This window comes from Stomoxys calcitrans, chromosome 4, assembly GCF_963082655.1.
Source record: "Stomoxys calcitrans chromosome 4, idStoCalc2.1, whole genome shotgun sequence".
In the NCBI taxonomy this organism is placed as follows: Eukaryota; Metazoa; Arthropoda; class Insecta; order Diptera; family Muscidae; genus Stomoxys; species Stomoxys calcitrans.
The window spans coordinates 43,807,022-43,879,110 of record NC_081555.1 but is presented as its reverse complement, the minus strand read 5'-3'; the positions used below and the strand labels follow the sequence as shown (position 1 = coordinate 43,879,110).

Genomic DNA, 72,089 nt, shown 5'->3' with positions numbered 1-72,089 from the left:
GACCAATCACGACAATATTGGACTCAAATGAAAGGTATTTTGGATAAGAAAACGTATCTGATATCCAATTGTCGGACCAAATGTTAGGGGGACCACCCCAACCTCCAAAACACCCCTAAATCGGACATATTTTCCGACCATGGCAATATGGGACCCATATGAAAGGTATTTGCGAGTAGAATACGAATCTGATATACAAATGTGGGACCACGTTTCCGGGGGTCCACCCCTTACCCAAAACACCTCCCAAACAGGACTTATTTACTGACCGTGGGAATATGGGGCTTAAATAAAAGGTATTTAAGTGTATTTTAAGAATGTAATACACCTTACACCTTACATGGGATTCAGATTAAGGCACTTATATTATTAAACTGTTAGTCAAGCGACATACTATTTTCGTAGCATGGTATTTCACTGATAGCTCCTTAATTGTCGAAAATAAATATTCCAAGGAAAATTTTGTTCCATATAAAGTAAAAGAAGGCGCGGCGGAGCGGGCCTGGGTCAGCTAGTCACTAATAAATATGAATCCAAATGTTGTAGGGTGTCCAAAGGACTATAGACTTTACATGCTTGTTTTATTTATGAGGTGTGAGTGTCTGTTCTGCCCCAAGCAATGTCATGCTTCATTTTTTGCCATCATCACATGGATTTGTGGTCTGATGCGTGCATGCACGATTGTCGCTGCTGGTATGCGACAGGATTTTTATGTAAATTACTGGGTGCATGTGAGCTTTGTCAGCTAGTCAGTTGCCTCCAAAGTTTGGGCTTTGTCTTCGAAAACACTCACACACACACACACACAGAGCGAAACAAGCGAACAGTTTGCAATTTTCATTTCGCATGTTAACTCTCATATACATTTGAATGAGTACAAATAGCACTACGATTTGTCTGCAGGCTCCACGATTCAACGATGTGTTGGTGTGTACCCAATCGTTTGGTGTTTATGTGTGTGTGTGCGTGTGTGTGTGTTTGGGTAAGTGCGCATCCCATATCTAATTTTTATCAGTTATTGTTTTCGTTTACATTCACTTTTGTTCCCATTTGGTATGCCTGTATCTGTGTGTGGGTGAGTTTAAAGGGCACTCCCTATGCTTGCCAACAACGACACCATCAAGGGGAGAGAATTGAGAGCCATGTGCACAAAAAAAAACCATAGATTTATGATGTCATTAATTTTAATTTCATCGTTTGTATGTGAAATGTGAACCCCACCAAATCGTTGTTTTCCGATTCCCTGTGCATGCAAAACTTTTGTAAATAAAATGGAATGCCAGACCGGGTACTGTCATGAAGGAATTGTCTTCTGACGCATTGCCAGGGAGCACATTCTAAAATGGGAACATCGCTGCAGGACAATACTTGCATAAACTTGCATACTATAAGAAAAATTTAATTTTAATACTTTTTTCTCATGAAAGTTTGCAAAATGTTGGTAAATGCCGAATTAGGTATTCAATCTAGACAAAACAACAACGGCGCATGGGTTAGCATGAACTTTTCAGCGCCTAAACGCCTGAGCTCAATTTCGAAATAAAATTTCAATATTTGTTTACATACATAAAATATCAAAGGTTACTGGTAAAATAACCAAAGTTGAACCACTGTCAAGAGTTTAGGTCTGCTGCCAGATTTAGAGGCCAACAAAGCGCAGGGATTAGCATGTCCACCAAAGACGCTAAACGCCTGGCAAGAACATCAGAAAAAATTTTCAGCGGTGGTTTTCCCCTCCTAATGCTGGCGACATTTGTATGGTACTATGGATTCGGCTATAAAACGGAGGCCAGCACTCATATGCAAGAAGTTTGTCGATGTTCATTTATGGAATGTTCACTGGACTCTTGGTACCAGCGATACTCTTCTATAAACGTGTCCCCCAAACGTCAGAGCATTATGTCACCAAGTGCCCATTGACGTTCCATGGTTTCTAGTCGGGGGGAATCTGATCAGCCAGTAATAGGCGTTTTTTTTTACCAAGTTCATGCCTCAGTTCATGGGGCTATGCTGCTGTGAACGTCCTTTCCCCTATTCTCGTGGGACCAAAATTGAATGAAGCCAATGATAACAACAACAAAAACAACATCGATGATGTTCGAGAGATCGATGATAAGGCGCACATAGTGCTGGTGAGACCACCCAAGTGGTTTCTGTACGTCCGATTAGTCCGTCCGCTATGAATAATCTCCATGGTTCGCTCTCTACTCTGACCTCGGTTCGTACGTCATATAATGTGACCAAGTGCCCATTGACGTTCCATAGTTTCTAGTCGGGGGAAATCTGACACCTGGGAGTCTCAGCCAGTAAGAGGCGGTTTTCTACCAAGTTCATGCCTCAGTTCATGGGGCTATGCTACTGTGAACCTCCTTTCCCCTACTCTCGTGGGACCAAAGATGAATGAAGACAATGATAACAACAGCAAAAACAACATCGATGATAATCGAGTGATTTCTGTACGACCGTTTAGTCTGTCCGCTAAGAAAAATCTCCATAGTTCGCTCTCTACCCTGCCCTCGGTTCATACGCCATAAAATGTGAATAGGGCTTCACTCGATCTCGCAATGAGTGAGACGCAAGGAGTGAAGTTACGCGTCATAGGGGACCTTGTGACGTTGAATAGGGAGCTAGTCGCGCAATACAGCGAACGAGAACTAGGCGTCTGAGAGAGATAGAGGATGAGTCTTATATTGGACTCAGTCAGTAGAGTGTTTCTGAAGGTTTGATGAAAGATCGAACTTTGTCTTAACCTCGGATCAGACAGGACCAGGTTAGGTTAGGTTTAAGTGGCAGTCTGCCATCAGACTCACTTAGACGTTTCCGTCCATTGTGATACCACAGGAATAGAAGAAAGACGATGCCTTTTTTAGTTCCTACCGTTGAACTATCCAGATTGCTTTAAAAAGCCCAATAATTTGCGAATGTTCACATTCGCTAAATTCGAGAGGTTCTCAAAGAAATGAGAACCTAAAGTGGAACTCCTTCTAACTGCTAGTGCGGCACACGCCCACCGAAGGTGTTCTATAGTCTCTTCTTCATAGATGTCCTTACAGCTTCTGCAAAAGTCGTTGCTGGCAACCTTCAGTCTGTCAGCATGTTTTCCGATTAGACAATGACCAGTCATGACGGACGCAATGACTGATACGTCTGTTCTAGCCAATGACAACAAAGGCCTAAATCTCAACAAATCTAGATGAGGCCACATAATTTTGGAATGCTCACACCTCCTTGTTTGTGACCATCTATCATTCGTTGTCCTTCGGCACCCAGAACAATGATCTGCCACAGTCGAGGGCGGTTTTTGTGTTCAGAAATACGTTCTCCAGGGTTTTAATGGCTGCCTGGTTGCCTGAGAAGATTTTTATGCCAATCGGTGGATTTGCCTTTGCCGTATGCATGCTGCTGCCGCGACAGGCGATCTCCAGGGATTTTTGCCCTAAGATATGTTTCGGTCAACCTTTCAAGCCAGAGAACCAGTCTATCAGACACAGCTTGTAATTCAACTGGTGATACATCTTCAGGGCCTGGCGACTTAAAGGAGTCCAAACTTTTTATCGCCCAAAGGGTTAACGGCTAAGACACAATTTCCCTAATTACCTCCGACGGATGCATACCAGTGACAATCTCTTCCGGCGTCACGTTGTCCGTTGGAAAATTTCCCGGGAAATGTGTATTAACGAGTAGTTCTAGTGTTTCCTCACTAGACATTGTCCATACATTCTCTGACTTCTGAATATACCCCATCGTAATAGGTCTCGAGGACAGAATCTTCCCTAGTCTAGAGGCCTCAGATATATCCTCCACGGAGCTGCAGAATTCTACCCAGGATTTGTTCTGAGCCTTTCTAAGCTCGCCCTTATATTTTTTTAGCTTAGCCTTATAGATGTTCCAATCGTGTGGTGCTCTTGTGGCTTTTGCTCTGTTGAAGAGTTTTCTGCAGTCCTTCCTTAGACCAACCAGCTCTGGGGTCCACAATGGCGGACGCTGTTTGCCCCTTGGCTTGGCACTAGGACAAGCTGACACAAGCGTGTCATTCAGGACCTTTGTGATCCACTTGTCTATATCCCCCGTGGTTTCCTCTTCCTTTTCTGTTATAGAAGGGATAGACGTGCAGAGTTTGTGCCGAAATTTATGCCAATCCACTTTTCTTCTGTGATGATGATGAGGCTCTCATTTCCTCATTGAAAAAATTCCTACAATGAGGCTCTCCTTCCCTTCAGAAGCGGCTTCAACCAGCAAGTTAAGGCTTGAAGGTGGCACCTCTGAATCGTGTGCCGTATATAGGGAAGCCAGCCAGTAATGAGACTTCAGGCTGGCTACTACTAAATCTTCAGTGCTTAGCGACGGAAGAAGAAAAACATTTAGACTACTCTTTGCAAGAATGCAGGCTCTGTGTCTCCCATTCCTCCACACACCCATGGTTTCTGGATAAGAACCTCGTCAAATCCCCCTGCCATCTGGAGGACCTTTAGTTCCGGCGAAGCGGCCTTACCATGGTGAAGATTCATCTGTAGAAACCGGACCATTGTCAGGATTCAGAACTTCTACCACGTTTGTGTTAGTCTCGTCTTCTGATTCCGCCAGTAGGTCATCCTCACAAGATTCGTTAGATCTTGCAATGGTGAGCTTCCGTACGCATCCAGGGGCAGGTGAACACTCCAAAAGTGTTCAGCAGCAATTGCTGAGTCGTTTTCGGATTCCCCAACACTACCTTGAGTTTCAACTTGTTGAATCCGATACAACAACTCCTTCAGACTGGCTGAGGTCTGCGAGACAGCCGGAGTTTAGTATGAATACTGCATGTCTCCGGTCACCATCAACCTCATGTAATTTACCAATCTTCCAGTCGGTGGTTGAATGATTAGTCTTCCAAGTATGGATTCTGAGGGAATTCTTGGTAACCAAGTATGCGCCATTGGTCGAAAAGAAATATCTTCCTTCTTGATTAAATCTAGTGCTGCATCTGGCCAGATCTCACCAATCTTTTGTAGGGCGCAACGACACAATTCAATTGAGCGTGGATCCCCGAAGGCAATTAGTCTGTATCGGCCCCGATACCAGCCTGCATCGTCACAAACTGGAGGAGACTCAAGAAATTCCGGAAGGACATCGGAGTATTCTAACGACAGTCCATTGACTATCCCACTCCAATTATTCCTAGGTATGCGGCCCTATTCTTCTCTCTTGTCGACAACTGCCAGCACCAAACTGTTCCTAGCGACATTAGCAAAGGTTCTTGGACCCATCTTACCCTAGTTCTGTTCGCCCTAGTGCTTTTAGGCATGGGAAGCTCTGCAGGTGACCGCAGCCTTTTGGCTGACTGCGGAGAAGTTTCCGAATCCAGACGTGTAGTCTTTGGGGTAGTCTGTACAGCGAATCCCCGAGCCCAGTTTAGGGAGTCTCTCTCTCTCTCTATTAAAGAGTGTCTTAGGATCATTTGCACAAAGCCTCTCAATAAACTTGAGAGCAATGCGTCTTCTTTTATTCCAAACTCTTAAAGAGGGTGTTGGTTTGCTGGAGAAGGCCGATGGCATAGGCAAATTATAGGCATGCGAAGATAGATTAGGTTCGGTCTTGTCCTTAAGACTTGACTCAGGTGTCTTCGTCAAAAGCCCCTGTTGACCTGTCTGCTAGTGGAGCGTGGAACAGCCGCTCCACCAGTTGAGGTTTCAGTAGAAGACAATATGCTACGGCCTGATACCTCCACCGCAGCTGTTGGGTCTTTGGAGTCCATTCAAAGCCTACTCCAGGGAGCGGCAGATCTAGAGTCGCTACACTGGAAACAGACGCAGATCATCAACCGTCTAATGGATGACACTATCGTAGCTATCCTTGAGTAACCTTAATTTTTCTTCCAAAAATAATGACCTATTAGGAGTTACAGAAAAATTCTTGCCGAGCGAAATAACAAAACGTCCGCTCCGCTTAACGGTTCAAACCCATAAAAGGCGAATTTATTGTCCAATTTTGCTGAAATTTGAGATAGTTGGTTGTGTAAGGCCCTTCGACATCCCTCCCCAACTCTATTGGGGACCAAATCGGTTCAGATTTGGATATAGCTACCATATCTACCGATTTCCCGATTAAAGATTTTGGACCCATAAAAGGTGAAATTATTAACCGATTTCTCTGAAATGAGTTTTGTTAGGCCCCTCGACACTTGCACCGAGTATGGCAAAGGGCGCCCCGGTAGCCGAGTTGGTAGCGTGCAGGGGTCGTGGGTTCGTTTCCCGCCAGTAGCCTTGGTCTTTTGCTACTGTGGTATCACAAAGGACTTAAAATAGTCTAAGTGAGTCGGTAAAGGACTGCCACTCTTACCTAACCTAACCTATGGTAAATATCGAATTATATTTGGCTATAGCTGCCATATAGACCGATCTCCCGATTTAAGTTCTTGGGCCCATAGAAGTAGCGTTTATTACCCGCTTTCGCAGAAATTTGGCACAGTGAGCTATGTCAGGCTCTTGGACATCCGTGCTCCAAATTCCATTTTGTATCACTGAAGATTGTATATTAGAGCAGTTGGCTCTGTTTTTGAATGAGGATGGTTCTTCTACCAACTTATTTTGCTGTGATTTTGCTCCATTTTGATTGTCAGTAACTTGAGCAACATTCCTTGCATCGTTTGTAGTATGTCCAGCATTTTTTTTGGAATTGTCCCAGGTAAAGGAAACTCAAGGGGCAAAAGTGGATACTAAAACCAAAATATTATGATCTAAAACAGTATCAACATATATTCAAAGACAGCGGGAAAATCCCAATTTAATGCCTTCACACATGAATATGAAAGTATTTGTGCACGATAAACAATAAAAACTACAGACGTCAGTTTTAGTTTAAAGTAACATCAATAAACTTCGTTTGTTTGTGATTTGCTGCAAATGCAAATGGGCTGCATGCCTTTGGCATTCCTGGGAAAGTAACTAACTCTGTGGTCATAGCCCTTGAAAGGAAGTCAAAATAATTGTATGGTTCCTGCAACATAGCGCATCTACTCGTAGACACATGCATGTTTTTCCGTTTGGCTTTGTTGCCACTACCACTGGCATAGACCACCAGTTGTCAACTTAAAACTCACTTGCGGTGCTGGCCAAGTGCATATATCCTGGTGTATTGGAGAGCGGGGGTAGGGGGAAGAAGCAAGGGCTAAATTAAAACTCTTTCTCAATAGCCATTGAGTGGCTGCTTGTTCAGATGGGGCTTTGTAGTAAGTCTTGATGTTTTTGTGTGTTGGGCCATCGTGAAAGAAGTTTGTTTTGCCACATGATATCCTGGAGACTCTGCAGAAGTTATTGCATGAGTGTGGCAATAAATCCTCTTCAAGGAAACTTTTTAACAAGCACAGTAATGGAAAAGAATGCCATGCAACTTGCATTGTTAGCTAGAGTGATGGCAAAACACTTGATTGCTTGGTATAATCATTGAAATGTAATGTTGTTTACCAACGCTTGTAGGAGGAACTTTTGCCTAGGGCCGTTAGGCTAAAATTAAGATATCTTCCAGGGTCGAAAGATGAGATTTAAAGCCGTCATAAGTAGTAACAACACAATGGAAGTTGTAAATCTTTCAAAGAATCATACAAATCATTATTTTAACAAGTAAAAAGGCGTCGGCCGGGCCGAACTTTGGATACCCACCACCTCGGGTATATATGTAAACCACTTTTCATCAAAATCCGGTGAAAATTGCATACCTTAAGTCCCATAGCAGTTATATCAAAATATGATCCGATTTGGACCAAATACTAATAAGTACAGTACAAAAATAAACCGATCTGAATCATATACAGCATGGGTGTCGAAAAGCCTAACATAAGTCAATGTGTCAAATTTCAGTTAAATCGGATTATAAATGCGCCTTTTTTGTGGCCAATGCTTTAAATCGAGATATCGGTTTATATGGCAGCTATATGCAAATCTTGAAAGATCTTGACAAAATTGCAGAAATATGTGGAGGGGCTTAACTTTACTCTCTGTCCCAAATTTCAGCAACATCGGACAATAAATGCGACTTTTTTGGGCCTAAAACATTAAATCGAGAGATCGGTCCATATAGCAGCTATATCCAAATCTGGACCGATCTGTGTGAAATTGAAGAAATATGTCGAAGGGCCTAAGACAACTCTTTGTCTCAAATTTCAGCAACATCGGACAATAAATGCGCCTTTTATGGCCCCAAAACCTAAAACCGAGAGATCGGTCTATATGGCAGCTATATTTAAATCTAGACCGATCTGTCTCATAATGCAGAAGTATGTCAAGGGGCTTAACTTAACTCACTGTCCCAAATTTCGGCGACACTGGACAATAAATGCCCCTTTTAGGGGCCCAAGATCCTAAATCGGAGGATCGGTCTATATGGCAGCTATATCCAAATCTGGACCGATCCGAGCCAAATTGACAAAGGATATCGAAGGGCCTAACACAACTCACTGTCTCAAATTTCAGCAAAATGGGATAATAAATGTGGCTTTTATGGGACTAAGACCCTAAATCGGAGGATCGGTCTATATGGCAGCTATATCCAAATCTGAACCGATCTGAGCCAAATTGACAAAGGATATCGAAGGGCCTAACACAACGCACTGTCCTAAATTTCAGCAAAATCGGATAATAAATGTGGCTTTTATGGGCCTAAAACCCTAAATCGGAGGATTGGTCCATATGGCAGCTATATCTAAATCAGGACCGATCTGAGCCAAATTGACGAATGATGTCAAAGGGCCTAAGAAAACTCATTTTCTCAAATATCAGCAAAATCGGATAATAAATGTGGCTTTTATGGGTCTAAGACCCTAAATCGGAGGATCGGTCTATATGGCAGCTATATCCAAATCTGGACCGATCCGAGCCAAATTGACAAAGGATACCGAAGGGCCTAACACAACGCACTGTCCTAAATTTCAGCAAAATCGGATAATAAATGTGACTTTTATGGGTCTAAGACCCTAAATCGGAGGATCGGTCTATATGGCAGCTATATCCAAATCTGGACCGATCTGAGCCAAATTGACGAAGGATGTCAAAGGGCCTAACACAACTCACTGTCTCAAATTTCAGCAAAATCGGATAATAAATGTGGCTTTTATGGGACTAAGACCCTAAATCGGAGGATCGGTCTATATGGCAGCTATATCCAAATCTGGACCGATCTGAGCCAAATTGACAAAGGATATCGAAGGGCCTAACACAACACACTGTCCCAAATTTCAGCAAAATCGGATAATAAATGTGGCTTTTATGGGCCTAAAACCCTAAATCGGAGGATTGGTCCATATGGCAGCTATATCCAAATCTGGACCGATCTGAGCCAAATTGACGAAGGATGTCAAAGGGCCTAAGAAAACTCATTGTCTCAAATATCAGCAATATCGGATAATAAATGTGGCTTTTATGGGCCCAAGACCCTAAATCGGAGGATCGGTCTATATGGCAGCTATATCCAAATCTGGACCGATCTGAGCCAAATTGACGAAGGATGTCAAAGGGCCTAAGAAAACTCATTGTCTCAAATATCAGCAATATCGGATAATAAATGTGGCTTTTATGGGCCTAAAACTCCAAATCGGAGGATCGGTCTATATGGCAGCTATATCCAAATCTGAACCGATCTGAGCCAAATAGACAAAGGATATCGAAGGGCCTAATACAACTGACTGTCCCAAATTTCAGCAAAATCAGATAATAAATGTGGCTTTTATTGGAATAAGACCCTAAATCGGAGGATCGGTCTAAATGGCAGCTATATCCAAATCTGAACCGATTTGCGCCAAATTGACGAAGGATGTCAAAGGTCCTAACACAACTCACTCCCCCAAATTTCAGCAAAATCGGATAATAAATGTGGCTTTTATTGGCCTAAGACCCTAAATCGGAGGATCGGTCTATATGGCAGCTATATCCAAATCTGGACCGATCTGAGCCAAATTGACAAAGGATATCGAAGGGCCTAACACAACACACTGTCCCAAATTTCAGCAAAATCGGATAATAAATGTGGCTTTTATGGGCCTAAAACCCTAAATCGGAGGATTGGTCCATATGGCAGCTATATCCAAATCAGGACCGATCTGAGCCAAATTGACGAATGATGTCAAAGGGCCTAAGAAAACTCATTTTCTCAAATATCAGCAAAATCGGATAATAAATGTGGCTTTTATGGACCCAAGACCCTAAATCGGAGGATCGGTCCATATGGCAGCTATATCCAAATCTGGACCGATCTGTCCCATAATGCAGAAGTAAGTCAAGGGGCTCAACATTACTCACTGTCCCAAATTTCGGCGACATCGGACAATAAATGCCCCTTTTAGGGGCCCAAGACCCTAAATCGGAGGATCGGTCTATATGGCAGCTATATCCAAATCTGGACCAATCTGAGCCAAATTGACGAAGGATGTCAAAGGGCCTAAGAAAACTCATTGTCTCAAATATTAGCAAAATCGGATAATAAATGTGGCTTTTATGGGCCCAAGACCCTAAATCGGAGGATCGGTCTATATGGCAGCTATATCCAAATCTGGACCGATCTGAGCCAAATTGACGAAGGATGTCAAAGGGCCTAAGAAAACTCATTGTCTCAAATATCAGCAATATCGGATAATAAATGTGGCTTTTATGGGCCTAAAACTCCAAATCGGAGGATCGGTCTATATGGCAGCTATATTCAAATCTGAACCGATCTGAGCCAAATAGACAAAGGATATCGAAGGGCCTAATACAACTGACTGTCCCAAATTTCAGCAAAATCAGATAATAAATGTGGCTTTTATTGGAATAAGACCCTAAATCGGAGGATCGGTCTAAATGGCAGCTATATCCAAATCTGAACCGATTTGCGCCAAATTGACGAAGGATGTCAAAGGTCCTAACACAACTCACTCCCCCAAATTTCAGCAAAATCGGATAATAAATGTGGCTTTTATTGGCCTAAGACCCTAAATCGGAGGATCGGTCTATATGGCAGCTATATCCAAATCTGAACCGATCTGAGCCAAATTGACGAAGGATGTTCAAGGGCCTAACACAACTCACTGTCTCAAATTTCAGCAAAATCAGATAAAAAATGTGGCTTTTATGGGCCTAAAACCCTGAATCGAAGGATCGGTCTATCTATCGGACAGACGGACGAACATGTCTAGATCATGGATATTTCGATGTGTTGCAAACGGAATGACAAAATGAATATCGCCCCATCCTTCGGTGGTGGGTGTAAAAAGTGAACGCGTATTCTTTGGACATACACCCAAGTCAGTGATTGGTTTGCTGTGCGCTATAAGACCATAAAGCATCCCCGAAGAGATCTATGGCAGGTAAAAGAGCTTTTTGGTACCGTATCAGCACTCAAATGCTGCAATCTGCTACTTGCAACTTATTATCAACTTTCCCGTATGCTTTACATGAGCTATCATTGACACCAACTTTTCTTCATAAGTGCGCCGGTAGTCCTATGTAACCCGTTATTATACCGAAAGCCATATTGACCCTTTTCTTGCCTCATCTCAGTAAAATCCTCGTCTTTTCATGATCCGGACCACCCCATAGGATTTTCCCACAGACTTAACTCGGCTGAGGTTATGTGTAATGGAACAAACAATTCTGGCCCGAAAACTCCAAACATTATTTGGGAATTTTTCTCCACTGACCTAATACATCCTAACACAGAATTTCCCACCCTTAGGAATGGCCCTTAATATTATCAGTGTTAGAGATATGGCTTCCATAAAGAAGGTATTTCGGATTCTATTCCTAGAAGCACGCAAAGAGCGGGAAGTAACGTAAGCCCATAACGATAAAATATAGAATGATAGGTTGCATTAGCCCCAGGAAACCCCTAACACCCGAAGGCGAAAGATTTTCGTCCTTGAAGTCTGTCATCCTTTATGCTGAAGACTCTTGAGCGGTTGATAGAAACATATCATGGGGCAAAGATCCCTGGAGATCGCATGTCGCGGCAGCAGCATGCATTTAGTAAAGACAAATCCACTAAAACAGTCCTTCACGAGATAGTCGGCTACATAGAGGGTTCTCTCGCTGTTTCTTGACATTGAAGGTGCATCAAACCTAAGTCAATCATGAAGGAGTTGGAGATTCTAGGCATCAACTCTACCGTAAGAAAGTTTATTAATAACTTACTTACTAAAAGATGCATTACGGCAGGCTTGGGATCTGTAGATCTACAAAGATGGGTCAGCAGAGGAACAACTCAAGGAGGTGTACTGTCTACTTTACTTTGGAATATAGCCATTAAGAATATATTTTTGTCTCTGGAAGAAAAAGGCGCAAAAGTGGTCGCGTATGCTGATGACGTGGCAGTTACGGTTAGGGGAAAGCTTCCCAGCACTCAAAGAGATATACCTCGGGAAGCTCTACGTGCAACAGCGAAGTGGGCTACCGAAAGTGATCTAGGTATAAATCCGTGCAAGTCAGAAGTAGTTTTTTGTAAGCGGGAGATACTAGGTTCCTACAGTGGAACCTGTCTCCTTGGGTGGAGAGAATTGTCCATTTACAGAAAGCGCAAAATACCTGGGTGTTTGGCTGGACAGGAAATTGAACTTCAAATCCAACATTTTGGAGAGGGCAAGAAAGGCCACTCTTGCCCTATACACCTGCAAGAGAGTCATTGGCAAAAGTTGAGGGTTTAGACCGCGTGTCATGCATTGGGTATATACTGCAGTTGTCATACCTACAATATAATGCTATATGGTGTTGTGGTCTGGTGGACGGCGCTTCAAAAGTCCACTTACTCCTCAATACTTAAACGGATCCAAAGGATGGCTTGTTTGTGCATTACAGCCGCACTGAGAACGACACCATCTAATGCACTGAATTGCTACATCTTATGCCTCTGGACATTATGGCTAGACGAATTGCTGCGACCACTACTTTAAGGCTAAGGGAGCTCTCTCTTTGGTCAAGTGGCGGCTACGGACACAGTGTTATTCAAGATACAATATCCGATGTTCCAGGCAGTGTGGATTACACCCTACCTGAGCCGCTTTTTGATAAAAAGCAATGTAACACTATTTCTGATAGAACCGATTGGAACTATGGGTTGCCCAAAAAGTAATTGCGGATTTTTTAAAAGAAAGTAAATGCACTTTTAATATAAATTAGAATAAACTTTAATCAAATATACTTTTTTTACACTTTTTTTCTAAAGCAAGCTAAAAGTAACAGCTGATAACTGACAGAAGAAAGAATGCAATTACAGAGTCACAAGCTGTGAAAAAATTTGTCAACGCCGACTATATGAAAAATCCGCAATTACTTTTTGGGCAACCCAATACAATATCCCTGGTAATAGAAGTTAAATAGACTTGTATACTGATGGCTACAAACTTAACGACCAGGTGGGTTTTGGGGTGTACTCTAAAGATCTAGAACTGGTCATTTGGGGAATGTGACCCGACCACTGCAGTGTGTATCAAGCGGACATCCTTGCAATTAAGGAAGTGATGGAATGGCTAAGATCTAAAGTCATTACGACGATTGGGAGAAATATATTTTCAGACAGCCATTAAATCCCTGGAGAACGTATTTCTGAACACAAAAACCACCCACGACTGTCGCAGATCTCTCAACGAAATGGTTGAACAGTTTAAAATTCACCTGTGTTGGGTGCCGGGCCACAGAGATATCTCTGGGAATTGTTAAGCGAACGAGCTTGCGAGACTAGGAACTACCCTTGACATTCCAGGGATACTGGAGTCTGTGGGTATGCCTCTAGCGACATGTAAGCTAAGTTTTCAGGACCAGGCCCGAAGGACAACGAATGATAGATGGTCACATAGAGGGGGCTGTGAGCATTCCAAAACTATGTGGCCTAATCTAGACTTGAAGAGGTCTACTGCACTGCTGTCATTGGCTAGAACAGACTTCTCAGTCTTTGTGTCCCTCATGACAGGTTACTGTCCAAGCGGAAAACATGCTGATAGACTGAACAACCTTCAGCAACGAATATTGCATCGAAGAAGAAGAGACTATAGAATATCTTCTGTGTGTGTGTGTCCGCTCTAGCAGTCAGAAAGAGTTTCACTTTAGGTTCTCATTTCTTTGAGAAACTTGCCTGATTGATCTTCCTTCTTCTGTTCCTTTGGTATCACAATGGACGAGAACGTCTAAGTGAGTCCGATGGTAGACTGCCACTTAAACCTAACCTAACCATTAGCCCCTTCCATATCTGTTTTAAACAAAATACATTTTCTGTTTGTTATACCCTCCATCATAGAATGTAGGTATACTAATTTCGTTATTCTGTTTGTAACACCTCGATATATGCGTCTAAGTCCCCGTAAAGTATATACATATATTCTTGATCGTTGTGATATTTTAAGTCGAACTAGTCCGTCTGTCTGTCAAAAGCACCCTAACTTTCGAAGGAGTAAAGCTAGGCGCTTGAAATTTTGCACAAATACTTTTTATTAGTGTAGGTCAGTTGGGATTATAAATGGGCCAAATCGGTACATGTTTTGATATAGCTGCCATATAATCCGATCGTGGGTCTTGACTTCTTGAGCCTCTAGATGGCGCAATTCTTGTCCGATTTCACTGAAGTTTTGCACATGGTATTTTGGTATCACTTCCAACATTCAGTTCATATATGGTCCGAATCGGACTACAACTTGATATAGCTCCAATAGCATAGCAGTTCTAATTCATTATTCTTTGTTTGCCGAAAAAGAGATACCGCGCAAAGAACTCGACAAATGCGATCCATGGTGGAGGGTATATAAGATTCGGCCCGGCCGAGATTATCACGCTCTTACTTGTTTCTCTTTCGAGACGAGCTTAGTGGTTTTTCCTTGCAAATTGAAAAGTGGTTGGTGTGTGTTGCGATTTTTGGCTTTCCTTTTCCATTGGCAAAGAAAAATCTCCCATCATTGAGCTCTTCTCGAAAGAGAAACAAACAAAAATTGTAAAATTTAATAATTTTCACAAGATTTGGCGGAGCATGGCCATGGAATTTGAGCCTGTGCACACGGAGCAACAGCGAGAGCCGTGGCCTAGTGGTCTAGCATTACAAGCCACCAATGCAACTTCCAACAGCTGCGCTGAATAATGTGTATATCATGGGAGTAGTGTAATTCTGTAAACAAAAAAATCTGTCATAACACAAAAACACATGCATTGGGAAAAGTACAGCTTATAGGCAGGCTTGTTGAGCGTGTTTAATGTGGTATTTGTATCATAGAGGCATTTTCGCAATGAATTCGGTACAAGTACAACATACCAACGTACGGCCCTCGAAGCTTTCACACTTAATATGGATGATGAGTAATTTTAAACGGAATTACGAAAAGCGTTCCATAGTAGTTGGTGTGTATTGCGATTTCTGGCTTTCCTTTTCCATTTGCAAAGAAAAATCATCGATCAATGAGCTCGTCTCGAAAAAGAAACAAACAAAAAAATTTTAAAATATTATGATCCTTGCCCCAATTTTTGTTATGGCGCCTAGAAAGATAGCCCGACTTCTTGAGGTAACGGAGAACTTATTTTACCCACACCGTAGGATAGGGGGGGGGGGGATATATTCATTTAGTCATTCTGTTTGCAACACATCGAAATATCAATTTCCGACCCTACAAAGTATATATATTTCGGAGCGTCCTAAAATTCAGAGACGATTTAACGATGTACGTGTGTCTGTCCGTCTATTCGTCTATCCGTCTGTCCGTCCGTCTGTTGTAATCACTCTACAGCCTTCATTAAGATATGAATGAAATTTGGCACAGATACGTTTTTTTGATGCACTGGTTAAGATTAAGATGGCTAAGATGCTGGTTAAGTTCTTGAACGGGCCAAGTTGGACCATATTTGTATATAGCTGCTATATAGACCGATTTTCCGATGAAGGAAAAAATAAAAACTTTATTTTTCATCCGATTTTGCTGAAATTTGAAACAGTGAGTAGTTTAAGCCCCACGTCATCTGATGTGATTATGGTGCAGATCGGACTATATTTAGATATAGCTGTCATATAGACCGATCTCCCAATAAAAGGGTCTGAAGGCCATAAAAGCTTTATTTTTTATCCAATTTCGCTAAAATTAAGAATAGTGCTCAGTTTTAAGCCTCCTAACATCCAACCCAAATATGGTACAGATCGGACTATATTTAGATATAGCTGTCATGTAGACCGATCTGCCGATAAAGGGTCTGAAGGCCAAACCGCTTTATTCTTTATCCAATTTCGCTAAAATTAAGAATAGTGCGCAGTTTTAAACCTCCTAACATCCAACCCAAATATGGTACAGATCGGACTATATTTAGATATAGCTGCCATGTAGACCGATCTGCCGATAAAGAGTCTGAAGACCACAAAAGCTTTGTTATACCCTCCACCATAGGATGGGGGTATACTAATTTCGTCATTCGTCATTCTAGAAATATGCGTCTGAGACCCCATAAAGTGTATATATTTTTGATCGCCTTGTCATTTTAAGTCGATCAAACCTTGTCCGTCCGTCTGTCCGTCCGTCTGTCTGTCGAAAGCACGCTAACTTTCGAAGGAGTAAAGGTAACCGCTTGAATTTTTACACAAATATTTTTTATTGCTGTAGGTCGGTTGGTATTGTAAATAGGCCGAATCGGTCCATGTTTTGATATAGCTGCCATGTAAACCGATCTTGGGTCTTGACTTATTGAGCCTCTAGAGGGCACAATTCTTGTTCGATTTGAGTCAAATTTTACACGTGGTGTTTTGGTGTCACTCCCAATAACTGCGATAAGAATGGTTCAAATTGGTCCATGTTTTGATATAGTTGCCATATAAACCAATCTAGGGTCTTGACTTCTTGAGCCTCTACAGGGCGCAATTCTCGTCCGATTTGACTGAAATTTTCCACGTAGTATTTTGGTATCACTTCCAACACTTGCGATTAGTATGGTTCAAATCGGTCAATGTTTTGATATAGCTGCCATATAAACTGATTTTGGGTCTTGACTTCTTGAGCCTCTAGAGGGCACAATTTTCGTCCGATTTGAGTGAAATTTTACACGTGGTGTTTTGGTATCAATCCCAATAACTGCGATAAGTATGGTTCAAATTGGTCCATAACCTGATATAGCTGTCATAAAAACCGATCTTGGGTCTTGACTTCTTGAGCCTCTAGAGGGCGCAATTCTTATCCGATTGGAATGAAATTTTGCACGACGTGTTTTGTTATGATATCCAATAACTGTGCCACGAATGGTTCAAATCGATCTATAACCTGGTATAGCTGCCATATAAACCGATCTTGGGTCTTGACTTCTTGACCCTCTAGAGTGCGCAATTCTTATCCGATTGGAATGAAATTTTGTACGTAGTGTTTTGTTATGATATCCAACAACTGTGCCAAGTATGGTTCAAATCGGTTCATAACCTGATATAGCTGCCATATAAACCGATCTGGGGCCTTGACTTATTGAGCCTCTAGAGGGCGCAATTCTCGCCCGATTTGAGTGAAATTTTAAACGTGGTGTTTTGGTATCACTTGCAACAACTGTGCCATGTACGATTCAAATCGGTTCATAATCTGGTATAGCTGTCATATAAACCGATCTTTGACCTTGACTTCTTGAGCCAATAGAGCGCGCAATTCTCATTCGATTTGGCTGACATTTTACATGAGGTGTTTTGTTATGACTTCCAATAACTGTGCGAAGTATGGAGTAAATCGGTATAGAACCTGATATAGCTGCTATATAAACCGATCTGGGATCTTGACTTCTTGAGCCTCTAGTTTTTTAACTAATTTTGCTAAGAGTGGGTTACCACTATTTTGTGCTACAAAATTGAATAGTGACATATATATTAGACCACTCAATGTCCGTGCCGAATTTGGATGCTTAAGTTTACATATATAGCCGAGGTGGTGGGTATCCAAAGTTCGGCCCGGCCGTACTTAATGCCTTTCTACTCCAAGCTTTTACCAACTTTGAGGACAGTTAAATATGCAACTGTCCGTGAAGATGCAAATTGTTTTAGGTAACCGTTGGCTGCCATTTTCAAGCAACCATTAGATAAACCTTAGATCTTGGGAAAAGTGATCTCTGTGCAATGGAGATAGAAATTTCCTTCATTCGTTTATTAATCGGAGTTCAGTTGCAAGTCAGCCACTGCCTGCCACTGAACTCCAAGTGAATTTCAATACATTCCAAGTGCTGTATTATGTCTAATGAACATTGCCATCCATAAGGATAGAGTGCGAGGAGTACTATGTACGTACTACGAACAGCTGTAATTCATTAAAACGAAATGGAATTGTATTCAAATGAATCTCATTTGGCAGTGTTAAACATCAATTAGGGAATGTGTTTCGCTTTCGCATTTGTTCGCAATTTGCATTGGCTTGCTCGTTGGTCAATTACATCCTTTGAAGTTGGGAAACGCGTAAACTTTCCAGACATTAGACGCTTCGCCGCCTCACATGGAGGGGCGAAGGCTTTGAGGCTTCCTTTGATGGAATTGGCATTAGAGGCAATGAGTGAATGGGTGCTGGCAGAAAACTCCAAACACTCATACGCCAACCACAGTCACAGTCACAGCCACAGCCATTGGCATGGTCTGAATGTCTCCTTGTGTTCGAAGATGGAAAAAGTTGTTCGTTTGCTGTTGGAAATCTTAAAGTGGTTTTCATGCTTTGTTAGCGAATTAAAAATTCTGCACCATTTTAAATTAATCCAAAGAGTAAAACAATGTTGGATGAAACGCAACTCAATATACTGGTTGTGCACATTCATTCACTGTGGGATCTTCACTTGGCACTGGCCTTTAATATTTAATTTCTTTTGCCAGTACATTTAGACCCTTGAGAAACATTTCAGGCACAGTGATAACATTCATTTTGGATGATTGCTGGAAGACCCAAACATTGCTAAAGCCACGACGATATTTCCACAGACCTTATAATTCATTGCAAGTATCGCAATGGAAGATTTTATTAATGGCTACGAACTCCAGTGAGCCACTGATTACAAACAGCCACTGACTACAAACAGCCACTGACTGCAGGCAACAAAAGAGAAGCAGCCTATCGGGACTTAAAGGAAAATTAAATAATGCTCAAGATTTTTGAGAAACACTCGTAACCTATGAATGTTGACAACTATAACTTTGAGAGAGTAATAGACCTCTAATTCATATAGGTTAGGTTAGGTTGAAAAGAGGGTGCGGATATAAATCCACCCCATGGCACCATGGACATACACCTAAGGCAGTTATCGGCTTGTTGTGCGCTATATTTTATGTTGGAGACCTGTGTAAAATGTCAGCCAATTCGAATAAGAATTGCGCTATTTGGGGGTTCAAGAAGTAAAATAGAGAGATCGATTAATATGGGAGCTGTATCGGGCTATAGACCTATTCAGACCATAATAAACACGTATGCTGATGGTCATGAGAGGATCCGTCGTACACAATTTCAGGCAAATCGGATAATAATTGTGACCTCTAGAAGCTCAAGAAGTCAAGTTACCAGTTCTGTTTATATGACAGCTATATCAGGTTATAAACCGATCTGAACCAAACTTGGCACAATTGTTGGAAGTCATGGCGAAACACGTCGTGCAAAATTTCATTCCAATCGGATAAGAATTGCGCATTCTAGAGGCTCAAGAAGTCAAGACCCAAGATCGGTTTATATGACAGCTATATCAAAACATGAACCGATATGGCCCATTTACAATACCAACCGACCTACACTAATAAGAAGTACTTGTGCAAAATTTCAAGCGGCTAGCTTTACTTCTTCGGAAGTTAGCGTGCTTTCGACAGTCAGACGGACGGACGGACGGACAGACGGAAGGACATGGCTAGATCGACATAAAATGTCGCGACGATCAAGAATATATATACTTTATGGGGTCTCAGACGAGTATTTTGAGTAGCTACAAACAGAATGACGAAATTAGTCCTATGGTGGAGGGTATAAAAAGTAACCTCTAAAAGGAAAAATCTAAGTCAAAAATTTCGTGCCACATACAAAATTCGTAATTGATTTCCATATCACGCCCCTAAGTTGATTCGTGTCTGCTATTGGGTACGCTCCCAAGTGCCGGTGTATGTTAGCCGCGAAAGCCAATGGCAATGTCATAAAAAATGCTCCAAAGTCTTATCATCCCCCCCCACATGCTATCACTTGTCGCACCGATTTTGCATAGGTTAGGTTGAAAAGAGGGTGCAGATATTAATCCGCCCCATGCCACTATGGACATACACCTAAGCCAGTAATCGGCTTGTTGTGCGCTCTAAAAAAAACTATAAAGTAACCTCTAAAAAGAAAATTTTAAGTTAGGAATTGCTTGCTACTTACGAAATCCTTAATTGTTTTCAATATCACTCCCCTAAGTTGGTTCATATCTGGTATTGTGTCTCCACCTAAGTGCCGGTATCTGTTAGCCGCGAAAGCCGGGCAATGTCATAGAAAATGCTCCAAAGTCTCATCATCTTCCCCGCATGTCCTACACATGCTATCACTTGCCGCACCGATTTTACATAAGTGAGCTCGTAGTCCTCTGTGTCCCGTTATGATACCAATAGCTATACTGACCTCCTTCTTGCTTCCTTTCAGTAATAGCCTCGTCTTCTCGCGATCTGGATCCCCCTCCATAGGATTTTCGCCGTCCTACTTACTGTTTCGCTGTTCCACAATGTTGCATGCGCTTTCGTCGACCACTCCCTTAACTCGGACTGTGTCGACCCGAAAGGCTTCGGGTTAACCAAGTTTATAGACGGCAGTTCTCTGGCCTTCACCGACAAATAATCTGACCTTTCATTTCCCTTTACTCCGTTATGGCCGGGCACCTAAACGATGCGGATTTTGCCATCCTCTGAGGAGGCGTTAATCTCCTTCTTACACTGAAAGACTGTTCGTGATCTTACCGCCCTGGTTTTTATGGCCTTTATGGCAATTTGACTGTTGGTAAAGATGTTCACACTCGACGTCATCGTGTTAGCACCACACCACTCCGTGATTGCCCGGATCTTCGCCAGCGGGACCGTATTATGGTCAGGCAGTTTAAAACAGATCTCAGTCCCTGGGTTCTTAATGTAGACCCCCAGGCCCACTCTGTCCTCTAGCTATGATCCATCCGTATAACATTATGGAGCTCACTTTTGGATAAGTGAGTTCGCAGTCAACTATACTGACTTCTTTTCAGTAATAGCCTCTTCTTCTCACCATTCAGGATTTTCGTCGATCCCATAGGATTTTCATCACCCTAACGACCGTTTCGCTGTTCCACAGTTCGTCGCCCACGCCCTTAACTCGAAAAGCTTCGAGTAAACCATGTTGATTGACGGCTGTACTCTGGTCCTCATTGCCAAATCGTCTGCTCTCTCATTTTCCCTTACTCCGCTATGGCCCGGCAACCAAACGATGCAGATCTGCCTCCCTCAGAGAAGGCATTAATCTCCTTCTAACGCTCTAAGACTGGTCGTGACTTTACCGTCCTGGTTGTTATTGAACTGATGGTCAGATTGCTGTCCGTAATGATGTTCACACTCGACGTCCTCGCGTTCCGTGATCGCCTGAATCTCCGCCTGCAGGACCGTATTATGGTCAGGCAGTCCAAAACAGATCTCAGTCCCTGGGTTCTCAATGTAAACCCCCAGTCGCAGTCTATCCTCCGGCATTGATCCATCTGTGTGGCATGAACTTTTAGATGGCAATACCAGAATTCTATCAATCCAGAACTATGCAGCTGGTAGCAGTGCCTCGCACTCGACTTTAGGTGTCGTCTCAGGTAGCCGATCGGAAACCACTTCCATACCTTCCAGGTTTCCTATCATCGCCTTGATTATACCGCGATGGTGTGATCTGATCCTATCCTCTATGCATTCCCTCAACGCCTTAAGTCTCATAGACTCAGTGGCGACCTCACACTTGATCTGTATGTCTATGGGTCGGATATCTAGAGTAGTCTACACTGCCGTAGTGGGCTTGGCCTTTTCTAAGACAACATATTCTCCGAACCTGTTGTATTATGCTTACGTTGAACAGTGGGAGAAAATCGAAAAAATCTAGTAAAAAACTAGATTTTTTCGGCATAATTTTTAAGGGCTCGGGAGATCGATTTATATGGGAGCTTTATCAACTTATACACCGCCTTTATACACCGTGATTTAAGTGACATACGCGTTTTTGCACGGCTCCATTAAATTGAAGTTTATTACCTGTTCCCGGCCTGGCTTGAACCCAACAAAGAAACACCACAACCACGGCTGCTTCGGAAGCTCTGGAGCATGGAATGCTGAGGATGCATTGACTGGTTTGGCTGATTTCCTTGTTATAATTTCAACAAAAATCTTGAGAATCGGCGAAAAAAAAAGTTTATTTTATTGGAAGAAAATTGGAAAAGTCTCTCTCACGCTGTTAACCGGAAGATTTTTTTGCACTTTCACCACTCTGTAACACAACAAAAACAGCTGGTACGCCTGACAGATTTTATGTGGTATGTTCAGTAGGTCTACAAGTAATGCATGCAAAATACAACTGTATAATCCGAGACTTGTCACATAACGTAGAAACGATTGTAGGACTAATCGCACAACTAATCATCCGAGTCCACATCTGTAGTACAATTGAGTCATTCGAACCAATTATTATTGCGCCTTAAAGTATACTTCATATTATAAAAATCTAAAGCTACAGGATAAATAATCACTAGATATGCCTAACACACCTGTTGCAAGCACATCCCAACAAACAAAGCGTAAGATAGGCGAAACATCACCAGAAAATAATAACATGGCAAAGAAACCTGTTGGTAGTATGGAGGTCAGTGAACTTATGGAAATTATGAAATTCACTATGAATAATATACTTGAAGAGAAAATTAAGAATCTGCCCACCAAACAAGATATGGAAGATGTTAAAGCCGGTATATCATTTGCAACTTCTGAAATTGCCAATCTGAAGACTGAAAATATTCAGTTAAAACAGGAAGTGGAATTGCTCAAGAACAAACTGGAAGAAAGCGACAGGAATGTGGCATGGTTGGAGCATCAAATACAAAACACAAAGCTTGTCTTTAAAAATATTTCAAAAGATAAGCCTGCTCTGAATATAGTCAAACAGATATGTAATGACATGCTAAACATCAACCCCCCTATAGCTTCGGCAAGAACCCTTTATGAACGAAACGGATTGCAAACTGTAATAGCCGAGTTCCCAAATGAAAATGCAGTAGTTGAGGTTCTGAAAAATACTAAAGCTTTAGCAGGGTCTGCAATCTCAATTGAAAGAGATCTGAACCCTAGAAGGCAGAGAAACAAGATAGCTATGCTGCTCATAAGAAAGTCAATTCTCGAAGAATCAAGAAAACATAAAATCGTAGTTAGAGATGATAAATTAAACATCAATAACAAGTGGTTCTATTGGAACAGCGAAAGAAAATTAATGTGTGGGCGAGAAGAGGGGGAGTCCGTATTAAAAGAATTATATGGGAATGAACTGACAACAGCATTCTACAATAATATTTTTGAAAAAATTGCGTCAAAAAACTAGATGATCTCCAAGGGAGACAAAGCTCAAAGAAAAAACAAAATAATATGGAAATTAAAATTATATCGTACAATGTAAACGGAGTATCAAATAAATATTTGTTCCCTAATTTTTTTAACTATCTAAAGGAGTTTGAAATCATTATCCTCATAGAAACACATATCACAGCACAAAAAAGATCTCAAACCGAAAAATACTTCCCCGAGTATGAAATATATTGGGTAGATGCCATAAAAATAAATAGATTTGGTCGTGCTATCGGCGGAGTATTCGTAGGAGTGAAAAAATCTTTAAATAAAGCAGGCATAAAGCATACATTTATTCTTAATCAGACACTCTGTGGATTACAGATTATAACAGAAAATTTTCAACTGTTGATAGTTCCACTCTATATAAGGGGCTCAGACTGGATACGAGAGTTTGCCCTAGCAAAATTGTTCATGGAAAAAATGAAATGCGAAAACCTTATAGTGCTAGGTGATATAAACGTTAGAATAGGCGAATCACAACAAGGCATTGTTGATCTATATAGAGATTCGTTCCACGCATGTACTGGGCCGAGAAAGTCTAAAGATAAAGAATTAAATACGAATGGACGAAGGTATATCGACTACTGCAATGAACATAACCTGGTAATTCTAAATGGCCAAACATTAGGAGATGAGGACGGTAATTTTACATATTTGAGCAACACCGGAACCTCAGTAAATGATATATGCTCAGTATCCATAAACATGCTTCAATATGTGGAAAGCTTCAAGGTGGTAGACAAAATCTGGTCAGATCATTTGCCAATAACTCTTAACCTAAAGCTAAACAACACAGTAGTCCCACAAAATAGGCTCAATTTACTACCGAAGCTGCATTGGAAAGATAGTCATAAATTGCAATACCAGGAAAACCTCACCGCTAATCTGAGCTTACAATTAATGTCCAACAATATAACATGTCTCAAGCACATGACAAATACAATTGTTGCATCGGCAGTTCAGCAAAACAAAGCGCAGCAGTACGTACCACAGAAAAAGTGGTTTAATGATAGATGCTACTGGGCAAGAAGGAAAACATTTGAAATCTTATCGAAATTTCGGAAATCATCGTCGGAAACAGATAGACAGGCATATTTGAGCGCAAAAAAAAGATATAAGGACATTTGCGAAGTATCTAAAAGAATGTACTACGCCAATATCTCTGAGAAACTAAATAATACATCGAATGCAAAAGAATGGTGGAGTTTAGTAAGAGAGTTAAATGGCCAGGACTTTCGTATCAGTCATACTTTATCCGCAGAGATACTTAGAACCCATTTTATGGAACTGCTCAGGCAGGAACAATCGTCTTTGAGAGTTCATTACGCACCTGCACTGATCGTAAACGACATTCTAGATAAAGACATAACATTAGAGGAAATTAAGTATACCCTTGCCAAAACAAAACCGAACAAGGCGCCAGGTGAAGACCGAATTCCCTATGAATTCTATTCAAATGCTACTGATGAATTCCTGACCCAGCTTGCAGCAATTTTCAACAAGATCTACACCGAGGGCAAAATTGAGGAAGAATTTCAGAAAACAGTTATATTCCCTATTCATAAAAAAGGCAGACTCGATGATGCATCGAATTATAGAGGTATATCCTTTATGAATTCCGTGGCTAAAATATTCATGGGTGTACTAAATGATAGACTGGGACAATGGGTTGAAGAAAACAATATATTGGTTGAATTCCAGGCAGGTTTTCGAAAAAACTATTCTACGGTGGACAATATATATAATTTAGCTTCGATGGTCAATATCAAGCTGGCGGAAAAGAAGAAGGTTTACGCGTTTTTTGTAGATTTTCGAGCGGCATTTGACAAAATTTCACGAAACTTACTTTTCTACAAATTAAATCAGATTGGCATCTCTTTCAAATTTATAAAGATGATAGAAGCTGTCTATCAAAACACTCAGTCAGCAGTGTGGACTGGAGAAGAGCTGTCTGGTTATTTTGATACAGAATCTGGTGTAAAACAAGGGTGCTTACTATCGCCATTATTATTTTCTCTTTATATAAACGACTTAAGCGATGCACTGGAAGGAGGTGTAGATATAGAAGGCATAAACATAAAAACCCTGCTGTATGCTGACGACATAGTAATTTTAGCGGAGGATTCAACTACCCTGCAACAAATGATAGCAAACTTGGAAGAATTTTGTAAAAAATGGAGCTTAATAGTCAACACTGAGAAGTCTAAAATCATGGTATTCCGAAACGGGGGAAGACTATCACAGCAGGATAAATGGTTCTTCCATGCAGAACCATTAGAAGTGGTATCAGAATATAAGTACTTAGGGGTGGTACTAACGCCCAAAATGAAGTTCTTGAAGCATATTCAGTCCCGGACAACACAAGCTAAAAGTGCTATAAAAGCAACATGGAAAAACTTCTTAAAGAAAGACGAAATATCCCTGCAAGATAAATGGAACTTGTACATGGCGGTTTGCAGATCGGTACAGTCGTATGCAGCGCAGGTCTGGGGCTATGAATATTTTGAAGAAGTTGACCAATTGCAGCGTTTTTTCTTAAAAACTGTTCTTAATTTGCCAGACTCTACACCAAATTATGCTCTCTATATGGAAACAGACTTACAAGAAAGTCATTTATACACACTGGGACTGCATTTGAAGTATATATCTAGTACGTTGTACAGATATAAAAGGGATAGACTGCCGCATAAACTTACACTTATAATGGTCCAGAAACAAATATTTTGGGTGAAAGCTTTAAACGACATTCTAAATGAGCTGGATATGCAACCATTGGTTGGAAATATAACGCAAGGTGAATGGAACAGTATGACTAATTCCATCATAGATTCACTATCGCAAGCTAACAAGCAAAGATTGCTGCAGAAAGCTTTACAAAGCAGGTCACGGTTTTATAAAAACCTGGATTTCACAAGAGGGTGTTTGTACCTAAATGGCGAATATAAAGTTAAGGACATTACGTGGATATTTAAAGCACGGGTCGATTTTATATACCTCAATGCTAATCAAAGAGGCTTAAATTTGGTTGACAACGATTTGTGCACGCTATGCAATTTGAGGGAGAGAGAGACAATATACCATTTTCTTGCCGTATGTCCCATACTAAGAAGCCAACGCATGCTTTTCTTTCACAGGCCGACGCTGACAGAACCTGAATTAATTAGCATCTTAGATGGAAGAGAGGTAGCAGACTGGGATAATCTTATAAAATATACCAAAAATGCCTTACAATACCGAAAGCTAATATTAACCGAGTACGCCTAATACTATTAAGCATAGACTAAAATGTCCCTTAAACACAGCTTTGAAAATGTTTCTTTAAATCCGGCTGACGACTTGAAGTCATAGCCGTAAATCTTTATTTTGATGGATTAACTCTGAAATACGCTAATATATTGCTTTTATTTTATTTTAAGTTTATTTAGACATTATTGTATTGAAAAAGAAAATAATGAAAATAAAGATTACTACTACTACTACTACTACTTATCAACTTATAGACCGACTTGGGCGGCACTTAGCACAGTTTTGCGGTTTGTAGGGCTCAAGAAGTCCAATACGGAGATCAGTTTGTATGGGAGCTATATCAGGTTATAGACCGATTTAGACCGTACTTGGCACAGTTGTTAAAAGTCATAATGGAACACCGCATGCTATATTTCAGCCAAATCGGACAAAATTTGCGGTTTGTAGGGCTCAAAAAGTCAAATCCGGAGATCAGTTTGTATGGGAGCTACATCAGGTTATACACCCATTTAGACCGTACTTGTCACAGTTGTTGAAAGTCATAACGGAACACTACATGCAAAAATTCAGCCAAATCGGACAAAAATTGCGGCTTACAGGGGCTCAAGAAATAAAATCGATAGATCGGTTTATATGGAAACTATATCTAAATCTGAACCGATATGGCCCAACGACCTTTTAAGGGCACTTTCTTCTGGTAAACTCAGGAAAAATTATTGAGATTTCTCAATTCATATGTTTCTTAGAATTTTTTGGTTTTGGGACCTCAAATAAAGATTTGGCAGCCTCAACAAATTTTCAAAACACCGAAGTGACCAACTCTAGGTGCCTGCCAAAGCCCCTCAGCTCTTACCATTCCAAGTTTCAAAGATATATCTCTACTCGTTCTCACTCGGCGTATTTATTACTAGTTTTTTTCGATTTTCTCCCACTCCCACTATGGAGGCGTAACTAAGTATTGATCTCCACATTTCTTGTCTACGGCTGGCCTACATAGTATCCAACATCTATGAGCCTTCTCGGCATGCTCCTGAATGTGACACTTCCAATTCAGTTTCCTGTCCAATACCACTCCTAAATATTTGACCTTGCCACATATCAAAATCGTTCTATTGCTTCAAATTGGCCCACCTTCGTTTTCTTCGTGATCGGGCAGATCTCAGTCTTCTCTGGGTTAACATTGAAATCCCTAGGTCTATCCCAGTCCCTTTCGGCCCGTCTCCATAGCTGATTGCGATCACTTACCCTTCAAAGTAATATAAAATTATCTGCATAGCATACGGGTCCAAATCCCCCCACAGTCAGCATCCGTTATAGGTTATTCTCGATTTCAATGCATACGACCAATGTGTACTTCATGGCATCAAATGATTCTTCTATTTGATGCACAACCTCTTTCAACGCAGTCTCTACCCACTTTCCCGGTGTCGGCGGATACCCCTAACCCAGAGATCCATGTTCGGGGAAACGAAGTCCATCCCTTCTACAAGGATAGACTCCCCTGGTACAAAAACTGTGGCATGTCACATCCTACCACGTTGCCTTTCCATACCCCAAGTGATCAGAAAATGCCCAAAGTTTGAGAAGCGACTGACTCCCTCGTTCGTAGGGTGATTTTCGTTGCAACAAACCCAACATAGTTGAGCAAAGACCTAAGATTGAGAATGGTTTTAGGCTCCTCCTTGTTACAGAGATAAGCACCGCCGCAGTACCCTGTACCTTTTCTAATACGGTTGTCCAAAGCCCGATGCCACACCAGAATCGGTAGAACAACCGTCGTTAAAATTCCAGTTCTTCATCCACTGCGTAAGCACCCAACATTTTGCTATCGATTTGCGACACACAGTGGGATAGAACCGAAAAAAATTAGTAAAAAATATGCCGTGTGAGAACGAGTAAAGATATCTCTTTGAAATTTGGAATGGTTAGAGCTGAGGTGTTTGCGAGATCGTGTAAAATTTCAAGTCCCGACTCCTTTTGGACTTTTGGTAAGAAAAAGTGAATATAGATGTCTTAACAATTCTTTTTGCAGATAAAAGTGTTCTTAAAAAACCAAAAATAAATTTTAAACCGATTTTTTCACAGAAATATCCAAAATACCCATTTCGGGTAAAGATGGAAGATTTCAAAATCAGCTTTTTTTTTGTGGACACTTGCTGCGGCAAGGCCATTGAAAATTTAGTCACAAATCCAAATCATGCATAAAAATGAATGAGCACTATCTTAATACGAGGTGGCCAACTTTAGGGAGCCTGCCAAAAGCCGCCTGGGCAACAAAGGGTCTTGAAATTTTCCGCACGATCTCGCTAACACCTCAGCTATAATCACTCATTTCCAAGAGATATCTCACCCATTCTCACATGGCATATAGTTTACTATTTTTTTTAGTTCTATACCACTGTGCGACAGGTGTAGGTGTATGACTTCTACTATTCAGTTCTCCATTCAGTTCAGTTCAATTATGGTCCGAATCGGTCCATTACTTGGTATAGCTCCAATAGAATAGCAATTCTTTTCTTTTATCCTCTGTTTGCCTAGAAAGGGATACCGGGAAAAGAACTCGACAAATGCGTTCCATGGTGGGGGGTATATAAGATTCGGCCGGACCGAACTTAACACTTTTTTACTTGTTAACTTCTGAGCTTGCCCAAATCTGGTGATGTGCGTTAGCATTACTTACCGTAATAAAGTTCTTCTTCATTCTTGCAGAAGCGGCTTCAACCAACAACCGTAGGCTTGAAGGCAGCATCTCCGAATTGTGTGCCATATAGAGGGACGCCAGTCACTCGTTTAGTAACCCCTTTTATACCCTCCATATCGAAATATCCATTTCCGATGATCCATTTCTTGATCAGCGTAAAAATCTAAGACGATCTAGACATGTCCGTCCGTCTGTCCGCCTGTCCGTCTGTCTGTTGAAATTACGCTACAGTCTTTAAAAATAGAGATATTGAGCTGAAACTTTGCATAGATTCTTTTTTTGTCCATAAGCAGGTTAAGTTCGAAGATGGGCTATATCGGACTATATCTTGATATAGCCCCCATATAGACCGATCAGCCGATTTAGAGTCATAGGCCCATAAAAGCCACATTTATTATCCGATTTTGCTGAAATTTGGGACAGTGGGTTGTATTAGGCTCTTCGAGATACTTCGTTAATCTGGCCCAGATCGATTCAGATTTGGATATAGCCCCCATATAGACCGATCCGCCGATAAAGGGTCTTAGGCCCATAAAAGGCACATTTATTATCAGATTTTGCTGAAATTTGGGACAGTGAGTTGTGTTAGACCCCTCAAGATTCTTCGTTAGTTTGGCCCAGATCGATCCAGATTTGGATATAGCTGCCATATAGACCGATCCTCCGATTTTGGGTCTTAGGCCCATAAAAGCCACATTTATTATCCGATTTTTCTAAAATTTGGGACAGTGAGTTGTGTTAGGCCCTTCGACATCCTTCGTTAAATTGGCCCAGATCGATTCAGATTTGGATATAGCTGCCATATAGACCGATCCTCCGATTTAGGGTCTTAGGCCCATAAAAGCCACATTTATTATCCGATGTCGCAGACATTTGAGGCAGTGAGTTGCGTTAGACCCCTCGAGATCCTTCGTTAGTTTGGCCCAGATCGGTCCAGATTTTGATATAACTGCCATATAGACCGATCCTCCGATTTAGGGTCTTAGGCCCATAAAAGCCACATTTATTATTCGATTTTGCCGAAATTTGAGACAATGAGTTGCGTTAGATTTGTATATAGCTGCCATATAGACCGATCTCTCGATTTAAGGTTTTGTGTCCATAAAAGGCGCATTTATTGTCCGATTTCGCCGAGATTTCGGACAGTTCGTTGTGTTAGGCGATATCCTTGTCGCATATGGTTCAGATCGGTTTATTTATAGTTATAGCTTCTAAAAAGACCAATATTTTGTTATACACAATTGAACAATGACTTGTACCGATTAGTATTTGGTCCAAATCGGAACCTATTTCGATATAACTGCTATGGGACATAAGGTATGCCATATACCCGAGGTGGTGGGTATCCAGTTCGGCCGGGCCGAACTTACCGCCTTTCTACCTGTTTAGTATCATTTCGCTGAAATCGATGGATTTTGATTCCGGACCACTGTGCAACATGTCTCAGAACTCATAGAAGTACCAACATTGAGTGGATAACCACGGCATATGTTCTCGTCGGGATTTAGACCCCAAGTAAGGCAAACGATGTATTATCAGTCCATAATGTCCACTTTTCAAAAGGATTGTGACCAAAAACTGGAAAATTTTTTGACAAAGCAGTTAAGAAGAGACCACCAAACCATATGTATATGAATCCAGCGGCATCCATACCATAGATGTTGGTGAAGGGTAATGAGGGTTGTCAGTGTTCTGAGTGATGATATTCACTTCTTGCCTCCGTAGCCCATCGTTTAAAACAATGATTTTTGTGATTAACGCCAAAAAACCAAAAGACGCAAACTCAATTGTGCGATTCCATTATTCGGCGAGGGACTGATAAGCTCCTTCCGCCCTGCCTCTTTGCGACCTTTGCGATTGTGTGAAAGTGCTTTGCAGTAAATTGATTAAGTTTGATATTCCCTTTGAGTTTAATTAAAAGTGTTGTCGGTCTCGCACTGTGAAAAGGATCCATGAGCGAAAAAGGATGTTTTTCCAGAAACAGCAGAATGCGAGAATAATGGTAAAGAAATGTAAATTAATAAATGTATTTCCGGTTTATAAGCAAATTTGACATGAAATTTATTCAGAAGTGTGAATCGTTTCATAAGCTGTCAACGGATTAATAGTACAATGGGATCGCAAGGCGTACAAGGATGTAAAGAAAAAATAAAAACATTATAACATGAAGTGGAAGTGAATGGCGAAAAGCTTTCTTCTTGAAACAATCACATAGTTTCCGTTGAGTTTCCAAAAAGGAACCAGAACTTTTAAGGCAAAAATAAGTTGGAAGTAGGATTTCTTTTAATTTCCTTGAATTGGGAGAAGATGGCATCTTTTATAGTTTTAAAGCATATTTCATTGACATTAAACCCACTTTTTGTGCTGAATATCCCGTTAATAGGAAATTTCTAGGCAGTAAATAAGTCGAAAGTCAACATTAATTTTTTTGTGCTTTACTTCTATGGGGCTAGTAATCGGTGACAGGGTGGGGACACTTCGCCCTGAATGCGGACGGATATCGAACTCGTGCCATTGTGACGCTGAACGCGTTCGAATCCTGGCGAGAACATCGGACAAAGCGGTATTTATCCGTTCTTAATGTTGGCGACATTTGCGAGGTGCAATGCCATGCATGGTCATTTAAAAAATTTCCGCAAAGATTTGTCGCACTGCGGGACGCCTTTCGGACTCGGTTATAAAAAAGGCCTCTTATCATTGAGTTTAAACTTGAATCGGAAAGCACTCATTGATGTGTGAGAATTTGCCCCTTCTCGGTTCCTGGTGATAATGTTCCTCAGACATTTCGACTCAAATATGGATATCAAATTCGTGCTGCACTTCCAAATCCCTTTAATTTGAGCCCCAGATTGCCATTGCCGGTAAATATGAACCGTTTGGAGGGTGTTTTGGGGTTTGGGGCGGCCACCGGCACTTTGCACTGAAATTAGCTATCAAATTCGTTCTTTATTCCCAACGGAAATGAAGTTCAGTTTAGGGGGTGCTTTAGGGCGTACCTCAAAACACTTGGCTTCAAAATTGGATATCAAACTCGTTTTCTACTCTCAAATACCTTTCAATTGAATCCCATATTGTCATAATGGGTTAAATAACCCATTTGACGTATCTTTACGCTGGGTACTTGAACCCAAATTTTAATACCATATTCATATCTGGTCGCCAAAACCTTTCATTTGATTCACTTATTGTTCCCTTCGGACAACTTTCGGTCCGCCTCCACCCGATATCTAAAGACTATATAGCCTATGTTTCCTTCAGGACAATCATACGCAATCTATGAAAATTCTAAGAAAACCGGTTCAGCCAAGTACCATATAGTCATAAGGGGCCCAATGGCGTTTTTGAGGGTTGGCGTAACCCCCTATACATCGATATGATTTTGTATGCCAGATTCAAAATCTACTACTGAATACCTTCCATTTGAGCCCCATATTGAAATGAACGTCCAATATGTCTGTTTGGGGGAGTTTTGGGGCTGGGGCGGCCGATGGGTACGTAGACTCAAATTTTAATACCATATTCGTATTCTACTCTCCAATACCTTTCATTTGATACCTATATTGTCCCGATCGGTCCACTTTTGATCTTCGGTTGGTTTTTTTTGCATAAGGGGGGAAGGGTCCGTCCCCTTTCCGATACCCAAAAATTATATACCCTATGATTCCTTCCAGACCAACCTACACATTATGCGAAAATTTCGAGAAAATAAGTTCTGTCGTTTTTCAGTCTATACGGAACAATCAAACCGAGTCCCATATATCCGTGATTGGCTAATGTGACCAGTTTGGGCGTTTTTGAGGGGGTGGCCCCCTATACTTCGACATGAATTTGTATGCCAGATTCGTTATTTACTCCCGCATATTTTTCATTTGATACTCATATTGTCCTTATCGGTCCATTTTAGATTTTGGGTGGTGTTTTTGGGGTAACGTTAGAGGTTCGCCCCCTTCCCTTATCAATAAATGATAAAGCCTATTCCTAATTCTTGACCATATTCGTAATCTACTCCCGAATACCTTTCATTTGAGTCCCATATTGTCGTGATCGTCAAATATATATATTTTAAAGGGTATTGGGGCTGGGGCGGCCCCCCAGGTACTTGGACCTAACTTTTTGATTATGAAATTCGTACTCCTCTCTTGAATACCTTTCAATTGAATCCCATATTGTCCCGATCGGTCGACTATTATTTTTGGGTAGTACTGGAGAAGATTATACGAGAAGTAGCTATGGTATCGGCTACCATACCATGTACTACACGCCTATGCCGACGACATCGTCATAATGGGTCGGTCATCAGAAGAAGCCATTGTAGCTTTTAAAAATATCGAAAGAGAATCAACGGAAGTGGGCCTGACAATAAATGGAAACAAGTAAAAGCGCGCTAAGTTCGGCCGGGCCGAATCTTATATACCCTCCACCATGGATCGCATTTGTCGAGTTCTTTTCCCGGCATCTCTTCTTAGGCAAAAAGGATATAAGAAAAGATTTGCTCTGCTATTAGAGCGATATTAAGATATGGTCTGGTTTGGACCACAATTAAATTATATGTTGGAGACCTGTGTAAAATGTCAGCCAATTCGAATAAGAATTGAGCCCTTTGGGGGCTCAAGAAGTAAAATAGTGAGATCGATTTATATGGGAGCTGTATCGGGTTATAGACCGATTCAGACCATAATAAACTCATATGTTGATGGTCATGAGAGAATCCGTCGTACAAAATTTCAGGCAAATCGGATAATAATTGCGACCTCTAGAGGCTCAAGAAGTCAAGATCCCAGATCGGTTTATATGGCAGCTATATCAGGCTATGAACCGATTTGAACCTTATTTGACACAGTTGTTGAAAGTAAGAATAAAATATGTTATGCAAAATTTCAGCTAAATCGGATAGGAATTGCGCCCTCTAGAAGCTCAAGAAGTCACGTCCCCAGATCCGTTTATATGACAGCTATATCAGGTTATGAACCGATTTGAACCATACTTGGCACAGTTGTTGGATATCATAACAAAATATTTGGTGCAAAATTTCATTCCAATCGGATAAGAATTGCGTCCTCTAGAGGCTCAAGAATTCTAGACACAAGATTGGTTTATATGGCAGCTATATCAGGTTATGGACCGATTTGAATCATACTTGGCACAGTTGTTGTAAGTCATAACAAAACACGTCGTGCAAAATTTCATTCCAATCGGATAAGAATTGCGCACTCAAGAGGCTCAAGAAATCTTGACCCAAGATCCGTTTATATGGCAGTTATATCAAAATATGAACCGATATGGCCCATTTACAATACCAACCGACCTACACTAATAAGAAGTATTTGTGCAAAATTTCAAGCGGCTAGCTTTAATCTTTCGAAAGTTAGCGTGCTTTCGACAGACAGACGGACGGATGGAGGGACGGACGGACGGACAGACGGACGGACATGGCTAGATCGAAATAAAATGTCGCGACGATCAAGAATATATGTACTTTATGGGATCTCAGACGAATATTTCGAGTAGAATGACGAAATTAGTATACCCCCCATCCTATGGTGGAGGGTATAATAAGGCAAAGTGAATGCTATCAACTCCCCACAAAGTTTTGTACCCCCGTTTGGGGTTGATATGAGGGAAGTATCCCCTGTTCCTTAATGGAATATTCATGGGAAATTCTGTATTTAGTAATATTGGGACGCGAATTCCATTTATTTTTGGGGTGCATTTGCATACATTGGGGTCAAATTTCTCTTGGGGTCATTTTTCATAATGAAAAAGCATTCCGAATTTGGGCCTTTTTTCCATCTTCAATTTGGGGTGCAAATGGGCCCTTTGTCATGGCACCGGTATACTTTATGCCTGTTTCAGTGGGTTTGAAATTGTTTTGGGTGTGGCATTCCCTCAGCTATTGGTCCCGTAAGTAAACTATCAGTTTTGTATTTTTGAGATATTATAAGGGTACAAACAAAAGTTGGCTTATATTGGGCCACCCATCTCTGATGTTTCTCATATATATTTCAAAATAAAAACTTTGCTGAAGGTTCTATAAAAAACGCCCTAAAACAGTTTGGCCTGAGAACCCAAAACCTTTTTGGGATTATGCTGTACTGACCTGTCTAATGGCTTTAATAGGATTCCAACTATCTACGAATGCTAGCTGTTAAACAGCTTTAACTTTTAAAGAAACAAAGCATTTCGTTTTTATACCCACCACCGAAGGATGGGGGTATATTCATTTTGGCATTCCGTTTGCAACACATAGAAATATCCATTTACGACCCTATAAAGTATATATATTCTTGATCAGCGTAAAAATCCTCTAGACATGTCCGTCCGTCTGTCTGTTGAAAACATGCTACAGTCTTCAAAAAAAGAGATATTGAGCTGAAACTTTGCACAGATTCTTTTTTTTGTCTATAAGCAGGTTAAGTTCGGAGATGGGCTATATCGGACTATATCTTAATATAGCCCCCATATAGACCGATCCTCCGATTTAGGGTCTTAGGTCCATAAAAGCCACATTTATTATCTGATTTTGCTGAAATTTGAGACAGTGAGTTCTGCTAGGCCCTTCGGCATCCCTCGTCAGTTTGGCTCAGATCGGTCCAGATTTGGATATAGCTGCCATATAGACCGATCCTCCGATTTAGGGTCTTAGGCCCATAAATGCCACATTCATTATCTGATTTTGCTGAAATTTGGGACAGTAAGTTGTGTTAGGCCCTTCGACATTCTTCGTCAATTTGGCCCAGATCGTATCATATTTCAATATAACTGCTATGGGACATAAGGTATACAATTTTTATCGGGTTTTGATGAAAGGTGGTTTACATATATACCCGAGGTGGTGGGTATCCAAAGTTCAGCCCGGCCGAACTTGACGCCTTTTTACTTGTTATTATGTAAACATTTAAATTTTGCTATGGAAATCTTGTTCTGGAAATAACAAATATCCTGAACAAGTTTTGTCTTCGACAAAAAGAATTTTAACTGTTTATTTCATCAAAAACTTTTGCAATACCTTATTTCTATTTCTATTTCTGGGCAAGGAAAGGTGGGAAAGGAAATTATTTCACTAAACATGAATATTGAATATTTTGGTCCAAAGTAAATGGCGTTGTCCGAGGACGAGATAGGGATTCGATTAAGCCCAATCGCCTTTAGACTACAGTTGATTGTCCAGGCAAAGAATTTCACCCATAATTTCGTCATGAGATGCCACTCATGAGAATAGCATTTCGTTTGGCGTTATTTGCCAATGCTTGTCATGGATGTGGGTTTTTATTTGCCATTAACATTAGCCTTACCATTCCCACGAGCATAAATCTTGGCCAGGAACAAGGACAATAACAACAAATAATGTCAAAGTCGCATTAATTTGAGAAAACTCTTGAGGAGATTCCAGTTATCCTCTATTAATTACCTTTCGTTGAAGAATCGTCGTCGAGTGGCCAGGCCATTGGCCACATCCAAACGGCAAAGGAGACAGAGCTGCTGCCACTGCTTCTGCTTCTGCTGCTAATGTTTACACAGGGCTGGGACAAATTTTCAAACAAAGTAATAACAATAAACACTCGAAAGCGTTTGATGGCGTTTTAATGAACGTTATAATTAAAGAATCATTTACACAATTTGATACATAAATCCCCGTGGTACACACTCTCTCACTCTCCCTGCATGAGACCCCCATCTCTACACCTCCATCTTCATTCTCTAAGCCCCTGACTCCTTGTGTCAACATAAAAGAAATGCCATGCAAAGCAATAGACCCTTCTGGCGCCAACTGGTTTAGGTGGGCAAATATGCCATTTGTTTTGATTGTATGAGACAAGAGTAGACAGAGCTGAAGCAGGAAGAGCAGGAAGAGCTTTGGGTGCAAGTCACTGGGGGTTTTACCAAAACAAGTTGGCCAAATAAGCCATGGCAAAAAAAGAAGTACAACATGCTCCATGTTGTCACTTTTATTTAATTGCCTTTTTAAGTGAACAACTAACCGAGCTAACATCCCCCGTATCAACCAACCAGCCAAAGACCGACCGACTGCCATTAGCCATACTCGGTTGTGGTGTTAATGGCAACATTGCTGATTTTTCTACTCCCCCAACCATAGCCAGACTGCTGTTGCTTTTACTGTTCTAGCTGCCGCTGCTGCTGCTGCTGCTGCTACTGCTGATGATGATGATGATGACTATGATGCTTTTGCTAATGATGGCAATGAAGACTTCCGGGAATACAATGGAAACAATGAAGATGCTACCATCTTATCTGAGAATGTAATGATAAATAAAATTGAAGCAGCAACATCAGCAGCAGCAACAACAAGATTGTCAATGGGAGCAACATAACATTTACATGCAAACCAAGCCCCCCCCACAGTGATTGGGAGCATCCAATACAATGAAGGAGAAAAATAGACAACTTTTTGCGATATGACACATCGCCATAAGAGTCACAGTGATGTTCATTTAGCCGGCTGGGTCAATTTAATTGCATCCTGTACAGAACAGAAATCGCTCATCTGATGTTAACTTTGCTGCTGGTATTCAGGAAAAGGTACAGGCAACATGAGACCATAGACAACAGGATGTGAATTATTGTTTCATTGTGTCCAAGCCAGAAGAAATGATTTTTCACTGAAGAAAGTTTGTTTTACCAAAGCATAAACTTTTATCAATATTGTGTGTTGTTGTATCCACCACCGTCGTAAAATTCTAAGACGATTTAGCCATGACCGACATGGGAGTGAGAGCAGATACAAGGCAAGACATGTTGAGGCTTTTGATAAAAACACATTTTCTACAGTATACGATGGGACTCACGGAGACACTGGAATCTTGGAATAATGAGGAATGATCGAAGGCTTATCATTGCAGAATTTATGGTAAAGAAGGCCTTGAGCAGCTTCAAACCATTTAAGTCACCCGGACCTGATGAAATATTTTCAGCGCTACTACAGAAGGAGGCCGATTATCTGGCGCCTCATCTGGCCACTATTTTCACAGCGTAATTTGAACTTGCATATACTCCGAAAGCCTGACTAGAGGCAAGGTTGGTATTTATACCCAAGCCCGGCAAGGCAAGTCATGCGACAACAGATCTATCTACTCAAAACCATGGCACGTATTGTGGACACAATGATAAAGAGTAGGAAATCCAACGAAGTGCTCAAATACAAATAGCATGCCTACGTCAAGGGAAGGTCGGTGGAGACTGCCCTGCACTAGGTGTGCATAAAATAGAAGAATTCTTCGATGGCAAGACGTTCACCCTGGCGGTATACAATGACATAGAGGAGGCTTTTAACAATGTGCGGACCGACACACTGATCCAATCCTTAGACCAGTAGCGGATGGGCCGGGTCCTTAGAGACTGGATAAACCATATGCTAAGGAACAGGTGGATAAATCCATGATAAATTGTGTGCCCATGACATAAGTATAAGGGAGAATGTGGCACAAGACACGCCACAGGGGGGCTTTTTATCAACACCCCTATCGCAAGTGGTTCTGAGCCGATCGGTATACTTATCAATGGGTACATCTTTCGTTCTTCTGTCTGTAATGAAAAGTTGGAGCATTTCCTTTGTCATTGCCCGGCTTTCGCGTCTAACAGATACCGGCACTTAGGTGGGGACACAGTACCACACATGAACCAACTTAGGGTCGTGGTATGAAAAACCATTATGGATTTTGTAAGTAGCATGGAATTCCTGACTTAGATTTTCTTTTTCGAGGTTACTTCTTAGTATTTTGAGCCCACAACAAGTAAGTCCAAAGTGGAATGAGGCGGATTAATATCCGCACCCTCTTTTCAACCCAATCTAACCTTATATGCTTACCCAATTCCCCACCATTTCGATTATTAGAGAATTAACCAAACCAGGACAATCAATTGAAATTTTACCAACAATCCTAACCTCTTAATGTGGTATGGAGTGAACTGACTATGCAAGTTCATTAGCCATGACCTTGGTCGTAATTTATCCAATGTCATGCTTTTGTGGTGTACTTCAATCTATTAATTAAGAGTAAAAATGGTTAGTTGTCAAAGTTGATAAAATCATTTGATTAATGATATGCAGACCTAAGAACTTTAATAACTTTAAGCAAAATGGCCTTAGGAAAAATTGATTTTCAACAAGCATTGGTACGAGTATTTGAATAGTTTGTGAAATTTTTGAAATACACGGAAAGGCGTGGGTTAAATTCTGTGAAAGTAGGCACTTTTTCAAACTTTGGCTCATCCATTTTCATCCTTTTAAAGCTACAAAGTATATATTGGGTTGCCCAAAAAGTAATTGCGGATTTTTTAAAAGAAGGTAAATGCATTATTAATAAAACTTAGAATGAACTTTAATCAAATATACTTTTTTACACTTTTTTTTCTAAAGCAAGCTAAAAGTAACAGCTGATAACTGACGGAAGAAAGAATGCAAGTACAGAGTCACAAGCTGTGAAAAAATTTGTCAACGCCGACTATATGAAAAATCCGCAATTACTTTTTGGGCAACCCAATATATTCTTGATCGTCGTAAAAATCTTAGACGATCTAGACATGTCCGTTCGTCTGTCTGTCTGTCAGTCCGTCTGTCCGTCCGTATGTCCGTCTGTCCGTCCGTTTGTCCGTCCGTCCGTCTGTCCGTCTGTCCGTCCGTCTGTCCGTCCGTCTGTCCGTCCGTCTGTCCGTTCGTCTGTCCGTCCGTCTGTCTGTTGAAAGCACGCTACAGTCTTTAAAAATAGAGATATTGAGCTGAAACTTTGCACAGATTCTTTTTTTGTCCATGAGGTTAAGTTCGAAGATGCGCTACATCGGACTATAACTTGTTATAGCCCCCATATAGACCGATTAGACGATTTAGGGCCTTAGGCTCCTAAAAGCCACATTTATTATTCGATTTTGCAGATATTTGGGACAGTGAGTTGTGCTAGGCCTTTCGATATCCTTCTTCAATTTGGCCCAGATCGGTTCAGATTTGGATATAGCTGTCATATAGATCGATCCGCCGATTTAGGGTCTAAGGCCCACAAAAGGCTCATTTATTGTCCGATTTTGCTGAAATTTGGGACAGTGAGTTACGTTAGGCCCTTCGACATCCTTCTTCAATTTGGCTCAGATCGGTCTAGATTTGGATATAGCTGCCATATAGACCGATCCTCCGATTTAGGGTCTTAGGCCCATAAAAGCCAAATTTTTTATCCGATTTTGCCGAAATTCGGGTTTTAGGTCCTTAAAAGGCGCATTTATTGTCCGATGTCGCCGAAATTTAGGACAGTGAGTAAGTTAAGCCCCATGATATACTTCTGCAATATGGCCCTGATTGGTTCAGATTTGGATATAGCTGTCATATAGACCGATATCTAGATTTAAGGCTTTGGGCCCATAAAAGGCGAATTTATTGTCCGTTTTCGCCGAAATTTAAAACAGTGAATTGTGTTAAGCCTTTCGGCATCTTTCTTTAATTTGGTCCAGATCGGTCCAGATTTGGATATAGCTGCCTATAGACCGATCTCTCGATTTAAGGTCTTGGGCCCATAAAAGGCGAATTTATTGTCGGTTTTCGCCGAAATTTGGGACAGTGAGTTGTGTTAGGCCCTTCGACATCCCTGTTTAATTTGGCCCAGATCGGTCCAGATTTGGATATAGCTGCCATATAAACCGATCTCTCGATTTAAGGTCTTGGGCCCATAAAAGGGCGAATTTATTGTCCGATTTCGCTGAAATTTGGAGCAGTGAGTTATGTTAGGCCCTTCGACATCCCTGTTCAATTTGGCCCAGATCGGTCCAGATTTGAATATAGCTGCCATATAGGCCGATCTATAGACTTAAGGTTTTGGGCCCATAAAAGGCGAATTTATTGTCCGTTTTCACCGAAATTTGGGACAGTGAGTTGTTTTAGGCCCTTCGACATTCTTCTTCAATTTGGCCAGATCGGTTCAGATTTGAATATAGCTGCCATATAGACCGACCTCTCGTTTTAAGGTCTTGGGCCCATGAAATTCGAATTTATTGTCCGATTTCACATCCTTCTTCAATTTAGACCAGATCAGTCAAAATTTGAATATAGCTGACATATGACCAATCTCTCGATTTAATGTCTTGGGCCCATAAACAGTGAGATGTGTTAGCCTTTTCGACATCCGTGGAGTATATGGTTCAGATCGGTTTTTATTTGGATATAGCTTCCAAAAAGGCCAATATTGTGTTCTGCAAAATTGAACAATGATTTGTGCTTATTAGACAACTCAATGTCCGTGCCGAATTATGTCCAAATCGGACCATATTTCATTTTACCGGATTATGACGAAAGGTGGTTTTCACATATACCTGAGGTGGTCGGTATCGAAAATTCGGCCCGGTCGAACTTAACGCCTTTTTATTTGTTTTTTTTTTAGACAATGCAATAGTGAATGTTTGAATTGATGCATTGCAGTACAAATGCGGCACCCATCCTTCGCAGAGCTTTTTTCCTAGCCAAATTTTCCTCTAATATGTGATGAACTGTTTTTTTATAAGCCTCAGATTTTTTAAGCAATCTCATAGGCATTTTAAAAAGTTTTTTTTTGTCTTCCCATTGCTATTTTGCGTGATTTATTTAAAATATTTTATTGTTTCAATGCAACTAAACCACACGTTTGGTCGAGTGCACATAAATTAAGTTAATTGTTAATAATGTAAATTAAAGCCAGCCACTCATAATTTGCCATAAACACAAAGCCACAAAAATCCAATTAACATTTTTGGTTGAATTATTGTGCGATTTTCAGGCTTGGAGTTTACAGCAAACCCTTAAACATGACATAATCAGCCCTATTTTGGTTATTTCGATGCTCGCCTGATTGCACTTAGCAAATCGTGTGTGACAGTAAATTATTCAAAACATTTAAACAATTGCTATGGGGCAATTTGTGGCCAAAAGGCAAGAGCTTTATCCTTACTTAAAAGGAGTGAAATTGGGGAAAATATAAGCAAAGGATAGAAGTTCAGAAGGCTTTCGGCTTTCTATTAACATTCATACGACGGCCCTTGAAGCCATCACACCTAATATGGTTGAAAAGTCTTCTAGCCAAAGACGAAACGCGTCTCATAGTGGTTGGTGCGTGTTGCTATCTTTCCTTTTCTATTTGCAATCTCCGATCATTGAGCTCGTCTCGAAAGAGAAACAAACAATAATTGTAAAATTTAATGATTTTCTTCAAAAATTAAAAAATTTGCAGAGCCCTGCCGGGATTCGAACCTGGGCATCAATACAGTTTCCAACAGATGCACATAGTCATGTGTAATACGGAATTAGTGTAATTGCCACAGAAAAAAGTCTGTCATTACACAAAAACACATGCGCTGGGAAAAAGTACAGCTAATAGACAGGGTTGTCGAGCTTGGTTAATGTGGTAATGGTATCATAGATGCGTTTTCGCAATTAATACGATTCAAATACAAGAAACCAAAGCACGGCCCTTGAAGCCATCACTGCTAATGTGGTTGAAAAGTCTTATAACCAAAGACGAAACGCGTCCCATAGTGGTTGGTGTGTGTTGCTATCTTTGGCTTTCCTTTTCCATTTGCAATCTCCGATCATTGAGGTCGTCTCGAAAGAGAAACAGACAAAAATTCATACAAATATTCACATCCGCTAGCTCAGAGAAGTTTTCAAAGAAAGAACAATCTGAACTGGAAATCCATCTGCTTGCCAGAGAGACACGCACATAGCAAATGTGCTCCTCTTTTTCGACATCCTCACAATTTCTGCGGAAATCGTTACTTGCAACCTTTGGTCTATCAGCAACTTTTAAAATCAGAAATAGACCTATCATAGTGAACACTATGAGTGAGACTTTTTGCTATCCAACGATAACAAGGTTGGTTAGGTTAGGTTGAGTAGGTTGTCCACCAAAGTTGAGTTCACTCGGAGGCCAGTCTGGCCCATTGTCGTAGCCTAGAAAGAATGGGAAAAAAGGAGATGTGAGACCTCGGACTAGTGGTTATATACGAATAAAAAGAGATAGGAGGAATGGTGAACCGGAGAAGGGGGGGTGAAGAAACGCCCATACCCATGCAAGCAAGGATGTACCTACATAGTAGCTTATGGCACCCTACGTCTGAACTATCCTGTTCTCCTGGTCCTCAAGAAATCTCAGGAGACCTACCAGAGGTACGTTCGCAAGTTCATCTAGATCACAAAAGAACGGCTTCCCAGAAAGAAGAGCCTACGTCCCTGCAGACCCGGACATGAACACAGCAAGTGCTCAATAGTCTCGTCTTCATCCTCGTCGAGGCAACTAATACAGAAGTCATTTTACGGTATTCCCATGCGCGCCGTCATGCGGCCTATGGCACAGTCTCCGGTTATAATCCCTGTCAAAGTACTCATCGACCTCTTATCGAACGCCAGCAACTCCCTCGTCCTTCTCCGGTCGATGACCGGCCATAGCGCCTTTGCAGTCCGGCAACTATCCACCCAGTCCCACCTCGCCATCGACGCCGCCCTGGCTATCCCCACTACTGTGTTCAGCAACTTGACAAATGGCACGTTGGTAAGACCGATGAATGGTCTGCCCGGCGCATTCGTCCGCCCTATCATTTTCTGAAATGTCCTCATGCCCAGGAACCCATGTCAGCGTCACATCGTGGGCCCGGAGCCTATTCAGGGACTCCAAACAAAACGCCAGGCATCTCGACCTCACCATCTTCTACCCCAAGGCCTTGAGCGCAGCCATACTGTCCAAATAAATTCTGAGTTTACTACAATTTCTCTCACGGCCACCGGCAGTCTCAGAGACATACTGATATTGAGTGCATCAGAGTAGACCCCCAATCCAGTCCCAGGCTCCATCTTGGAGCCAGGGACTGGATTCGATTTCCATTCATCCCTCCCAGGAAATCGAATCGTGAATGCCCTCATGCAGTCGGCACTGGTGCCAGGTACTTGGAGATCCTCCTCAGTCTACCCCCCGTATTCATAACACCCAGAATCGAACTGTGGCTGCAACTATCCTCCTTCGGCTTGCCGAGCTCCTTCAGCCTAATCCCGACCCTGGCGGCGCAGTTCCGAATATAGGCCTCAATAGGCTACATATCCAGCACCGCCTTCAGGCCTGCTCTGCGGATCTCAGTGCCCTTCCTTCCTTCTCGCACTTCCTCTTCTCTACGGCATTCCGATAATATAATCTTGGAGCGTTCATAGATCCCCAATAGGTGACCATCTGCCATCCGCAGAATTAGCTTAAGTGTAGCTGGAGGTATATCTACAAATTAAGGTTCTCCGGGAATGAGTGAGGTAGTACCTTGTCTTGCACGCTCGTCGGCTCTACAATTCCCGACAAACAAAACAGATGAATCTTGAACTTTTCAGCCATCTTGTTGAAGGATCTGCGACAGCCGAGACAGTTTTTGAACTCAGAAATACATACCCCCGATTTTTATGACTGTCTGAGAAGAAATCAATGCCAATCGCCTTTTTAACATTATAGATAAGTCATTGCGCCACCAAGGCCAACGTAGGGCAGAGGTTAGCATGTCCGCTTATGACGTTGAACGCCTGGGTTCGAAAGCTGGCGAGAACATCAGAAAAAAAATGTTCAGCGGTGGTTATCCCCTCCTAACTCATTTATTACCCGATTTTGCTGACATTTGGAACAGAGAGTTGCATTAGGCCTCTCGACATCATTTTGGTCCAGATCGGTCTAGATTTGAATATAGCTGCCATATAGACCGATCTCTAGATTTAAGGTTTTGGGCCCACAAAAAAGGCGAATTTAATGTCCGTTTTCACCGAAATTTGGAACAGTGAGTTGTGTTAGGCCCTTCGACATTCTTTATCAATTTGGCCCAGATCGGTCCAGAGTTGAATACAGCTGTCATATAGACCAACCTCTCGATTTAAGGTCTTGGGCCCATAAAATTCGCATTTATTGTCCGATTTCGCCGAAATTTAGAGCAGTGAGTTGTGAAAGGCCTTTCGACATCTTTCTTTAATATGGCCCAGATCGGTCCAGATTTCGATATAGCTGCCATATAGACCGATGTCTCGATTTAACCTTCGTTCCTAGGTTAGGTAAGGTTTAAGTGGCAGTCTGTCATCACACTCACTTGAGGTTTTCGTCCATTGTAATAACACAGGAACTTGAGAAGGAAGATGCCTTACATTTAGTTCCTACCGTTAACCCATCCAGATCGCGTAAAAAGTCCAACAACTTGCAAGTGTACACATCAACTGAATCAGACAAGTTCCCGAAGAAATGAGAACCTAAAATGCAACTCCTTCTGACTGCCAAGGATTTTAAGTTTAATGTCCTGTCCAACAGAACATCCATGTATTTTGCGGAACATTTTTTCCTCCCAAGGAGACAGAAAGAACTACTTCTGTCTTGCACGGATTCACTCCTAGACCACTTTCGGCAGCTAACATCGCTATCAGTAGATGTTCTATGGTCTGGAACTCCTTCTGACTGACACAGTAGATGTTCTATGGTCTTTTCTTCCTTGACGTCCCCATAGCTTTTGCAGAAGTCGTTACAGACAACCTTCAATCTGCTAGCATATATACCGATCAGACAGTGACGATGACACTACGGATTCAATGACTGAGACGTCCGTTCTAGCCAGTGACAGCAAAGCGGTAGACCTCTTCAAATCTAGAATAAGCCACATAATTTTCGAGTGTTTACTACCCAGCCTTTGTGACCATCTGTCATTCGTTGCTCTTCGGGTCTAATCCTGAAGACGTAGCTTACATGTCGCTAGAGACATAGCCACAGATTCCCTGGAATGTGTAAGGTAGTTCCTAGTCTCGCAAGCTCTTCTGCTCTTAAACAGGGCCTGTGGTCCAACACTCAGAACAGGTGAATTTGGAACTATTTTGAAGTGTACTGTAGGGATGAAGCCTAGAAACTCCAGCTCCTTATGTATGGTCTTTCATGTTTAGTAGAAACATCAATTACTTTACTTTAATTGGCTATAGCCGAACGTAGAATAGGGTTCCAAGCGCCTCGATCTTCTGCCCTCCTTCTATAAACTCCTACACCAAGTTTCGAGGTGTCTCTCACCACTTGATCTTTCCATCGGGCTCTTGGCCGTCCCGGTTTGTGTGTACCATCGTGATTGCAACCGTGGTATTTTAATATGTTTAACTATGCTTACGTCGTCATACAGTTCATGGTTCATACGACGCCGATACTCTCCCTCAATGCAAACTGGTCCATAAATTTTACGAAGTATCTCTCTCTCTCAAACACTCCAAGCACTGTCTCGTCTGCCCTCCCAACTTCTCAACACGGGTAGTATCAGTGCCTTGTATAGTGTAATCTTCGTCTGTCGAGAGGTGGCCTTGTTTCTAAACTGCTTACTCAATGCAAAGTAACGTCTGTTTGCCAGTATTATTCTTCGCTTTATCTCAAAACTGGTGTCATTCGTCTCGGTTACGGCGGTACCAAGGTAGATAAAGTTAATGACTATCCCAAAGTTGTTGTTCTCAACTTTCTCCATTTTCTTTATCTGCTCGGTTGTACAAGCCTTACTGCCAGACCTATTTTCAGTGACTCTCATTCGATTCTTTCAAATAGTGCAGTTGTTACTTCCGGTGACCGACCTATAATGTCGATGTCGTCGGCATAGGCTAGTAGCAGGTGTTCTCTTGTGATTAGTGTGCCATATCAATTCACATCTGCATCTCGTATAATATTCTCCAGCAGGATAGGCTGTCTCCTTGTCTAAAACATAGTTTGGTATTAAATGTTTCCGAGAAATTCTTTCCTCTTCTTACTGAGGAACGCGTATCAGCAAGTGTCTTCCTGCAGAGTCTTATTGACTTTTTCAGGGATACCAAACTCAGACATGGCTTGAAATACCTTTGAACGTAAAGGGGTATCGTAAGAGATGGTAGTTGATTTGTCCTTCTCGGGTCTTTTCCAGGATTTGCTGCAGTGTGAATATCTGGTCTAAGGTGGATTTACCTGGTCTAAAGCCGCATTGATAGGGCCCAATTATCTCATAGGCTTTAGGTTTTAATCTTTCACACAGTACGCTCGAGAGTATCTTGTATGCGATGGGGAGGAAACTTATTCCTCTGTAGTTGGCATATTTCGCCTTGTCTCCTTTCTTGTGTACGGGACATAGTATGCTGAGATTCCAATCTTTGTGTATGCATTCTTCTAGCTAGATTGCTGCGCAGATAAGCTGATGCGTATGCCTTATCAGCGTGTCGCCTTCGGCTTTAAATAGTTCAGTGGGTAACCCGTCGGCTCCTGCTGCCTTGTTGTTCTTCATCGGGTATGCATTCTTCTAGCTAGATTGCTGCGCAGATAAGCTGATGCATATGCCTTATCAGCGTGTCGCCTTCGGCTTTAAATAGTTCAGTGGGTAACCCGTCGGCTCCTGCTGCCTTGTTGTTCTTCATCGGGTATGCATTCTTCTAGCTAGATTGCTGCGCAGATAAGCTGATGCATACATCTTATCAGCGTTTCGCCTTCGACTTCAAATAGTTCAATGGGTAACCCGTCGGCTCCTGCTGCCTTATTGTTCCTTAGTCGGGTCACTGCTACTTGGACCTCATTCTGACTAGGAGGTAAATATTCTGTACCATCATCATTGATGACAACGTCGGACACTAGCAGTTGGCACAACTCCATTATAATTTCGTTTTAAAGGGTGAATTTTTAGTTTTTATCTTTTTTGCAACACTGATTTAAACAGCTCACGTACGTTTCGTGTTTTGTTTCACTGTAAAACATCTTCAGTTTGGTCTATAATTTAGCGAACAACGCTTGCAAATTAATGAATTTTATTATCAAACTGCGTGCTCTATCAAGAAAGTTCATCACGCTCATTTTTCATTTCATTTTTGGCTCAATGGGTACATAAATAAGCAGAATTGTCGATTTTGAGGTGAAGATCAGCCAGCATTCAGAAAAAGTCACAGTGAGGTGCGGTTTATGGGCTGGTGGCATCATTGGACCGTACTTCTTCAAAGATGATGCAAATCGTAAAGTAACTGTAAATTGTGAGCGCTATCGTGAGATGGTATCCAACCTTTTTTTTGCCCAAAATACAAGAGCTTGACTTGCATGCCATGTGGTTTCAATAAAACAGTGCCACCTGGCACACAGTACGCGTAATAATGGACCTATTGAGAGGTGAGTTGGGTGAACATTTTATTTCATGTTCAGGACCGGTCGATTGGCCGCCTGGATTGTGCCAGTTTAAAGCCTATAGACTATTTTTTGTGGGGCTATGTTAAAGCTTCACCACCACCGCCATAGCGCAGAGGTTAGCATGTCCGCCTAAGATGCTGAACGCCTGGGTTCGAATCCTGGCGAGACCATCAGAAAAAAATTTAAACGGTGGTTTTCCCCTCCTAATGCTGGCAACATTTGTGAGGTACTATGCCATGTAAAAATTCTCTCCAAAGAGGTGTCGCACTGCGGCACGCCGTTCGGACTCGGCTATTATTGAGCTTAAAAGTAACTACAAAAATTTAACGTTGGTGACAATCGAAACTGATTGCCAGAGTTTGAAGAAGAAGCGCAGAAGATCGAGGTGCTTGGAAATCTATTCTACATTCGGCTAGAGGAATAAATGGTCTGTAATGGCCAATAAAATTGTAAGTAAGACCATCTGGGCTAAATAGCCCATATATTGATACACACACACACACACATATACTCGTATATATTGATATAAATATATGCATACGAAGCAATCATTAATTAATTGAAGCAGTCAAATTTAAGTGTAACATCAATACAAACACAGCCATTCATAAATCTATTCAGAGAGAGTATGGTTAACATTTTAAAATGTCCACTCGTATTAATTTTTAGAGCTAATTAAAATTTATGTACGCCGACACACATGGCCAATTACGCGAGGGTATTAGGTGGAACATTGTTTTAATATTAGGAAACATGTGGTCGAATTTAATTGAAATTTGCACCTGTAAATTAATAGCAATCTGAATTCGCGTGCCATTTACCTAAGACAATTGAATAGGTTTAAGACAACGAATGTCAGCTGTTGTATTAACATACGGGGTTGTGGTGAACGTTGGGGGAAACGTAAACAAGAAAAAAGGTGTTAAGTTCGGTTGGGCCGAACTTTGTATACCCACCACCTTGGGTATATATGTTAACCACCTTTCATCAAAATCCGATGAAAATTGCATTCCTTATGTCCATAGCAGTTATATCGAAATATGTTCCGATTTGGACCAAATACTAATATGTACAAGTCATTGTTCAATTGTGTGTAACAAAATAATGGTCTTTTTAGTAGCTATATCTAAAAATAAACCGATCTGAACCATATACGACGCAGATGTCGAAAAGCCTAACATAAGTCGCTGTGTCAAATTTCAGTGAAATCGGATTATAAATGCGCCTTTTATGGGTCCAAGACTTTAAATCGAGATATCGGTCTATACGACAGCTATATCCAAATCTGGACCGATTTGAACCAAGGTGCAGAAAAATGTCGAAGAGCCTAACACAACGCACTGTCCCAAATCTCGGCGAAATCGGACAATAAATGCGCCTTTTATGGGCCCAAAACCTTAAATCGAGAGATCGGTCTATATTGCAGCTATATTCAAATCTGAACCGATTTCGGCCAAATTGAAGAAGGACGTCGAAGAGCCTAAAGTAACTCAATGTCTCAAATTTCGGCAAAATCGGATAATAAATGCCCCTTTTATGGCCCCAAAACCTAAAACCGAAAGATCGGTCTATATGGCAGCTATATTCAAATCTGGACCGATCTGTGCCATTTTGCAGAAGTATGTCGAGGGGCTCAACTTGACTCACTCTCCTAAATTTTGGCGAAATCGAACATTAAATGCGCCATTCATAGACCCAAAACCTTAAATCGAGAGATCGGTCTATATGGCAGCTATATCGAAATCTGAACCGATCTGGGTCAAATTGAAGGAAGATATTGATGGGCCTTAGGCAACTCACTGGTAAAAATTTCACCAAATTCAGATAGTAAATGTGGCTTTTATGGGCTTAAGACCCTAAATCGGTGGACCGGTCTATATGGCAGCTATATGCAAATCTGGACCGATCAGGGCCAAATTCAAGGAAGATATTGATGGGCCTTAGGCAACTCACTGTTCAAAATTTCACCAAATTCGGATAGTAAATGTGGCTTTTATGGGCCTAAGACCCTAAATCGGAGGATCAGTCTATATTGCAGCTATATCCAAATCTGGACCGATCTGTGCTAAATAAAGCGGAGGATGTTAAAGGGCCTAACACAACTCACTGCCCCAAATCTCAGCAAAATCGGATAATAAAGGTAGCTTTTATGGGCCTAAGACCCTAAATCGATGGATCGGTCTATATGGCAGCTATATCCAAATCTAGACCGATCTGGGCCATATTAACGGAGGATATTAAAGGGCCTAACATAACTCACGGTCCCAAATTTCAGCAAAATCGGATAATAAATGTGGCTTTTATGGGCCTGAGACCCTAAATCGGAGGATCGGTCTATATGGCAGCTATATCCAAATCTGGACCGATCAGGACCAAATTGAAGGAAGATATTCATGAACCTTAGGCAACTCACTGTTCAAAATTTCACCGAATTCGGATAGTAAATGTGGCTTTTATTGGCCTAAGACCCTAAATCGGAGGATCGGTCTATATGGCAGCTATATCAAAATCTGGACCGATCAGAGCCATATTGACGAAAGATATCGAAGGGCCTAACACAACTCACTGTCCCAAATTTCAACAAAATCGGATAATAAAAGTGGTTTTTATGAGCCTAAGACCCTAAATCGGCCAATCGGTCTATATGAGGGCTATATCATGATATAGTCCGATATAGCCCATCTTCGAACTTAACCTATGCTTATATAGTCCGATATAGCCCATCTTCGAACTTAACCTATGCTTATGAACAAAAAAGGAATCTGTGTAAGGTTTAAGCCCAATACCTCCATTTTTAAAGACTGTAGCGGGATTTCAACAGACAGATGGACAGACGGACTGACATGTCTAGATCATCTTAGATTTTTCGGAAATGGTTATTTCGATGTGTTTATACCCCCATCCTTCGGTGGTGGGTATAAAAAAATTATTCTCCAACATGAATCTGATTTGTGTAAGAAACGGAGTGGCGATGTTAGTATGCTCCCCCTTAAAGAGGATTTAAAACAGTTGACATATTACAATGGCTAGTGCCAATTTGATTCCCGGTACATGCGATTTTGCCCAATACCATTGCATGAAGGACCAGGGGTAGGTCAACTTCTCACTTATCAATGAGTGCTGTCTTATTCAAGTAGAAGCTCAATGATAAGGGACCTCCTATTTATGTCGCTAGAATTAGGAGGAGATATACACCACTGAACATGGGGGGTATACTAATACGTCTTTCCGTTCGTAGCAAAAACACATCGTAATCAATGTTGCCACTCAAGAACATTATTTCCTAACAAAATTTAAGAAAAATCCTACCAAAGTCGAGCAAAATCTACCAACTGTTCTATAAGCCAAATGTTCGGCAATTGAAGAGCTTTTAGTGAAATACCATGCTACGAAAATAGTACATCGCTTGACTAAAAGTTTAGCAATATAAGTGCCTTTATCAGAATCCCATATGGTCTTTATTGGTCTACGAATTTGAGTTTGGACGTAAGGTGGTACTCCATTCGCCCCAAAATAGGTTATCAAATTCGTTTTCTAATCTCAAATACCTTTCATTTGACCCACATATTGGCATGGTCGAAAAATTTTTAACCTTCGGGGGGGTGTTTTGGGGAAGGGTTAATGCCCTAAATACATGGTCCTACATTTGGATATCAAATTCGTATTCTACTCCCAAATACCTTTATTTGAGCCCCATATTGCGATGGTCATTAAAAAATTGCTGTTTGTGGGATATTTTGCGAAAGGTTCTTGCTCTACCCCCCAATACCTTTAATTTAAACTCCACATTGACATGATTGGTAAAAATTACCGATTTAGGGGTGTTTTTGGGATTGGGGTGGTCCCCCAAATACTAAAACCGGAAAATATAACAGCAGCGTGCTCTATTCTCATATATCATTTATTTGAACCCCATATTGGCATTGGCCTCAAAATTGAATATCAAATTCGTTTTCTAATCTCATTTAAACTCCTTATTGCAAAAGTCAGAAAATATGTCCGGTTTGGGGTATTGGCCCTAAAACTATAAATATTTAGTTCCACTCTCTTTAAGACCCAAATTGTCTTGGTGAGCAAATACGTCCTATTTGGGCGTTGTTATGGTGGTGGGACGTCCCCTAGACAGTTGGCCCCTAATGTTGATATCAGATAAGTGGTCTACTCCGAAATACCGTTAATTTGAACCCCATTTTTCCATAGTCGCCAAACATGACCGGCTTGGGGGGTACTTTGTGAGATGGCCTTGAAAATATATATCGGATTCGTGTTCTACTCTAAAAACCCTCTTATTTGAGCCTCATATTGCAATAGACAGCAAATACTTCATATTTGGGTGGTGTTGTGGGGGTGGCGTGGCCCCATAGACACTTTTCCCGATTATTGATATCAGATTCGTGCTTTACTTCCAAAGACCTTTCATTTGAGCCCCATATTGCTATGGTCGTAAATTTCTCACCTTTTGGGGGATGTTTTTAGGGAGAAGTGGACCCCCAGAAACGTGGTCCCACGTTTAGATATTATTGGGTTGCCCAAAAAGCAATTGCGGATTTTTCATATAGTCGGCGTTGACAAATTTTTTCACAGCTTGTGACTCTGTAATTGCATTCTTTCTTCTGTCAGCTATCAGCTGTTACTTTTAGCTTGCTTTAGAAAAAAAGTGTAAAAAAAGTATATTTGATTAAAGTTCATTCTAAGTTTTATTAAAAATGCATTTACTTTCTTTTAAAAAATCAGCAATCACTTTTTGGGCAACCCAATAGATTTGTTTTCTACTCGCAAATATCTTTCATTTGAGTCCCATATTGTCATAGTCGGTAAATATGTCCGATTTAGGGGTGTTTTGGGCTTGGGGTGGTCCCCCTAGCACTTGGTCCGACAATTGGATATATGTTTGGTAGATTTTAGGGTGGGGCCGCCCCCCTAGGTACCCTATCCGAAATTTGGATACCAAATTTTTGTTTTTAGGGTTCTATATGAGAGCACACAAAATTTCGCATAAATCGCACCACCCATCTCCGAAATCTGGCGTTTCTGAAAATTAGGGTAAGGGGAAGGGGGGCGGACCCTTCAGATATCAAAAAATATAGTACCCTATTTTCACCACGGGATCATTGTGCACCATCTGTGAAAATTTCAAGAAAATCGGTTCAGTCGTAAGGAACACACAAACAAACACAAATTGATTTTTATATATAAGAAGATTTGGATAAAGATATCTCCCGAGTTAAATGTTTGGGCCCAAAAATGCGCTTTTACAACCAATTTGCGTTGTTACAGTGAGTTGCATCTCTCCCTCAACATTTTTGTGTGCTGCTGCCACATAGGCCTATTTTCCGATTGAAGGCTCAAAGCCGCATTTTCTACCCAGAATTTACGAAATTTGCAAGAGATCCCTCATCCCGGCACGGGATAGCTGTGAGCACCACTCAGGCTGCAACAATGAGGTTCGATCTGTGTGGTGTTTAGCGTCGTCACGAGAATCTTAGCTGCGAGCTACCGGGCGCGTCCGCAGGTTGCGGATAGTGGAATGCTCCATACGTAATAGCGGCAATGATAGCGATATCGAGCGGAGAGTCTCAGTGAGAGGCCGGGCGGCATTTGCACAAATACTGAGTGCCTATGATGCTCGATATGACAAGGCGGGTTATTGGTGCTTTTAAATAACCAATGGCCACGCTGTTTCCGAGGCGATCGGCCCTTGTTCACCTACAGGAAGATGGCCACCTCCCCATGAAAATGTGGCTACAACAACAACAGTCAATATCAGAACTTTATTTATTTTATTTATTTATGGATTTATTGGTCTTACGACATCCATGATTTTGTTCTGCACTCTTAACGAATATGCAGAAACGACAAGAATTAAAAGAATTTTGAATTATCCCCTGCGGTTTTTGGATGTTTTTGTATGTAGGAAAAACCAACCAAAAATTGAGGTTAGCCTACCAACCTACCAAGAGAATGAAAACTTACCAATTTTGGTAGCAACCTTGCAAAAACGGCAGCACTGATCGTAATATTGATCTGAGACTCAACAATGTATATATATTCTTGATCGCCTGGACATTATAAGTAGCCATGGCCGTCCGTATGTCGAAATCATGCGAACTTTCGAAGGAATAAGAAGGATGTAAAGAAAAAACAAGTAAAAGCGTGCTAAGTTCGGCTGGGCCGAATCTTATATACCCTCCACCATGGATCGCATTTGTCGAGCTCTTGCCACGGTATCTCTTTTAAGGCAAACAAAGGAGAATTGCTATGTGATGGGAACAATATCAAGTTATGGTTCATTTCGGACCATAATTGAAGAAGTAAAATAGGGAGATCGGTTTATAGGGGAGGTGCATTAGGCTATAAACCGCTTCATGTCATTTTTCGACACGTTTGTTAAAGGTCATGAGAGAAGCTAAAATTTCAGCTAAATAGGATAATAATTGCGCACTATAGTGGCTCAAGACCCCAGATCGGTTTATATGGCAGCTATTTCAGGTTATGCACCGATTGGAACCATACTTGGCACAGTTATTGGATATCATAACAAAACACATAGTGCAAAATTTCATTCCAATCGGAAAAAAATTGCTAGAGGCCCAAAAAGTCAAGACCCCAGATCGGTTTATATGGCAGCTACATCAGGTTATGGGCCGATTTAAACCATACTCAGTACAGTTGTTGGAAGTCATAATAAAATACCTCATGCAAAATTTAAGCCAAATCAGATAGGAATTGCGCCCTCTAGAAGCTCAAGAATTGAAGTCCCTAGATCTGTTTATATGACAGCTACATCAGGTTATGGACCGATTTAAACCATACTTGACACAGTTGTTCGATATCATAACAAAACACGTAGTGCAAAATTTCATTCCAATCGGAAAAAAATTGCGCCCTGTAGCGGCTCAAAAAGTCAAGACCCCAGATCGGTTTATATGGCAGCTATATCAGGTTATGGACCGATTTAAACCATACTCAGCACAGTAGTTGGAAGTCATAATAAAACACCTCATGCAAAATTTCAGCCAAATCGGATAAGAATTGTGCCCTCTAGCGGTACAAAATGTCAAGACCCCAGATCGGTTTATATGGCAGCTATATCAGGTTATCGACCGATTTAAACCATACTCAGCACAGTTGTTGGAAGTCATAGTAAAACATCTCATGCAAAATTTAAGCCAAATCGGATAAGAATTGTGCCCTCTAGCGGCTCAAAAAGTCAAGACCCCAGATCGGTTTATATGGCAGCTATATCAGGTTATGGACCGATTTAAACCTTACTTAGCACAATTGGTGGAAGTCATAATAGAACTCCTCATGCAAAATTTCAGCCAAATCGGATAAGAATTGCGTCGTCTAGAGGCTCAAGAAGTCAAGACCCCAGATCGGTTTAAATGGCAGCTACATCAGGTTATGGACCGATTTAAACCATACTCAGCTCAGTTGTTGGAAGTCATAATAAAACACCTCATGGAAAATTTAAGCCAAATCGGATAAGAATTGTGCCCTCTAGCGGCTCCAGAAGTCAAGATCCCAGATCGGTTTAAATGGCAGCTATATCTAAACGTGGACCGATATAGCCCATTTACAATCCCAACCGACCTACACTAATAGGAAGTATTTGCGCAAAATTTCAAGCGGCTAGCTTCACTCCTTCGAAAGTTAGCGTGCTTTCGACAGACAGACGGACGGACATGGCTAGTTCGACTAAAAACGTCATGACGATCAAAAATATATATACTTTATGGGGTCTCAGGCGAATATTTCGAGTAGTTACAAACAGAATGACGAAATTAGTATACCCCCCATCCTATGGGGGAGGGTAAAAAAATATACGCTTGAAATTTTGCACCCAAACACTTCCAATTAGTGTAGGTCGGTTGGGATTGTAAATGGACATATAAACTGATCTCGGATCTTAACTTCTTGAGCTTCTAGGTGGCGAATGCTTATCCGATTTGGCTGAAAATTTGTGTAAAGTGCTCTGTTTTGTTTTCCAATAGCAACTTTTGGTCTAAATTGGTTCATAAATTGTTATAGCTGCCTATAAACCGAACTCCCGATTATACTTCTTCAACCAATAGGGGGGCAACTTTTTTTTACTATTTGGCTGCAATTTTGTACAACGACTTTTCTTATAACCTTCAACGTGCGAGCGAAATATGATCTGAATCAGTCCATAACTCGGTTTATATGGGAGCTATATCCTCCCGATTTTATTTGTTGAGCCCCTATATGGCGCAATCCTTTTCCGTTTTGTGGAAGTCATTTTGCACAATGACTTCCACAATGGTCTTTAACATCTAAACCAGTATGGCCCGAATCGGCAAAGAACTTGAGAAATGTGATCCATGGTGGAGGGTATTTTCAGATACAATCATTTGAATTATGTTTGCCTTTTAAAATTTAGGAGGAGGTTTCATGGTCCAGCTTTAGGCTTCTTTAGTAGGTCAGAATTACGAGGTGATCTTGGCATAGGATGTTCTCCCCTGATCTTATGTCCCCAATTCGTGTTCGGTCGTTTCCAACTTCTCGTCTCTGCAGGCCGACTCCCACTTTGGCAAACCCTACGAAAAAAATATTGACTTTGCAATGACCATTCAGTGGGTGGGTATAAATATACACCCCAAAGCTCATCTGGTCGTCTATTTTGGAACCATCCGTATAGAAGCCTATGTAACTTCCGTTAGCAGGGATTTTCTCATTCCAATCGGCTTTATCAGGATTAATGGTAGAGTATTTCCAATACAAAAAAAAAAAATAATTTTTAAATCCGCTTAAATTTTGTCGGTGATCTCTCATTTAAGTGTTACTACTTTTTCTGTTCCCAATGTTGTCTTTTGCAGAATTTTCCGGAAAATGTATATTAAGGAGTAACCAAATACATGCCGGTATCGTTAATTTTCTTAGAATTAGGGAAACCTCAACTAAATTCAAGCAGCATACTTGGCAAAACTAAAAAGTAGAAGCGTGCTAAGTTCGGTCGGGCCGAATCTTATATACCCTCCACCATGGATCACATTTGTCGAGTTCTTTCCCGGCATCTCTTCTTAGGCAAAAAAAAAAGATAAAAGAAAAGATTTGCTCTGCTATCAGAGCGATATCAAGATATGGTTCGGTTCGGACCACAATTAAATTGTATGTTGGAGACCTGTGTAAAATGTCAGCCATTTCGATTAAGAATTGCGCCTCAATAAGGCGCAATAATAAGTAAAATAGAGAGATCGATTTATATGGGAGCTGTATCAGGTTATAGACCGATTCAGACCATAATAAAAACGTATGTTGATGGTCATGAGAGGATCCGTCGTACAAAATTTCATTCCAATCGGATAAGAATTGCGCCCTCTAGAGGCTCAAGAAGTCAAGTCCCCAGATCGGTTTATGTGACAGCTATATCAGGTTATGGACCGATTTGAAACAAACACTTGGCACAGTTGTTGGATATCATAACAAAATTCTTGGTGCAAAATTTCATTCAAATCGAATAAGAATTGCGCCCTCTAGAGGCTCGAGAAGTCAAGACCCAAGATCGGTTTATATGGCAGCTATAACAGGTTATGAACCGATTTGAATCTTATTTGGCACAGTTGTTGGATATCATTGCGAAACACGTCGTGCAAAATTTCATTCCAATCGGATAAGAATTGCGCACTCTAGAGGCTCAAGAAATCAAGACCCATGATCGGTTTATGTGACAGCTATGTCAGGTTATGGACCGATTTGAACCCAACTTAGCACAGTTGTTGTAAGTCATAGCGAAACACGTCGTGCAAAATTTCATTCCAATCGGATAAGACTTGCGCTCTCTAGAGGCTCAAGAAGTCAAGACCCAAGATCGGTTTATATGGCAGCTATATCAGGTTATGAACCGATTTTAACCATACTTGGCACAGTTGTTGGATATCATAGCGAAACACGTCGTGCCAAATTTCATTTCAATCGGATTAGAATTGCGCCCTCTAGAGGCTCAAGAAGTCAAGACCCAAGATCGGTTTACATGGCAGCTATATCAGGTTATGCAACGATTTCAACCATACTTGGGACAGTTTTTGGATATCATAACTAAACACGTCGTGCAAAATTTAATTCCAATCGGATAAGAATTGCGCCCTCTAGAGGCTCAAGAAGTCAAGATCCAAGATCGGTTTATATGGCAGCTATATCAGATTATGGACCGATTTGAATTTTATTTGGCACAGTTGTTGGGTATTATAACAAAATACTTCGTGCAAAATTTCCCTCCAATCGGATAAGAATTGCGCCCTCTAGAGGCTCAAGAATTCAAGTCCCCAGATCGGTTTATATGATAGCTATATCAGGTTATGAACCGATTTGAACCATACTTGGCACAGTTGTTGGGTATCATAACAAAATACTTCGTGCAAAATTTCATTCCAATCGGATAAGAATTGCGCCCTCTAGAGGCTCAAGAATTCAAGTTCCCAGATCGGTTTATATGACAGCTATATCAGGTTATGAACCGATTTGAACCATACTTGGCACAGTTGTTGAATATCATAACAAAATACTTGGTGCAAAAGTTCATTCAAATTGGATAAGAATTGCGCCCTCTAGTGGCTCAAGAAGTCAAGATTCAATATCGGTTTATATTGCAGCTATATCAGGTTATTGACCGATTTAAACAAACACTTGGCACAGTTGTTGGAAGTCATAGCGATACACGTCGTGCAAAATTTCATTCCAATCGGATGAGAATTGCGCCCTCTAGAGGCTCAAGAAGTCAAGACCCAAGATCGGTTTATATGACAGCTATATCAGGTTATCAACCGATTTGAATCTTATATGGCACAGTTGTTCGATATCATAGCGAAACACGTCGTGCAAAATTTCATTCCAATCGGATAAGAATTGCACCCTCTAGAGGCTCAATAAGTCAAGACCCAAGATCGGTATATATGGCAGCTATATGAAAACATGGACCGATGTGGCCCATTTACACTTACAAGTGACCTACACTAATGAGAAGTATTTGTGCAAAATTTCAAGCGGCTAGCTTTTTTCCTTCGAAAGTTAGCGTGCTTTCGACAGACGGACGGACGGACAGACGGACAGAGTGACGGACATGGCTATATCGACATAAAATGTCACAACGATCAAGAATATATGTACTTTAAGGGGTCTCAGATGAATATTTCGAGTAGTTACAAACAGAATGACGAAATTAGTATACCCCCATCCTACGGTGGAGGGTATAAAAACCAGCATATTCCAAAAGGTTAAAAATATTTTGTGAGAAAATTGCGAATTCCTTTAAATTTTCTCTTTCATCATTATTATGTTGTTCCAAAAGTGAAGGCATTTCAGGCTACATTGCCAATAATGAACATTTATCACAGCTAATGCAAATAATTAAGTTCCATTTTATGGATGCTTATGCAAATGAACCACAATGAATAGTTCGCCCCTTGCTTGGGGCAAGCGGGAGGCAGGCAGCATCTTTGAACATTAAAACCGCCAAACAATAGAGCGCTGCGAAATACGAAATGCCAAACCGCAAAACACAAGTCTTTCATTTAAATAATTCCAATGTCTTTTCAAAGATTTGTGCTATTAATATCTATTCGTTGGGGGCTGTCGCATGGCAGTGCCATTCTTGGAATTGCCTCTTAACTTCTTTTCTTTTCCCTTTTCGTCTTCCTTGGAAGCTGTTTTAAAGCCTTGCTCCGCCAAAACTTTATCCCTTATCCTTCAAGCAGATTTTTGTTAGAGAGATTTCCTACCAAAGGCTGTATTACTTCAGTTTTCGCTATCAGGCAACATCATCAACAGGGATGGATACCTCTCTCTTCATCACTTCAATGTCAACTAAGCCAGAAAGCAAATACAACTACCACAAACTTTGTTATTTGTTACTACCGTGAAGCAAAGTGTTTTGTCAATGGAGTTGAATGATGTAATCGCTACTAATGAAGGTTTTTTGAAACACTGATAATAGTGAAAGTCGTTTTCGCATAGAGGATTTATTGCACTGTAACCAAATAAGATTCGAACAAAAGGCAAGTTTATGTATGCAGCCCACATGGTAATTTAGTTGGCAACCAACCGTAAACGTAGCTTCTAATACCAAGGATAATGTTACAGATCTATAAGGTTGTAGTAGTAGAGGAGTACTCTCTACCAAACAGTAGTTTAGGTAATGTGTAATCCACACTGTTTTATGAAAAAGGGATTTGTATCAAGGATAACCCAGGCATTAAATGTAGAACAACTTTAAATAGGTTCTATGATGTCGTCCTCAGTGCAGTTGTAGTGCACAGATCATGTTTTGATACCCAGGTTAGGTTATGTGGTAGTCTGCCACCAGACGTATTTATACCCTACACCACTACTGTGATACAGGGTATTATAACTTAGTGAATTAGTTTGTGACACCCAAAAGGAAGAGAGATAGACCCATTGATAAGTATACCGATCGATTTAGAATCACTTTCTGATTCGATTTAGCTATGCCTGTCTGTCTGTCCGTCTGTCCATGTACAAACTACAGGTCGCAATTGTCATCCGATCGTCTTTAAATTTTATATGGATATGTTATTCTTCCTAGCGACGAAGCCTATTGAAATTGGAAAAAATCGGATCAGATTTGGATATAGCTCCCATATATATGTTCGTTCGATTTGCAGTAATAATGCAAAAAAAGGTCATTTGTTAACCGATTCTCTCGAAACTTGGTAAAAAGGATTTACTTATGACTATCGACATTATTGGTGAATTTCATAGAAATCGGTTCACATTTAGATACAGCTCTCATATATATAATTAGACCGATTTTCACTCCTAGAGCCATTGCAAGTGCATTTATTGACCAATCTTTTCAAAATTTTGTACAACACCTTCCTCAACGACTACCACAATATATGAGTTGACTAACAGTTTAACAATAAAAGTGCCTTTATCTGAATCCCACATGATCTTTATTGGTCAACGAATTTAAGTTTGGATGTAGGTGTTCTCCATTCTTAAAATACTTCATTTCAGCCCGATATTCTCATTATGTCTGATTTAGTGGTGTTTTCGGGGGAGAGGTGGCCCCCCCATCTACTTGGCCCTGAAAAAATATCAGCATCGTGCTCTTCTCTCAAATACCATTTAGTTAAAGCCCATATTGCTATTGGCTTAGGAGGAGTTTACAGGATGAGGCATCCCCCAAACACATGGCCCCAAAATAGGTTATAAAATTCGTTTTCTTATCTCAAATACCTATCATTTGAGCCACATATTGGCATGGTGAAAAATTTTTTCCCTTTGCGGGTATTTGGGATTCTACTCCCAAATATCTTTATTTGAGCCCCATATTGCGATGGTCATTAAAAAATTGCTGTTTGTGGGGTATTTTGCGAAAGGGGTAGACCCCCAAAAAATTGGTCCCGAAAGTGGGTATCAGTTCTTGCTCTACCCCCCCATACCTTTCATTTAAGCTCCACATTGACATAATTGGTAAAAATTACCGATGTAGGGGTGTTTTTGGGATTGCGGTGGTCCCCCAAACACTAAGCCCGGAAAATATAACAGCAACGTGCTCTATTCTCATATATCTATATATCATTTATTTGAACCCCATATTGCCATTGCCCTCAAAATTGGATATCAATTTAGTTTTCTATTATCATTTAAACTCCTTATTGCAAAAGTCAGCAAATATGTCCGGATTGGCGTATTAACCCTAAAAACTATGAATATTTAGTTCCACTCTCTTTAAGATCCAAATTGTCTTGGTGAGCAAATATGTCCTATATGTGGGTTGTTATGGTGATGGGACGTCCGCTAGATAGTTGGCGCCTAATGTTGATATCAGATACGTGGTCTACTCCCACATACCTTTAATTTGAGCCCCATATTTCCATAGGCGGCAAACATGACCGGCTTTGGGGGGTGTTTTGTGGGATAGGCGGCCACTCAGTTGAGTTGGCTTTGAAAATATATATCGGATTCGTGTTCCACTTTAAAAACCCTCTTATATGAGCCTCATATTGCAATAGTCCGAAAATACTTACTATTTGGGTGGTGTTGTGGGGGTGGGGTGGCCCCACATAAACTTTTTCCAGAATATTGATATCAGATTCGTGCTTAACTCCCAAAGACCTTTCATTTGAGCCCCATATTGTAAATTTCGTCGTAAATTTGTCCCCTTTGGGGGATGTTTTTGGTGAGAGACGGCCCCCCAAACACTTTTCTCATATTTGGATATCAGATTCGTACTCTACATTCAAATACCTTTTATTTAAGCCCCATATTCCCATGGTCAGTAAATAAGTCCAGTTTAAGGGGTGTTTTGAGGAAGGGGTGGACCCCCAGAAACGTGGTCCCACATTTCGATATCAGATTCGTATTCTACTCGCAAATATCTTTCATTTAAGTCCCATATTGCCATGGTCGGTAAATTTGTCCGATTTAGGGGTGTTTTGGGGCTTGGGGTGGTCCCCCTAGCACTTGGTCCGACAATTGGATATCAGATACGTTTTCTTATCCTAACTACATTTCATTTGAGTCCCATATTGTCGTGATTGGTCTAAATATATGTTTGATAGGGCTTAGGGTGGGGCCGCCCCCCTAGTTACCCCATCCCAAATTTGGATACCAAATTTTTATTTTTAGGGCACTATATGAGAGTGCACAAAATTATTATTCCATTTTGCCAAAATTTGGTACAGTGAGTTGTGTTATGCTCTTCCATATCCTTCTTCAATTTGGCTCAAATCGGTCCAGATTTGGATATAGCTGCCATATAGACCGATCTCTCGATTAAAGGTCTTGGGCCCATAAAAGGCGCATTTATTGTTCGATTTAGCTGAAATTAGGGACAGTGGGTTGTGTAATGCTCTTCCATATCCTTCTTCAATTTGGCTCAGATCGGTCCAGATTTGGATACAGCTGCCATATAGACCGATCTCTCGATTTAAGGTCTTATGTCCATAAAAGGCGCATTTATTGTCCGATGTCGGCGAAATTTGGGACAGTGAGCTGTGCTAGGCCCTTTGACATCCTTCTTCAAATTGGCTCAGATCGGTCCAGATTTGAATATAGCTGCCATATAGACCGATCTCTCGATTTAAGGTTTTGGGACCATATAAGGCGCATTTATTGTTCGATTTAGCTGAAATTAAGGACAGTGAGTTGTGTTAGGCTCTTCGAAATTTTTCTGCATCTTGATCCAAATCGATCCAGATTTGGATATAGTTGCCATATAGACCGATATCTCGATTTAAAGAAAGTCTTGGCCCCATAAAAGGCGCATTTATAATCCGATTTCACTGAAATTTGACATAGTGATTTATGTTAGGCTTTTTGGTTCAGGTCGGTTTATTTTTAGATATAGCTACTAAGAAGATCAATATTTTGTTATACACAATTGAACAATGACTTGCACTTATTATTATCTATTCCAAATCGGAATATATTTCGATATAGCTACATTTTTCAACGGACTTTGACGAAAGGTGGTCTACACATATACCCGTGGTGGTGGGTATCAAATGTTCGGCCCGGCCGATCTTAACTCCTTTTTACTTGTTTCTGATAGTCTCGGCAGGATTCGAGCCTAGGTGCTCAGCATCATAGGCGGACAAGCTGAACTCTGGTAGCCTCCTCACGTCTAAATTGGGCCAGATAATTTTGGAGAGTTAAGAACTCCCATTTTGAGACAATCTGTCGTTTGTTGCCCTTCGGACCTGATCCTGAAGACTTGACTGACATACCGCTAGAGGCATACCCACAAATTCTAGTTCCCCTGGAATGTGTGAGGTAGTTTCTAGTCTCTCAAGCTCGTCTGCCTTATAATTCTCTTTGATATCCCTGTGCCTCGGCATCCAGTAAACAATCCACCCTTTGGATCAGTCTGAGTATTGAACAGAAGGTGGACATTTTAAAGCAACGTCCACCAGACTACAACACCCGCAAAGGCTGACAACTATAGCCTATGCATGACGCGCTGTCTAAATCCCCAACTTTTGTCAATGGCTCTTTTGCAGGTGTATAGGGCAAGAGTTGCCTTTCCCGAAATTTTCGATTTGAAGTTCAATTTCATGTTAAGCTAAACTCCTAAGTATTTTGCGCTTTCAGTAAATGGAACATTCTCTTTTTCCAAGGAGACGGGTGCCACTGTTAGCAATTTGTATCTTCTGCTGAAAACCCCTACTTCAGTTTTGACAGATTTACGCGTACACAACTTTCGGTAGCTCCCTCGCTGTTGCATATAGAGCGCCCTGAAGTATATTTCTAAGAGTGCGAGGAAACTTTCCCTAAACCATAATAGCCACCTCAACGGCGAATGCATATCGGTGACAACCTCTTCTGGTGCCACTTTGTGCGTTTGAGAGTTACCTGGGAAATTTGTTTCAAAGACTAGTTCAAATGTTTCCTCACTAGACATTGTCAATACATTCTCTGACTTCTGAATGTGTTCTGAGACTATCTCAGCTCGCTCTTGTATTTCCTCTGCTCAGCCTTATAGATGTCTCAATCGTTTGGGGCTCTTGTGGCTTACGCTCTGGTGAAGAGTTTTCTGCAACCCTTCTTTAGACCCATTAGATCTTGGCTCCACTATGGCGGACCCTGTTTGCCCCTTGGTTTGGCTTTAGGCAAGCCGACACAAGCGAGGGCCTTTGTGATCCGCTAGACCATTATGTCTATGTCCTCCGCAGTTTCAGCTTCCTTTTCTGGTCTAGAAGGGATAGTCGTGCAGAATGTGTGCCGAAATCTAACCCAATCCGCCTTTCTTCTGTTTAGCCGAGGGACTAAGGCTGCAACTTATATATCGATGATCGGAGAAGCTGTGAACATCCAACACTTCCCACTCACATATATATATCCGCGGATAGTCTCTGATACCAAGGCAACGAATCGTACCTCCAGCCTGTTCCAGGAAATTAAGGTCGGTTTATTCCTTTATTAGAATTCCCCAGATTGCAACTTATAATATTGGGTTGCCCAAAAAGTAATTGCGGATTTTTCATATAGTCTTTCTTCTGTCAGTTATCAGCTGTTACTTTTAGCTTGCTTTAGAAAAAAAGTGTAAAAAAAGTATATTTGATTAAAGTTCATTCTAAGTTTTATTAAAAATGCATTTACTTTCTTTTAAAATATCCGCAATTACTTTTTGGGCAACCCAATATATTTGATAAGGAGCTCTCCCCTTTGGTTGATATCCTAACTTCCCAAAAACCTGGTTGTTGTTATTGTAGCCACATTTGCATGTGGAGGTGGCGATCTTAGTCAAGCTCCTGTAAGTGAGCAAGCTTGTTCCGATCCAAGGTACCGATCACTGCGGGAACATGGTGTCCATTAGTTATTTAAATGCGCTAATAAACCGCCTTGTCATATTGAGAATTAAAGGCATTCAGTATTGAGGCAAGAACTGGTGCCGCCCGGCCTCTTACTGAGACTCTCCACTCGATACCGCTGATTGTCTGCGATAGCCGTTGCAGTTACTCCGTATAGAGCATTCCACTATCCGCAACCTGGGGACGCGCCCGGTAGCTCGCAGCCAAGCTTCACGTCTGTGTGGTGTTCACAGCTATCCCATCCCGGACCCCATATCTGGTGATGTGTATTAGCATCACTTCCCAAGATTAGGCTCTTTTCAACTTAAGGCTAGAAGGCGGCATCTCTGATTCATGTGACAAATATAGGGAAGCCAGCCAGTAAAGAGACTTACGTATTAGTTCCAAGGCATCCTTCTACTAAATCTTCAGTGCTTAGGGATGTAAGAAGAAAAATATTTAGACTACTCTTTGCAGGAATTTAGGCTCTGTGTCTCCCATTCCCCGTACCCTTGAGTAGTTTAAATCCCGGAATATTTAGTCCACAAATCATTCCTCCACACACTTATTGTTTCTGGTAAAGGACAAGGTCAAATCTTCGTGCCATTAGAAGGACCTTTAGAGCGCCGAAGCGGCCTTACAATGGTGGAGATTTAACTGCAGAAACCATAGTCAGGATGAGCTTCCGTTAGTCAGGATGAGCTTCCGTTGGTATCCAGGGGCAGGTGAGAAAGCAGTGAAACCACTCTTCTTCAGGACATCCGACACTTGCGGTGTGGACGATTCCTCCATTGATGCTTCATCTTCTGCTGCTGTCGAAGTACTTTTTGAGTTCCGTCCTTCCACGATGGCGCACACTTAGACCCACCCACACGGGGGTTGTCGGGTCCCTTTTCGATGCCTTCCCTCCTATCTCGATTGTGGCAGAGGGATTTTCCGTCTCCTGCAATTCGCCATACCTTAGCAGTATGGTCGCACCTGTCTCCTTGGTAGGAGAGAATGCTCCATTTACAGAAAGCTCAAAATACCTGGGTGTTTTGCTAGACAGGAAATTGAACTTAAAATCCAATAATTTGGAAAGGGCAAGAAAAGCAACTCTTGCCCTGTACACCTGCAAGAGGTTAGGTTGGGTTAGGTTTAAGTGGCAGTTTGCCATCAGACTCACTTGTACGTTTTCGTCCATTGTGATACCACAGGAATAGATAAAGGAAGATGCATTCTAGTTCCTACCGTTGGGGGTTTAGACTGCGTGTCATGCATTGGGTATATACTGCAGTTGTCAGACTGCAGAATACTATATGGTGCTGTGGTCTGGTGGACGGCGCTACAAAATTTCCCCTACTGTTCAATACTCAACCGGATCCAAAGGATTTTTTGTTTGTACATCATAGCCGCGTGTCATGCATTGGGTATACACTGCAGTTTTTAGACCGATAATACTATATGGTGTTGTGGTATGGTGGACGGCGCTACAAAATTCTACCTACTGTTCAATACTCAACCGGATCCAAAGGATCTCTTGTTTGTACATCATAGCCGCACTGAGAACGACACTATCTGATTCATTAAATTCTCCGTACCCTTGAGTAGTTTAAACCCGGAAAATTTAGTCCACAAATCATTCCTCCACACACCCATTGTTCCTGGTAAAGAACAAGGTCAAATCTTCGTGACATTAGAAGGACCTTTAGTGCGCCCAAACGGCCTTTCAATAGTGGAGATTTAACTGCAGAAACCATAGTCAGGATGAGCTTCCGTTAGCATCCAGGGGTAGGCGAGAAAGCAGTGAAACCACTCTTCCTCAGGACATCGGACACTTGCGGTGTGGTCGATTTTAGTGCTACATCTAATGCCTCTGGACATTGTGAATAGACAAATTGCTGCGACGGCTGCTGCGACTCTGTGGCTAAGGGAGCTTTCTCTTTGGTGGTATGACGACTACGGATTATCATTGATACTATGGCCAATGTTCCACGCAGTGTGGATTACACCATTTCTGAGCCGCTTCTTGATAAAAAGTACAGTACAACTATCCCTGATAGAACAGACTGGAACTACATTATCTCTGGTAATAGAAGTTACATAGAATTCTATATGGATGGTTCCAAACTAAACTTTCAGGCGGGCTTTGGGGTGTACTCCATAGATCTAGAACTGGTCATATCGAAAAGGTTACCCGACCACTGCAGTGTGTATCAAGCGGAGATCCTTGCAATTAAGCAAGTGGTAGAATGGCTAAGATATAATGTCATAACGACGATTGGTATAAAAATCTTCTCATACACCCAGGCAGTCATTAATTCCCTGCAGAACGTATTTCTGAACACAAAAATTGCCTTCGACTGTCACAGATCTATCAACGAGATGGCTGAACAGATCTGGCTGCCGGGCCACAGAGATGTCCCAGGGAATTTTAAAGCAGACGAGCGTGCGAGACTAGGAACTACCTTACACATTCCAGGAAAACTGGAATCTGTGGGTATGCCTCTAGCGACATGTAAGCTATGACTTCAGACTCAGGCCCGAAGTACAACGAATGATTGATGGTCACCAAAACTGCCATCGACTGTCGCAGATCTTTCAACGAGATGGCTGAAAAGTTCAAAATTCATGTGTTCTGGTTGCCGGGCCACAGAGTTATCCCCGGTTATTGTAAAGTGGACGAGCTTGCGAGACTAGGAACTACCCTACACATTCCAGGGATACTGGAATCTGTGGGTATGCCTCTAGCGACATGTAAGCTAAGTTTTCAGGACCACGCCCGAAGGACAACGAATGATTGATGGTCACAAAGTGGAGGCTGTGATCATTTCAATACCATGTGGCCTAATCTAGAATTGAAGAGGTCTGCCGCTTTGTTGTCATTGGCTTGAACAGAAGTCTCAGTCATTGTGTCCGTCATGACAGGTCACTGTCTAACAGACTGAAGGTTGCCAGCAACGACTTTTGCAGAAGCTGTGAGGACATCGAAGAAGAAGAGACTATAGAATAACTTATGTGTGTGTGTGTGTGTCCCACTGACAGTCAGAAGGAGTTCCACTTTAGGTTTCTTTGCTTTGAGAACCTGTCTGAATTTCTCTGCTGTTACTCCCTTTTCGGCTACTAAGGTCCGGTTTGGATATGGGTTTTTGAGAGAAACTATATTAGAATGCCTTCAATATCGTATTTCATTGGCTTAGGTGGATCTGGGATCCTTATATAGTAAAGTTTACTCGGCTAAGATTTTCTGTTTAAATATCATAGGCTTCGGAGCTATGTGTTTGTAATATTTTCTTTCAATGATCACAAAATAGTATCGAATCACAAAAAGTACATAAAATTCTGGCTCATATAAGAAATTCTAATCATCATCATCATCATATTTGTGAGGAATATAAAAATCAAATTGAACTACACTTCCCACTTGAAACTCTGATGGTAATCATCATTGAAGTCTCCATCTCGCTTACACATCCAGCCACAGCTAAGCACAGGCTATAGACAAAACAAGCAGGAGTGTATGCAAGTGTGCGTGTGTGTGTTCAACCCAACCTTTGGCTGTGCGTATATTTGTGTAAAGTGTTAAGGATATTATTGTGATTTCCAATACCCAACAATTTTTGCAAGGATATTCTGGTACGAAAGGATTTTCTCCTTTTTTTCCATTTACAGTTCAAAAGTTATGAACTTTTTTTCTCTCGGATGTTGTTGGCTGCTACTTTGCTTCCTTTGTTATTAAAGATTATCAAGTGTTAAGTAAACACAAATAAACAGCGCAAAGAGAACAGAACACAGTACACAACAGATCAGAGGACATAGACCAGAAGGCTAGGCGGAGCTAAGGTTAGACAGAATAGCGTGGAATCGGATGAGCAGAATATAACAAAAACAAACTTAAAGCTCCAACAATCCCCAGTTAATACGGAATTTAAATCATCCGTAACAGGTGCTGTGGGCAACTTTAAATCGGCCACATTAAAAAGTTGGACCTGTTATTCATATTCGCCGCGGTGTTCGTGGAATTCATTTAAATTTTTTATCGAACATGTTTTGTGTAGACAATTTATTTTGCACTTTGCAAAACCAAGACCAAGTCATCATCATCATCATCATAACCGAAGCTCTGGCAAACTGGGTGGTTGTCTGCCTGTAAGTAGGCAAAACAAGGAAATGTACTATAAATCTCTTTTACTTAGCATCTGTGCTGATGGGCGAAGGCATTTCTTTTAAAACCAAACAAAAATATTGTCTTAGTTAAGTTTGCCAATTTTCTAAGCACAAGAAAAAGCAAGATATTGTTGGGCAAGATGGGCTCATTGTTTGTTAAAATGCGTTTCTTGGAGCTATCTTTAGCTTTAAAGAATAGCTTTAGTTACAGGCAAAGATCTCAATATCGAATAGAGTTAAATACCTGTGATGAGGGGAAACTCACCTTAAAGTTCAGCATTTATAAGGGTGTGGTTAGGCAAGGTTAGCGTTTAGTAGCAGTCTGCAATCAGACTCACTTATTCGACATTTTAGTCCATTATGATATCACAGTAGAAACAGGAGAACGAAGATGATTTCTAGTTCCTAACGTTGCACAGTGGGATAAAATCGAAAAAAAAAACTAGTAAAAAATATGCCGAGTGAGAACGGGTAGTGATATCTCTTTGAAACTTGAAATGCTTAAAACTGAGTTGTTAACGAGATTGTAGGCAGGCCCCTAAAGTTGGTCACCTCCGTATTTCGAAAAATCTTTTGTGCTGCCAAATCTTCATTTATGGGCTGGTTTTTAATATTGGCATAACTGAATAGTGCTCGAAAATGCCTATAAGCAAGTAAAAGCGTGCTAAGTTCGGCCGGGCCGAATCTTATATACCCTCCACCATGGATCTGTGTAAAATGTCAGTCAATTCGAATAAGAATTGCGCCCTTTGGGGGCTCAAGAAGTAAAATAGAGAGATCGATTTATATGGGAGCTATATCGGGCTATAGACCGATTCAGACCATTATAAACACGTATGTTGATGGTCATGAGAGAATCCGTCGTACAAAATTTCAGGCAAATCGGATAATAATTGCGACCTCTAGAGGCTCAAAAGTCAAGATCCCAGATCAGTTTATATGGCAGCTATATCAGGTTATGAACCGATTTAAACCATACTTGGCACAGTTGTTGAAAGTAAGAATAAAATACGTCATGCAAAATTTCAGCCAAATCGGATGGGAATGGCGCCTTCTAGAAGTTCAAGAAGTCAAGTCCCCAGATCTGTTTATATGGCAGCTATATCAGGTTATGTACCGATTTGAACCATACTTGGCACAGTTATTGGATATCATAACAAAATACGTCGTGCAAAATTTCATTCCAATCGGATAAGAATTGCGCGCTCTAAAGGCTCAAGAAGTCAAGACCCAAGATCGGTTTATATGGCAGCTATATAAGGATATGGACCGATTTGAACCATACTTGGCACAGTTGTTCGATATTATAACAAAACACGTCGTGTCAAATTTCATTTCAATCGGATAATAATTGCGCACTCTAGAGGCTCAAGAAATCAAGACCCAAGATCGGTTTATATGGCAGCTATATCAAAACATGGACCGATATGACCCATTTACAATACCAACCGACCTACACTAATAAGATGTATATGTGCAAAATTTCAAGCGGCTAGCTTTAGTCCTTCGGAAGTTAGCGTGCTTTCGACAGACAGACGGACGGACATGGCTAGATCGACATTAAATGTCACGACGATCAAGAATATATATACTAAATGGGGTCTCAGACGAATATTTCGAGGAGTTACAAACAGAATGACGAAATTATTATACCCCCCATCCTATGGTGAAGGGTATAAAAAAGGGAAGGTGAAAGGATAAAGCCTTGTGGCACACCTGCGGTCAATGTATACTCATCTGATGAGAAAAGCGAGAAGCTTTGATAAAAGTACACCGTGCCAGACCCTAACAAATGCCTTGGAGATATCCAGAGCCACCAGATATCCACCAGTTTGGTGAGAGCCTTACTCTCACCAAACTGGTGGATAGAGTGACTCCATCGTTCTGACAAAAATGCCATTAGGTCTCCTCTCTTTTAGAGCGATTTCTGCGGAACCCATACTGTCTGTCGCTAAGAAGGCCATTGGACTCTAAGTATCTGACAAGATGATGGTTAACCATACTCTCCATAACCTTGGAGCATATCGCAATTGGCCGGTAATTCGCAGGGTGATGGTTAACCATACTCTCCATAAC

The 72,089-nt window shown here is 41.2% G+C and overlaps 1 protein-coding gene across 1 annotated transcript; it reads left to right on the top strand.

Moving 5' to 3' along the window:
* Nucleotides 1-22,654: 22,654 nt before the first annotated feature.
* On the top strand, nucleotides 22,655-60,002 carry LOC131996908 (uncharacterized). The gene is made up of 3 exons (XM_059367107.1): nucleotides 22,655-23,410; nucleotides 23,617-26,399; nucleotides 59,900-60,002. Exons 1-3 carry the CDS (start codon nucleotides 22,655-22,657, stop codon nucleotides 60,000-60,002), a joined length of 3,642 nt encoding a protein of 1,213 aa, XP_059223090.1.
* Nucleotides 60,003-72,089: the final 12,087 nt, after the last annotated feature.

What these genes read in the sequence shown, in the direction of transcription:
- LOC131996908 (XM_059367107.1), top strand. Translation starts at nt 22,655, where the DNA reads ATGCCTAACACACCTGTTGCAAGCACATCCCAACAAACAAAGCGTAAG. An exon ending in GGCGAGAAGAGGGGGAGTCC is followed by an intron (nt 23,411 to 23,616) that starts GTATTAAAAGAA and finishes AACTATCTAAAG; the next exon opens with GAGTTTGAAATCATTATCCT. An exon ending in CAGAAAGCTTTACAAAGCAG is followed by an intron (nt 26,400 to 59,899) that starts GTCACGGTTTTA and finishes TTGTTCCAAAAG; the next exon opens with TGAAGGCATTTCAGGCTACA.